Here is a 69,822-nt window from a genome sequence, read left to right as displayed (position 1 = left end):
AGTTTTGAGAGCCTTGGGGAAATGTTCCCACATTCTCCACTTTAAATTACTAACAGAGTTGGCCGCCATCCCCTTTTTGGAGCCTGCAACACCCTCTCTGACCCAAATTCTAACTCCATCCCTGTCCGCGCACTTTAGCTAAAGACGTTAAAAGCACTGGTCACTGCAGAGAGAATAGTCCCCGTTGTCAAAGGAAAATTGTTGATTTACCTCTCGTCCCCTTTAGTTAGTGGCCAGTTCAATTAAAGCCCTGCACCCTGCTCATTGTGTTCGAAGGAACTGTGAACAACGCCTCCTGCCGGCCCTCTGACAACCAGATACCCTCAGGCACGTGCTTGTGGAACATTGTTGGAACCATGCTAATCCTCACCCACTGTGTTCTCCAGACTCCCCACTGTCCCTCTGTACTCCTACAACACCGTACACCCCACTGTAATCATCCTCACACCCATCTCACCATGATCCCTGCCCCTTTTACAACCCTAATCCCCACTCCGCTGTAATCCCACTACGATTCCCCACCTACTGTCACACAGGAACCTCTGTTCGTGACCACTAGAACGTTTACACCGATCCCCAGCAGAGGCCTTGTTCAGGTGTGTGGCTCCCTTCCTCAGCTCCCACACTCTGGAGGCGCAGAGATCAGGGCCAAAGGTCTCAGGAATCTGTAATACCCGCTCATTGTCAGCCTTCCAGTGATAGACGTCTCTTATACAAGTTAGTGTGTTTTCATGCGTATAAAAACAAAGTTACGCCCACTGTGTGTGTGTGTGTGTGTATGTGTGTGACAGAGAGAGAGAGAGAGTGAGAGAGCACACATAAAAACGTATTACACAAAAGAAAAGAGTTATTCTCCTCTCCCAGTAGGTTTGGAGAGATGGAACAAGGATATTGCTTTCTGTTCTTTGTCTCCTCCCTACCTGGTACAGCATGCGCCACCTTCAGACCCACCCCACCTCACCTCCACCCTCCCCCCAGAATGTGAAGCTCTTCATAAAGCAGCATTGCCCAAGGAATACGTAACGTTGACTGTGAAAGTATTTTGATGGTACAGGGTCTGTGCCCTGCCACAGCAGTGAAACCACAACCATACCCTCACCCCTACAAAGTTAAACGTGTACAATTGTAATTCAGTGGGACTGTGGTCCAACTGCATTGTGCTGGTCCCTGCGGGGCACCTGCTGGCATGGCCCCCACCCCTGGCAGGAGATGGGGTTAGCTGCAGGTTACACAGGGCTGATTCCCCATTCTTCCTTAACCTCCTCTCCATCATCCCTTGACTTATTTTCTCCCTCCTGTCTTCTAACCCCAGCCCTAACTCTCTCTTATTCACCCCCCTATTACTACAGCCTCCTCATCTGTCATCCTCATCCTGCCCAGCTCCTTCCACTCCCTCCTTTCTCTCATCTTGCTACTGTCCCCTCTATGCCCTTCTCATTCTCCCCTCTCCCCCTCTTTCCCTTCTTCCTCTTCCTCCAGCCCTCATCCTCTCCTCCCTTCTCCTCCTCATGCCTCCATCCTCTTTATTCTGTCCTTCAAGCTCCCCTCCCTCCTTCCTCCTCTCCCTCCATCCCTCATCATCCCCTCGCCCTCTCCCTTTTTTCTATCCTCCCTGCTCCTCTTTCCCTCCGTCCTGTTCTCCCTCCCCTTTATTTCTCCGAAAATATTTAATTCGCTTCTTTGCACTTTTTTCATCAGCCTATTGCAACTGAACAAAAGTGAAACCCAAATAAAAAACTAGTTTTATTTTATTTTATAGATGATATTAAATTTAAGCTGGTTTTAAATTATTTTGGAAAAAAAGAGGAAAAAAAACAATACTTTCTAGGTTTTAAGTTAACATACAAGCCAACCATCTCATGGCCTGAACTGGGAATTCTGCTGTGAGAGGTGGTTAAAAAGAAACAGCGCGAGGATGGAAATAAATTAAACACTATTGGCCTTAAATATGATTGAAGAATATGCAAATGTATAGGTCACAAGGTGACAATGGACTTTTATAATTCTAAATAAATTGGGATGAAACATTCTTGTGTGTCTGTGCATCGGAATCAGCTCAAATTGCTCTTGCCTAGTGCTAGACAGTGAGTGTTGGAAGGGTTACCCCTGCTTCTGAACCAGAATCACCTCCCTGCTCTTCCTTCTCTGAGTTATTCACCACTGTTGACCATTCATCAGTGGAACTAGGTTAGGAAATTCACTACGTAACTTGTAATTAATCAAAGCTCACGGTTTATTGTCCCTGCACAAACAACGACGTAACTATGTTGACCCTGGGCCAAAAACTTAAAACATGAATTCTACTCTTCCTCTGTACCAATACTCACTCAGACAATTTGTCCAATTTATTACACCGAAATAGGGGATCTCGGTTGGCCAGACGATTGATCGTTTCTTTCCCAGCCCCTGGCATCAGGGTTCTTCCTTGCAATGATTAGTCTCCGGAGTTGTGCCTTTGCATTTGAAGCTCCTTATTTTAAACGCTTAACAATTCAAATGATCTGCTACATTCCTGTTGGCTAAAGGTCATCTGACTGACCTATGTCACCTTCGTAACAGCTCTGGTCCAAGCCAGCGTCCATTTATTGACCTTCTTCCACAAGTGACAACTGGCGGTTTATGGCTCTTTGTTCTAGATCAGTTACCAAACCAGTAACCAGCTCGAATCATTCAGGGCAGACGCAGAGCCCACCATTCACAAACCTGCATGTTATATCATACCAAAGAACACCTTACAAATAACTTCTTATTTTGATATTATCTCTAGTCCAGTAGATTGCCTGGAGCATCATTGTGTCTACTTTAAAACACTAATTTAGCCAAGCAAAAACCAGTTCACAAAAAGGAGGATGCAGAGCAGCTTCACAAAATGACAGCCTCCATTCCTTCAACCTCATGGCAAGAACAAAGACAATTAGTTTGTTTACATGCACTGACCTGACCCATTCGAGTTCGATGTTTTCTTCCATATTTTGATTACTCCGTGGCCAGCAGAATGGAGAAAGACCCAGCAAGATGTATCTTCAAGCTAATCCCATTTCACTGGCACTTGGCCCGTATCTCTCTAAACTCCTGTCATCCACATACTGCTTAAATGTATCTAATGTTGCTGCCTCAACCACTTCCTCTAGCAGCTGGTTCCATATATCTACCACCCATTGTATAAAATTTGCTCCTCAGGTTGGTATTAACTTTCACCTCTAGCCTTAAAATTATACTCAGTGGCCACTTTATTGGGTACATTCTGTACCTAATAAAGTGGCCACTGAGTGTATGTTCATGGTCTGCTGCTGTAGCCAACCATTGATGGTGTGTTGTGTGTTCAGCAATGCTCTTCTGCATACCACTGTCAACTTGAATCAGTTTGGCCATTCTCCCCTCACCCCTCTCATTAACAAAGCATTTTTGCCCACAGAACTACCCCTCCCACTGGATGATTTTTGTTACTTTCACTATTCTCTGTAAACTCTACAGAGAAAATCCCCGGAGATCAGCAGTTTCTGAGATACTCAAACCACCCTGTCTGACACCAACAATCATTCTGTGGTCAAAGTCACTTAGATCACATTCCTTCCCCGTTCTGATGTTTGATCTGAACAACTGAACCTCTTGACCATGTCTGCATGCTTTTATGCATTAAGTTGCTGCCATATGATTGACTGATTAGATATTTGCATTAATGAGCTAGTGAATCTAATAAAGTGGTCACTAATTTAAAAAAAAAGACCAACACCCAATGTGCAGAGAGAAAAAAACTGTTCAAACAATAAAATCAGACAACAGTATTCAGCACGAAATTGAGTCCAGAGACCTGAAGCCCAGAACAGGCCCATAGCCTCAGCCTTGGTTCTCACACAGCTATGCAAATTGCCATGAAACTCGTGGATATGAAGCTTGGAGCAGTCTCACGGCCTCAGTGCCACGAAGAGAGAACAGAATTGGCCCAACCCTCACCTCTGGTCCTGACAGCCTGCCTTTTTAGTTTGTCTGGGCCAGTGTTTAAATTGACCAAACGCTGCCTCAACCCCCCCCCCCCCCCACACACACACACATACACACTAATACCTGGGGCCCGCCGCAGTGATCAAAAAGAGGTAGAACACAGAAACTAGGCCTTTGGCCCACTAAGTCCATACTATCAACCACACATTTTATTCATCAAAAATTCCCATCAACTTCCCTCCCCCCCCCCCCCAATTCTACTCCTCTCCCACACACCAGATCTCAGTCGTTTTTAAAGAGTCTGGGGCCACCTCCTGGTGAAGATGACAAATTCCCTTCAGGTTACTGCCACCGCGATTAACTGGACTCTGAAAACTTGCACTCATTCCTCAAATGCACTTTATTTACTTGTGCACAAGGAGAACAGCGTGGCCCCTGTCAGCAAACTGTTCTGAAGTCTGATCAGGGAAATGGCATTTTCATACAGGATTGACTAGTTGAATGCAGTCATTGACCAACTGATGACCTTGTGTATGTTCAAAGTCTTTATTGCACTATAATAATACAGATATTGATGGCCAATAGAATCTCCACGTTAACGCCAATAACACTTAAGAATTAGTAAATAATTGACCAATAGTAAATGCAACTTTGAATTCTTTGTATTTTTGTCTTGGTGCCAAATGGCTCCAGTCCTCTGCTGTTTGAAGAGAAGTTGGTACCAAGGAGGTCTTTGATTTACTTATTTACTATTTAGACTACAGCATGGAACAGGCCCTTCTGGCCCAATGATCCTCATTCCCCAGTATCATCATCTTCATCGTTATTTGCTGTGTCGTATGACATGGACGATCACGGTCTTTCCATGACCATGATTGTTCTTGGCAAATTTTTCTACAGAAGTGGTTTGCCATTGCCTCCTTCTGGGCAATGGCTTCACAAGACATGTGACCCCAGCCATTCATCATCATCATCAGGTGCCGTGCCCAGTTTGAGCTTTGACTGCCATGGCCCACACACTCCTGTTTCGGGTCAAGTGGATCAATTCATGGGTATTCATTTCCAGTTCTCTGGCTGCTGTCTCCATCATCATTTGTCTTTGCCTTCCTCTTGCATCCTTCCCTTCAATCTTTCCCATAAATACCGTGCACTCTAACTCCTCTTTCCTAATCACATGTCCAATGGAGTTACATTGCCTTTTCATGATCTCATACATTATTTCTCTTTTTGTGCTTGCTCTGTTCATGACATCCTTATTAGATATTCATTTTATAACCATGATATTCTTTGCATCCTCCTCAGAAACCACATCTCTGCTGCTTCAATTCGTTTCCTCATGTTATTAGATATTGTTCAACATTCTGATCCATATAATATAACTGGATAAACGTAACATTTCAGTACTCTGAGGCGGGTTGTCATGCCTAGTTTAGTGTTGGTCAGTATATTCTTCATTCTTGTAAAGGTGCTTCTTGCCGCCTTTAAGAAGAATAGGGATGGCAAAAGACACCCCAGCCATTATCAATGCTGTTCAGAGATTGTCTGCCTGGTGTCAGTGGTCACATAATCAGGATGTGTGATCTGCACCGGCTGCTTGTACGACCATCCACCACCTGCTCCCATGGTCATGTGGCCTTGATCGGCGGGGGGGAGGGGGATGGCTAAGCAGGCTGGTGGAGGAAGGAGCTCCTTAATGCCTCCCTTGGTAGAGACGTATCTCCACCCCGCCCACCTATTTAACACTCACCTAATCACAGGACAGTTTACAATGACCAATTAACCTACTAACCTATTACTTGAAACTAAGGTACTGAGAAGGCAGAAACAGGCTCCCGAAATGTATCATTGGCACAGTGGGGTAGCATGGTGAAATGGGGATGAATAACCAGCTCCTGCTCCCATTTTCCCTGCAACCCTTTACCCACAATTGGATTTACAAACATCCACATCTTCGGGACATGCCCAAAGCTGGATTCCTGTTGAGACAGATGTGGTTGTGAGGGAACAGGAGTTAGAGGACAGACACCCAGTTGAAGGCTTTCATGAGATATGTCTGCCTGTTACCACTGCAGGACAGTCAACTTCGCATGCCAGTGAACCCCGAGAACATTCCATCCTTTGGTTACAAGGAAATAGGCCCTTCAGCCCATCTAGTCTTTACACTCATTTACTCTAATCCAACACTTTATTCTCGCCCCAGCCCCCAGATGGCCATTCATGGGTCTAAGCAGTGGAAGGTGGAGGACACTGCCAGGCCGACTGCCTGCCCCTTTTCTGAGGATATGTTCATGCCCAGCTATCCTTGGAGAGGGAGCATGTTGTCGCAGCAGGCACATTGGGGGACTTCCGTGAGTGGTGGTCCCCCTGTGGTATTGACTGTTTTATCGATGGTAGTAACCATATTTTAATTTGAGTGTACTTACTGTCTTGTAAATATTAATCATCTGAACCATTGTGTATATGTGTTGTAAATAAACTTTTATAGTTTTGTTTTAAAGAAGAGTAAGTGGTGGCTGTGGTTAGTGACGCTTGTTGTCTGGGTACAGCAGAGGTCGCTCTGGTGTAGCACTAGAAATAATTTGTGGCGGCAAGTTAACCCACCGACCCTGCACATCTGTGAGATGTAGGAGCAAACCGGAGGACCCTGGGGAGAGGGGACCCATGCAGTCACAGGGTGAACGTGCGAACTCCACACTCGCACGCATGCACACACGCACATAAGTTGTGTGAGCCAACAGGCAAAGGGCAAGGAGAGTTGGAGAGCATTTCCAAAGAGCCAGTACGTACATGATTAATGGGCCAAAACTCCATTTGCACTGTATTGGCCAAAGATGTCAACATTTTTGTTAGGACAGGAAGTTCTTTCCTCACCTGAGCATGAGTTAATTTCTGTCTCACTAGAAGGTGAGTGACACTTTGTTTAAATACCCTGCTCTCTGTCAGCCTACAGGCTGTTCCAATGCAGAGCTAAAGCACAGACCTGATTCCATTGCGTCACCTACACCAGCAGCAATTAACCAGGCACGAAGCCAGGTACTTTTTATCTAACCTAGCCTGGAGGAAGATCCCTGAAGGTCTGTTGTAGTATAGCATTACCTAGGTCAATAGTTAAAAACAAATCCCAGGAATCCCAAAGTGGTCCCCAAACAAAACTTAAAAATGTAATCCCAGTGGGAAACATGGCCAATTTGTGTAGAGGAAGCTGTCACAGAGAGCAACATGATTCACAGAGTGTGGTACAGTGCAGAAGCTTTGAATCGCCTTATCCATACCACCTTTTCTGTACATCTATACCAAATGTCCCTCCATTTGCTCTGTATCTTTGCCTATCACTATTTAACTCTCTGTCTAAATCAGTGGTTCCCAAACTTTTTGGGTTACTACCCCACTGGCTCTCAGACCATATCCCCAGTGCTCCCACTCTCCCTTTCCAGCCACTGCATAAAAACCATAAGGAATTTTGATTTGCGATGCACAGTGGAAAAAAAAAATCTGAACTGCAAATTCAAAGCAGACCCAAACAATCACAAAAAATATTCAAATTTATTTAAAGCCATAAATAACATTAATTCTTTACTTGATTACGATAAAAGCAATTTTCATCATCAATTTTAGAGCATACATTAACAGTCCAATTAGTCACTACTTCATTGCTTTTTCACCTTTCAATGAGATGGTTGGGCTTGGTGCAGTGAAAGCAACTCCTCAGCATCGGGCTGAATGTCACTCAGGAGTCTCAGATCCCCACGTTCAGTACTTTGCAGTCTGTTCTGTTGCTTAGAAAGACATTGAGTAACTGTAAGCCATGTTCCACTAAATATGATGTTGGAGAGGCAATAAAGTACACTTTGACCTTTTTCCACAGTGTGGGATGGCGTTCAAAGATTTTTCTCTGAAGCTGAATAACCTAAAATGATTTCTGAACCTTGGCTTCAGGTCGAAGTCATTTTGTACGAGATCAGTTCTTCTTCCATCCTTCCTGTTAATTCCTCATTGGCAAGTGTTCAGGAATGGATTTATTAACTAATCTGGAATTTGTATCGAAAGAAGGTCCTCAACCTCTCTGACATATCTTTATGCAGCCCACCTAGGTGGGCACAGTATACTTCAAGATCATCATCTTTCTCTTCCAACTCAAAGAGGCTTGGAAAGGAGGAGGAGAAGATGGCGGCACGACGCAGCTTGCGCGGCCACTCCGGTGAATGATATCTGTAATCTGTCAAGTAGGATGCCGTGTACAATCCTGATTTGATGGAGACAGATATGAGAGAACAGAGGAACATCTGAAGAAACTTCGGAAATGCCTTTTTCGCTGCTGCTGCTACTGTGTGATCCTGAGTCTCCAGAGGGGAAGGCCCCGAGTCCTTGGCTTTGCTTGTTGCTCGGCGGCTGGGACGGGGTCAAAGCGCTCGGCAGAGATGGTGCTCGGTGTCGAAGGGCTGGTCGGAGGCTCGAAGTTTTCGTATGGACTCAGAGTCCGCTGCGGTCGGGTGCTTTCAATGCATCGACAGTTGTCGGTGCCTGGAGGTTTATGGCAGTGAGAGTTTCTGCCTTCTGCCGCCTGCTATCGGGGACTATCAGGAGTCGATCAGAACTTTGAGACTTTTTTTTCCCGTGCCCGTGGTCTGCTCTTTATCAAATTATGGTATTGCTTTGCACTGCTGTAACTATATGTTATAATTATGTGGTCTTGTCAGTGTTAGTCTTTGGTTCGTCTTGTTTTTTTTTGCAATATCACTCTGGAGGAACATTGTATCATTTCTTAATGCATGCATGCATTTCTAAATGACAATAAACGAGGACTGAGTGTCCTCATAATCTAAAAAAAAATTTTTACAACAGCCAGTGTTGCACTTAAACAGGGTTAACTTCAATAGGTTTCAATAGGTGCATTTAATGTCAGAGAAATATATATAATATACAGCCTGAAATGCTTTTTCTTTGCCAACTTCCACGAAAACAGCGGAATGCCCTGAAGAATGAATGACAGTTAAATGTTAGAACCCCAGCTCCCCCCTCACACACACAAGCAGCAGCAAAGCAACGCCCCCCCCCCCCCCACCAGCACAAGAGCATCTGCACCTTCCACCGAGCACTCAACATGCAGCAAAACATCAATAAAGACACGTACTTGCAGTACCCCAAAGACTACTCATTCACCCGGTAATCTGACATAGCACGGGCTGTCTCTCTCCTTAATAAGGGAAAAAGAGGTGTCCCATTTCACTTGGACAGAAATGTAGAGACTATTGATTTGACTTTGATGAGGCTTACATCATTTCTATGTAACTGAAGACTGATTTCATTAAACTTTGTGAATAACTCTAACAAATAAAAGTGTTGTGCCTAATATTCTTGAGTTGATTACTAAATTAAACATCGATCTCTAAATAATTTCATCACAGTTTCAAAAAGCAGATAGAAGTGTCTCAGGCTGATTCCTTTTGAGAGCTACCTGACCTCTGTGTGCAACAGCATGCATTTAAACTGTTCATCATTCTCAATACAAAGCTCTTGAAATAGTCAAGAACTGAGGTAATGGGACTTGATTTTATTTGCTGCTGTGATATCAGTAGTTAATAATTTGTGCAACTGATCACGCAAGCGTTTCTGAGATGCTGCCTGTACGTTACACAGTGAATGGTAAATATGTTAGGTTTTTTTCAAGAATGTAATATCCTCACAGTGGTGCCCTGTCATTGATGGTGCCCTCGACGTTGCATAAGCAAGAATATTGATGAGCAGAATGTCTATAAGACCAAGAGACACGGGAGCAAAATTAAGCCATTCGGCCCACCAAGTGTGCACTGCCATCCCATCATGGCTGATCCTGGATCCCACTCACCCCCATACACCTGCCTTCTCACCATATCCTTTGATGCCCTGACCAATCAGGAAACTATCAACTTCCACCTTAAATATACCCACGGACTTAGCCTCCACCACAGTCTATGACAGAGCATTCCACAGATTGACTACTCTTTGGCTAAAAAAATTCATCCTTATCTCTAAAGGGTTGTCCCTCAATTTTGAGGCTGTACCCTCTAGTTCTGGATACCTCCACCATAGGAAACTTCCTCTCCACACCCACCCTATTTAGTCCTTTCAATTTTCAAACACCAGAAAATCTGCAGATGCTGGAATTTCAAGCAACACACACACAAGATGCTGGTGGAACACAGCAGGCCAGGCAGCATCCATAGGAAGAAGCACAGTTGATGTTTCGGGCTGAGACCCTTGGTCAGGACTAACTGAAAGAAGAGATTGTAAGAGATTTAAAAGTGGGAGGGGGAGGGGGAGGGGGAGATCCGAAATGATGGGGGAAGACAGGAAGGGGAGGGATGGAGCTAAGAGCTGGAAAGTTGGTTGGCAAAAGGGATACGAGGCTGGAGAAGGGGGAGGATCATGGGACAGGAGGCCTAGGGAGAAAGAAAGAGAGAGGGGAGCCCAGAGGAACACGGAGAGCAGGCAAGGAGTTATAGTGAGAGGGACAGAGGGAGAAATAAGAGAGAGAGAGAGAAAAAAGGGGGAAATAAATAAGGTATGGGGTAAGAAGGGGAGGAGGGGCATTAACAGAAGTTAGAGAAGTCAATGTTCATGCCTTCAGGTTGGAGGCTACCCAGACAGAATATAAGGTGTTGTTCCTCCAACCTGAGTGTGGCTTCATCTTGACAGCAGAGGAGGCCGTGGATAGACATATCAGAATGGGAATGGGACATGGAATTAAAATATGTAGCCACTGGGAGATCCTGCTTTCTCTGGTGGACAGAGTGAGTATTGGTGATAATAATCATTAAAAATCAGAAATGGCTGGCTACATTGGAAAGTTTGATCACACAACAGGTAAATGGCTCATGTATACTGAACTACTGGAACAGTATTTGGAAGCAAATGAAATAGCCAATGAGAAGCAAGTGCTGAGTTCATTTGGTTAAAAGGCATATAAATTGCTTTGAGGTTTAACTGCTCCAACCAAACCATCAGAAATTAGCTTTGCTACTATTTTAAAAGTCATGCAGTAACACTGAGACATTGTTGATTGCAGAATGCTTTAGGTTTCATAAGTGGAATCAAAAGGAAGAGGAGTCCAGTTCAGCACACATGGCTGAATTGAAGAAGTTGTCTGAGCATTGTCAGTTCGGTAATAGATTCGATGATGCACTGAGAGATCGTTTAGTTTGTGGAATCTTAAAAGAAAGCATTCAAAAATAGCTCCTGAGTGAATCATAACTTACATTTAAAAGAGCAGAGATGTAATTGAGCTGCAGTCAGGAATGAAATGAGTGTGAACAAAATTGTAACGTCTAAACAGACACCTACCTGGCCAAACAAATTGTGTTACCCTTATGGCAGTTGTTCACATACACCCGACCAATTTTAAAGGTGAAACTTGCAGTAAATTCAACTTCTTCTTTGGCTGTCCATCGATTTTCAATGTTGACTGAGGCCTGGGCAAGTTTGTATGGAAGACCCACAGTTGCCCATGCTGCAAGTCTCCCCTCTGCATGCCAACGATGTTGTCCAAGGGAAGGGCATTAAGACCCATACAGCTTGGCACCAGTGTCGTCGCAGAGCAATGTGTGGTTAAGTGCCATGCTCAAGGACACAACACACTGCCTCAGCTGAGGCTCGAACTAGTGACCTTCGGATCACTATGCCAACGCCTTAACCACTTGGCCACATGCCACACTAATTCAACTAATTAGGATACATATAAGGAGAATGTCGGGCAGACTAAAGTAAATGGACTGCTCAGGGAAGAGCAAAAGCTAAAAAGTCAAGTTGCAGTTTCAAAAAGAGCAATAATTTGCTGTTGATGAAAAATCTGATAATGATGAGAGTGACACAGGACTGTGTACCCTTGAGATTAACAGTGTGAAAATTAACAACAGACAAGCAATATGGCTTACGCGAGAAGTGACCAGCAAATTAGTTAAATTGGAATTGGACATTGGCTCAGCTGTTTCAGTCATTCCACAAAAAGATTTTCTTTCTTTCTTTTCAAATCTTTTTATTGTTATATTATACAAAGGAAATAACACGAGTACATTGAAGTAACAACACTTAAAATGTCTCAAAAAAGACATTATCTTAAAGATTGAAAAAAATGTGGTAACAAAAAAAACCTACTAAGCAGAAAAAGTGGGGAAAAAACCCCATTGGGTGTTCAACCCCGGGGTCATGTGTCATACAAAAAGCTTCTAAAAATAAACATCAAACCGCCAGCAAGAAAAGAAAACATACCAAAAAATTTATAATTAGATTGTGGAAAAAATCTATCAATTAGCTCAAATGATAATAACGAGCAAATGAGCCCCATCTTTTCTCAAAATCAAATAAAGGTTCAAAGGTTCGACTTCTTATTTTCTCCAAACTAAGACATAGCATCACTTGAGAGAACCATTGTGACAAAGTGGGAGCTGATCTATCCTTCCACTTCAACAAAATGGCCCTCCTATCTATGTAACAAATGCAATAACATGTTGGTCAGACGCAGAAATACCATGAATATTTTGAGGAATTATTCCAAAAAGCACAGTTAATTTATTAGGTTGTACCTTGTAGATTAATTTTAAGTGCTTTAGAAATTGCTGAAAAAACTGACTTCCAGAACTGTTCCAATATAGAACAAGACCAAAACATGTGTCAGTGTAGCTATCCCAGTTTTACATCTATCACAATAACCAAAAAGATTTTGAATAGCATTTCAAAGATACTACACTGAAGCTTGAAGGTACCCAACAGAGAACTTATACTAGAGAAAAAACACAATGACATACAACAATCAACAAGCCAAAATGAGCTTGCATGTACATAGTAAAAGTAGAATGGCCAGCATTGTGGGGGCATGATTGGCTGAGACAACTACAACTTGATTGGAGATCCATCCATCATTTGCATGCCATAGATAGATATTTATTAATCCAAAGGAAATTACAGTGCACAGTAGCACCACAAGTGCAAAGAGATAAATATTGGAAGAGAAGTAGAAAGAATAAAAAATAAGTTACCCCAAATTGTCCCCTGCAATGAAGCCAACTGAAAGCGAATTATGAATGGTACTAGATGATGCCACAAGTGTCTCAATGCCAAACGCCATGCATTGCCCAAATGAGGACAAAGAGAAGTTGGTGCATCTGGTTGAAAAGCATATTGAGCCAAGGAAGGACTGCATTGCTCAGAGGAATGGTGAATGTGACAAAAGCAGTGGTCTGACTACAACAGATTTTATAGGCAACATACCTGAGAAAACTTCTAATATGTTAATCAGACAGTTATTTGTGAAATGTGAAATGAGTCCCAGGAGCTTCAGGAAAGTTGCAAGCATTTGGCTCTTGTGAGTATAAAGAACCAAAATCTACTCTGCGTGCATCAAGGCTATTGCATGAACTTCAGGTGGGAGAGAAAATGCTGCTTGTAAAGTTAGATGCAAAGACCAAAGCTCAGCTGGATGAATAGAAGGCCAAAAAGAAAGGAGTCGATGGAGATATGAAAACAGAGGATTCGACAGCTGTTATATGGATGAGGAAACCAAGAAGGGAGCTCTAATTGTAAAGGAAGCTATAGAAGGATTAATAAGAGAATACTCCAGTGAACTAAATGCACCTTCCCAAAATCAAGGTGCATAAACTAGAAGGAAAAAGAAGAAGAAAAGTGGCCACCTCTGTCAGAACCACTTCCTGCAGTCTCAGAGTCAACTCCCACAACCGTCACAGAGGAAACCCCAGATCCTGAGATTGTGGTATGTGCGCGCCTCACTTAAAGTAAACCTGAAGTTAGACTCTCATTTCGGACTCCCATGTCTTCCTTTGAATTAGTTTAAAACATCGAACATAGAAATCTACAGCACATTACAGGCCTTTCGACCCACAATGTTGTGCCGACCATAAAACTTACTCTAGAAATTGCCTAGAATTTCCCTACTCTGTGTGAAAAACTTACCTCTGACATCCCCCTTGTACCTACTTCCAAGCACCTTAAAACTATGCCCCCTCCTGTTAGTTATTTCAGCCCTGGGAAAAAGCCTCTGGCTATCCACATGATCAATGCCTCTCATTATCTTATACACCTCTATCAGGTCACCTCTCATCCTCCACTGCTCCAAGGAAAAAAGGCAAAGTTTTAATAAGGCATGCTCTCCAATCCAGGCAACACCCTTGTAAATCTTTTCTGCACTCTCTCTATAGTATCCACATCGTTCCTGTAGTGAAGTGACTAGAACTGAACACAGTGCTCCAAGTGAGGCCTTATTAAGGTCTTATATAGCTATAACATCACCTCATGGCTCTTGAACTCAATCCCACGGTTAATGAAGGCCAACACACCATACACCTTCTTAACAGCACTGTCAACCTGCACAGCAGCTTTGAGTGTCCTATGGACACGGACCCCAAGATCTCTCTGATCCTCCACACTGCCATTAATATTATATTCTGTCTTCAAATTTGACCTACCAAAATGAACCACTTCACACTTACCTCAGTTGAACTCCATTTGCCATTTCTCAGCCTAGTTCTACATCCTATTGATGTCATGCTGTAACCTCTGACAGTCCTCCAGACTATCCACAACACCCCCAACTTTTGTGTCATCAGCAAACTTACTAACCCTCCTTTCTCCTTCCTCATCCAGGTCATTTATAAAAATCACGAACAGGAAGGGTTCCAGAACAGATTCTTTCAGAACACCACCAGTCACCAACCTCCATGCAGAATATGACCTATCTACAATGACCCTTTGCCTTCAGTGGGCAAGCAAATTCTGGATCCACAAAGCAAGGTCTTCTTGTATCCCATGGCTCAATACTCCCTGAATGAGCATGGCACGGGGAACCTTATCCAATGCCTTACTGAAATCCATATACGCTACATCCACTGCTCTACCTTCATCAATGTGTTTTGTTGCATCCTCAGAGAATTTAATCAGGCTCATAAGGCACTTGACAAAGCCATGCTAACTAACCCTAATCAGATTATGTCTCTTTAAATGCTCATAAATCATGCCTCTCAGGATCTTCAACAACTTGCCCACTACTGAAGTAAGAGTCACTGGTCTATAATTTCCTGGGCTATCTCTACTCCCATTGTTGAACAAGGGACAACATCTGCAACCCTCCAATCCTCCGGTACTTCTCCCGTCCCTAATGATGATGATGATGGAAAGGTCATCACCACAGGCTCAGAAATCTCCTCCCTCACTTCCCACTGTAGCCTGGGATATATCTCATCTGGACCAAGCAACTTATCTAACTTAATGTTTTCCAAAAGCTCCAGCACATCCTCTTTCTTAATGTCTATATGCTCAAGTGTTTCAGTCCTCTGTAATATTTTGAAGTTACAAAACATAACACTCTGTTGTTAAACAGGGAGGTGGTTCTGTACCCACTACCTCCTCCCCACCACCACTCCTTCAATACTGCACCAGGGTTGTTGGCTTAACTTTTAGGTTACTGGAATTCCAGGAACCAAGAATCTATTTGATGTGGTGCAAGAGGGCCTCGCTGACAGCTAATACTAATGAGGAGAAAAATCCTATTTTTACATGTGTATAAGCACAACTGTAATATACACTTCCCAAGTGACTCTCATAGCATGAATTCTTTCCTCTTGTCATTTTATCCTGTCATCACCATAAGACAGAATTAGGCCATTCAGCCCATTGAGTCTGCTCCACTATTCAATCATGGCTGATTTATTTTCACTCTCAAGTCCATTGTCCTGCCTTCTCCCTGTAACCTTTGACAGTTTTCCCTCACCCCTCTCTGACTCCTCATCCCTCCCAGAGTGGCATTTAGGGCAGCAATGAAGCTCCTCCATCTCTGGCGGTGTTCAGGGCTTCCTTCTCGGTTTTCTCTACTGTCAGTCATGCAACTCAGGAATACCGTCACACTCAGATGTAGAAGGATTCTTCATTGCTGTTTCCAGAACAATTTTGTTTTACCAGTCAGGGCCGTTAGCCCAGAGCTGAACCCTCCCCCCCAAACCTGGAGGACCGGTTGACCACTCTTAGTCTGTCCTCTACTCTTTCACCTGTTCAGAATGGGTGACCGTACAAAGAGCCAAAGAATAAAGCCCTGACTCCACCCAACATCGCTCTCTGGGTCATTGAAGCACATAAGCTCCAAACCCTACGACAAGGTGTGGTCCTCTTGGAGGCATGACTTATTGGTTTATTGTGAATACTCTGCACCCACCACAAGCAACACAGTAGGTGTTCCACTAATCACAAATATATCACTGTATTACAGTGCAAAGTCCTGATGGAAAATTTGTCAAGTGGAGGTTTGAAGCCAGGTGATCAAAGAAGAGCGACCTGCAGCAGATCTTGCGTTTCAGGTTCCTGTTCTTTATTTATCATATGTACATTGCTGTGTCATTTGCATTAATAACCAACACAGTGTAAGGATGTGCTGGGGACAGCCGCAAGTGCTGCCTCACATTCCAGCACCAACATATGTCCACAACTGCCTTTGAGGAAGACGATTGAGGATTTAGACCCATTGACCATGAAGGAGCAGGACACCTTGGGTTTCCCAAGTGCTGTAGGCACAGCCTGGATAGGAATTGACCGCTGCAAATTGAGTGGGCTTCTTCACGCAGACAGCGCCAAGCTTTCCTCAGTGCTGTTTGGAGTCGCAGAGCTTCAGGCAAGTGGAGAGTGTTCCTCATCACTACTGATAGTGCCTTGTAGATGGGAGGAGAAGCTCTGGTTGGTCCGGAGGTGACTCACTCACTGTGTGACTCCCACTCTCAGACCTGCTCTTCTGGCTGTGCCTGTTTTTGCAACTGGTACATTTGAGTTTCTAATTTCCACACACCCCCACCACCCTCACACTAACCAAAACTCCACCCCTCATCACCATAAGACAGAATTAGGCCATTCAAGCCATTGAGTCTGCTCCACAATTCAATCATGGCTGATTTATTTTCCCTCAAGTCCATTGTCATGCGTTCTCCTTGTAACCTTTGTCAGTACATCCTCTTCCCTCCCCGACTCCTCACCTCTCCAATTCCTCACCCCTCCGACTCTTCATCCCTCCCAGACTCTTCATCCCTCCCCAACTCCTCACCTCTCCCAAACTCATCACTCCTCGCTGACTCCTCACCCCTCCCCGACCCTCACCTCTTCCCAACTCACTCCTCTCCAACTCTTCATCCCTCCCTGACTCCTCACCCCTCTCCAACTCATCATCCCTCCCTGACTCTTCACCCCTACCCAGGTCATCACCCCAACCGTACCAGTTACCCATCAGTCCAATCTCACACTAGCCAAGTCCCAGCCTCCACCAGTACCTCTTCACCCCTCTCCCACCCCCATCAGTGATAATCCCCTCCCCAGCACACCACCCTCACCTGCTCATGGTGCCCCCACTGCCCACCATGGGGTCTGCAGGACTTCAGGTTACAGGAGACATGGGAAGGAAGAGCCGGTGGTGAGGGGGGTGCTGAGAAGGGTTCAGTGATGGGGAGGGGAGATGCACCTGACTATGAGGCAAACATCTGCCTTGCTGCCTTGGGCTTGTCACACTTTGCCCGGTGGTACCAGCTGGGCTGGGCGTTGTAGCAGGCACTGAAGCTGTCGAGGCAGCGGAAGCAGAAGCAGTTGGCGCAGTTCCTGCAGGTGACGTACTTGCAGCCACCGCTGTGTGCTACCAGGGCCTTGCATTGTGGGCAGGCCCGAATGGAGGGGCAGCCGTTCACTGTCAGGGCGGGGTTCACGATCTCCTCACAGCACTGGAGCAGGGCCACAATGTGGCAAAATTCATCTGCGCAGTTGTCCCCTTGCGGCGAGCCTCCCTTCCACTTCCTCAGGCAAGCCCAGCAGAACTGGAAAGTCTCCCCCTTGGTCTCCAAGCAGACTGGACACTCCATGCAGAGGTTTTTCAGGTCCAGCCTCTGCAGTAGAGATTTGCAGCCCGGGCACTGTGAGAGCAAGAGGTGATGTTGTGTAAGAACATAAGATCTAGGAGCAGGAGTCGGCCATTTGGCCCATCAAGCCTGCTCCACCATTCAATAAGATGGTTCAATGGCTCCATTTTAATGTCAGAAAATGTATAGAGTATACAACCTGAAATTCTTACTCTTCACAGACATCCATGAAAAAGAAAAAACCCAAAGAATGAATGACAGAAAAACGTTAGAACCCCAATGGCTGATCTGGCCGTCTACATGCCTTTTCCCATAACCATCCATTCCCCTGTTATACAAAAACCTATCTAACTGCATCTTAAATATGTTTAACGAGGAACCTTCCACTCCCTCTCTGGGCAGAGAATTCCACATATTCACTATTCTCTGGGAAAAGCAGTTCAAAGATCAAGAATCAATTTTATTCACCATCTATTGGAATGGTATTAGGAATCTGCCATGGTGTGTTGGTGTTAAAACAACATCATTCAACAATTATAAAGAATTATATAACAATAAAGTGAGAGATGTAATGCACAGATTGTAACATCAAAACAGCGAGCTGTTGGACTCCCCTCTCTGTGGCAGGAGCGATACCTCTCCCTCCCTCGTTAGTGAGGGATATCAAACTGTTGGGGTGAACACTGGTTTTTGATGGACTCTAAATGATGGTCTCTTTGGGACTTTGCTGTTGCTTGCTTGGTGGGTGGTGGTGGAGAGGGGCTGATACTTTCTGCTGGAATAAGGGGGGAGCATTGATGCTTTGCTGCATGGAAAGAGGGAGGGGTTCTAACACTTTTCTGTCATTCGTTCTTTGGGTCTTTTTCTGCTTTGTGGATAGAAACATAGAAAACCTACAGCACAATACAGGCCCTTCGACCCACAAAGCTGTGCCGAATAGGTCCTTACCTGAGAAATTACCTAGGGTTACCCATAGCCCTCTACTTTTCTGAGCTCCATGTACCTATCCAAGAGTCTCCTAAAAGACCCTATCATATCCACCTCCACCACCGTCGCCGGCAGCCCATTCCATGCACTCACCACTCTCTGCATAAAGAACTTACCCCTGACATCTCCTCTGCACCTACTTCCACGCACCTTAAAACCATGCCCTCTCATGCTAGCCATTTCAGGCCTGGGAAAAAGCCTCTCACTATCCACACAATCAATGCCTCTCATCATCTTATACACCTCTATCAGGTCACTTCTCATCCTCCGTTGCTCCAAGGAAAAAAGGCCGAGTTCACTCAACCCATTCCATAAGGCACGCTCCCAATCCAGGCAACATCCTTGTAAATCTCCTCTGCACCCTTTCTATGGTTTCCACGTCCTTTCTGTAGTGAGGCGACCAGAATTGAGCACAGTACTCCAAGTGGGGTCTGACCAGGGTCCTACATTACCTCTCGGCAGGTGGGATGAATAAAGTAAAGGAAATATCTCCAATGGGTTGAAACCAATAGATATTTCCTCATCGAAATCTGGTTTATTCTCACTGACATATGTTGTGAACTTTGTTGTTTTTAGGTATCAGTACAGTGCAATACAGAAAAGATGCTACAAGTTATAATAAGATGTTTTTAAGTGTAAAAGTAGAGCAAAATAGTGAAGCAGTATTCATGAGAATATTCAGAAATCTGACATTTGGAGTGGGAGAAGCTGTTCCTAAAACATTGAGTTTGGGTCTTCAGGCTCCTGTACCTCCTTGCTGATGGTAATAATGAGAGAAGGACACATCCTGGGAGGTTCATGTCTTTAGTGATGGATGCTGCCTTTTTGAGGCACTGCTTTCAAAGGTGTCCTCGACATTGGGAGATTAGAGGCCACGATGGAGCTATATGAGTCTACAACCTGTAGTCTCCATCCTAAATCTACTCCCCTAAGCCTTGAGGATATGTCCCATAGTATAGTCTCACCTACCAGTGAAAACAACTTCTATAAATGTGTAGTGAAGGGATGCATCACAGCCTGGTATGGAAACACCAATCCCTTTGAATGGAAAATCCTATCAAAAGTTGTGGTCCAGTCCATCAAGGGTAAAGCCCTCCCATCTATTGAGTACATCTATGTGGAACACTGTCATAAGAAAGCAGCATCAATCACCAGGGACCTCACCACCCAGGTCATGCTCTTCTCACTGCTGCCATCAGGTAGGAGGTACAAGATCTTCAGGGCTCACACCATTAGGTTCTAGAACAGTTACTACTCCTCAACCTTCAAGCTCTTGAACAAGTGGGGATAACTGCACTCAACTTCACTTGCCCCATCTTTGAAATGTTCCTACAATGGACTCACTCTCAAGGACCCTTCATCTCATGTTCTCATTATTTATTGCTATTCATTTATTTGCATTTGCATGGTTCGTTGTCTTCTGCACACTGGTTGAATGCCCTAGTTGAGTGGTCTTTCATTGAACCTGGTATAGTCAGTATTCTATAGATTTGTTGAGAAAGCCCACAGGAAAGTGAATCTCAGGGTTATATGTGGTGACATATATGTACTTTGATAATAAAATTTACTTTGATCTTAGAACTTCTGAACTTTCCTGCCTCTATCGTATCCGTCCCTTTCATAATTTTATTTGTTTCTATAAGACTCCCTTTCATTCTTCTGAATTCCAGTGAGTATAGTACCAGGCAACTCAATCTCTCCTCATGGGCTAATCCCCTCCAACTCCAGAATCAACCAGCTAAACCTCCTTTGCACTGTCTCCAAAACCAGTCTATCTTTCTTCAAGTAAGGAGACCAGAACTGCATGCAGTACTCCAGCTGCAGCCTCACCAGTACCCTGTACAGTTGCATCGTAACCTCCCTGAACTTAAATTGCTTTTGATCAATAAAAATACAAGGCTAGAGGATAAAATCAGCAGCCATTGTCTTTTTTTTTTGGTTAAGGCAAGTACAATAATGCCATTTAACAGGCCGCTTGGTAGCACAGAGGTTAGCACGATGCTTTATGGTACAGGCGACCCAGGTTCACTTCCTGCTGCTGCCTGTAAGGAGTATGTACATTCTTCCCGTGACCACATGGGTTTCCTCCCACAGTCCAAAAACATATCGGTTACTAGATTAATTGGTCATAGAATGGTTCAGAGGGATATGGTGAAACACAGGCAAAATATGCTAGTGTTGACCCTGGTTGGTGTGAACAAGTTAGGCTGAGGGGGCTGTGTCATGCTGAATGACACTTTAACTCTATAAACAGAAAATACAGTGAAACGGTCGGCAAGTTGAGCATCTGTGGAAAGAGAGAAATAGAGTTAATGTTCCAAAAATAATTTGTGTCGACCATAAAGAATGGAAACAAGTTAGTGGAAATAATTCAGAAAATGTATAGCTTGGGTGGTTGATAGCTGGGTTGAGTTGTTCTCTGATCTTGGCAATTTACTTGCAAACATTTCATCGCCATGCAAAGAGACACCGTCAGTGCATTGTTGATTGCAATGTGTCCCCCAGATGCTTGGCCTTTATATATTTTTCAATCAGCTGATTGGACATCATTTCAGAAATGCAGTTGTGATGTGGGGAGGAAAATTTTATCACTGATTGACTGTGTGGCGATCTCCGTGCATTGTGGTCTGGGATTTTGCCCACATCAGCTCATAAATAGTATCGAGGTCAACATGTTTGTCAACAGAATTGGTCACGGAAAACCATGCTTTCAGGAATTCTCTTGCATGCCGCTTGCACCATGACGTTCATTGACGCACAGACCCTCCCGATCTTCATGGGTAGAGATGAGGGAGAATTGGTCATGCCGCCTTACAGCCAGTTATGTTCATGGATCCTTGTAGATAGTTTTCTGTTAGACAAGACCAATGTATTCTACAAAATCCAATGCGGGGACCTCATCAAATATTATGTCAACCAAACTGGGAGAAAACTACCCACAAGGACAATTAGATCATAAGACAAAGGAGCAGAAGTCAGCCATTCGGCCCATCGAGTCTGCTCCGCCATTTTATCACGAGCTGATCCATTTTCCCATTTAGTCCCACTCCTCCACCTTCTCACCATAACCTTTGATGCCCTGGCTTCTCAGATACCTATCAATCTCTGCCTTAAATACACCCAATGACTTGGCCTCCACTGCCGCCCGTGGCAACAAATTCCATAGATTCACCACCCTCTGACTAAAGAAATTTCTTCGCATCTCTGTTCTGAATGGGCACCCTTCATTCCTTAAGTCATGCCCTCTCGTACTAGACTCCCCCATCATGGGAAACAACTTTGCCACATCCACTCTACTCTGTCCATGCCTTTCAACATTCAAAATGTTTCTGTGAGGTCTCCCCTCATTCTTCTAAACTCCAAGGAATACAGTCCAAGAGCGGACAAACGGTCCTCATATGTTAACCCTCTCATTCCCGGAATCATTCTAGTGAACCTTCTCTGTACCCTCTCCAACGTCAGCACATCCTTTCTTAAATAAGGAGACCAAAACTGCCCACAGTACTCCAAGTGAGGTCTCACCAGTGCTTTATAGAGCCTCAACATCACATCCCTGCTCCTATACTCTATTCCTCTAGAAATGAATGCCAACATTGCATTCGCCTTCTTCACCACTGACTCAACCTGGAGGTTAACCTTAACGGTATCCTGTACGAGGACTCCCAAGTCTCGTTGCATCTCAGAACTTTGAATTCTTTCCCAATTTAAATAATATTCTGCCCGTTTATTTCTTCTGCCAAAGTGCATAATCATACACTTTCCAACATTGTATTTCATTTGCCACTTCTTTGCCCATTCTTCCAATCTATTCAAGTCTCTCTGCAGACTCTCTTTTTCCTCAGCACTACCGGCCCCTCCACCTATCTTCGTATCATCAGCAAACTTAGCCACAAAGCCATCTATTCCATAATCCAAATCGTTGATGTACAATGTAAAAAGAAGCGGCCCCAACACGGACCCCTGTGGAACACCACTGGTAATCGGCAGTCAACCAGAATAGGATCCCTTTATTCCCACTCTCTGTTTCCTGCCAATCAGCCAACACTGTATCCACATATGTAACTTTCCCGTAATTCCATGGGCTCTTATCTTGTTAAGTAGCCTCATGTGTGGCGCTTTGTCAAAGGCCTTCTGAAAATCCAAATATACAACATCCACTGCATCTCCCTTGTCTAGCCGACTTGTAATTTCCTCAAAAAATTGTAATAGGTTTGTCAGACAGGATTTTCCTTTTCGGAATCCATGCTGAGTTCTGCCTATCTTGTCATATGCCTCCAGGTACTCTGTAACCTCATCCTTGACAATCGACTCCAACAACTTCCCAACCACCGATGTCAAGCTAACAGGTCTATAATTTCCTTTTTTGCTTCCTTACCCCCTTCTTAAATAGCGGAGTGACATTTGCAATCTTCCAGTCCTCCAGAACCATGCCAGAATCTATCGACTTTTGAAAGATCATCGCTAATGCCTCCGCAATCTCCACAGCTACTTCCTTCAGAACCCGAGGATGCATTCCATCTGGTCCAGGAGATTTATCTACCTTTAGACTACTTAGCTTCCTGAGTACTTTCTCTGTCATAATTGTGACTGTGCACACTTCTCTTCCCTGCCACCTTTGAGTGTCTGGTATACTGCTGATGTCTTCCTCAGTGAAGACTGAAGCAAAATACTCGTTCAGTTCCTCCGCCATCTCCTTATCTCCCATTACAATTTCTCCAGCATCATTTTCTATCAGTCCTATATCTACTCTCACCTGTCTTTTACTCTTTATATACTTGAAAAAGCTTTCAGTATCCTCTTTGATATTATTTGCTAGCTTCCTTTCATAGTTAATCTTTTCCCTCTTAGTGACCTCCTTAGTTTCCTTTTGTAAGATTTTAAAAACTTCCCAATCCTCTGTCTTCCCACTAATTTTTGCTTCCTTGTATGCCCTCTCCTTTGCCTTAACTTTGGCTTTGACTTCTCTTGTCAACCACTGTTGCATCCTTTTTCCATTCGAAAATTTCTTCTTTTTTGAAATATACCTGCCTTGCACCTTCCTCACTTCTCACATAAACTCCAGCCACTGCTGCTCTGCCGTCCTTCCCGCCAGTGTCCCTTTCCAGTCAACTTTGGCCAGTTCCTCTCTCATGCCACTATAATTTCCTTTACTCCACTGAAATACCGACACATCAGATTTCGGCTTCTCTTTTTCAAATTTCACAGTGAACTCAATCATGTTATGATCACTGCCTCCTAAGGGTTCCTTCACCTCAACCTCTCTAATCACCTCTGGTTCATTACACGATACCCAATCCAGTACAGCCGATCCCCTAGTGGGCTCAACAACAAGCTGTTATAAAAAGCCATCTCGCAGACATTCTACAAATTCTCTCTCTTGAAAAGATGACTGGAATCCCTTAGCACTTTTGTGCAAGGGTGTTTGTTCGGTGCATCAAAAATCAAACTTACAAAAAATTAGCAAAAATAACAAAAACAATTGATAGGAAAGTATATAAGGGCCAAGCATTTGGAGGATACACTACAATCAACAGCGCACTGATGATGTCTCCTTGCTTGGTGACGAAATGTTTGCAAGTAAATTGTCAAGATCAGAGATCAATTCAACACAAAACAAGTTAGTTTTTGGAGAGGCTCAGGTGGGACAAATAGCGCAAAGGAAATATCTCTGATAGCATGAGACTAAAAGAGTTAATGTAGTTGTTTCTTAGTTTGTATTTGTGTTTCAAATATGGGATCATAGTCTATCTTTTTATTTGTATCTATTTTCTGCATGTTTCTCAGCTATTTGCAACACTTAACTCAGACAAGGAAGCATAAAACAGTTTCTAATTGCCATAATAATCCATTTGGTCTCACACCATCAAAGAGGTGCACATTGCTCAAGCCATCCAACATAAACTAACTTGTTTTTTTTTCCTCTTCTTTCCTCAGTTCTGGCAAAAGGTCCCAGACCTGAAAACATTAACTGCTTCAATTTCCACAGACATTGTTCAACCCACTAGGTGCTTCTACCATTTAGGGTTTTGTTTTTCCTAGAAACCTCCTCTTTCCTACAACCTAATCAAAATAAAATCTCTTCTTAAAAACAAGATTGTAAAGCCAAATATACAAAGCACTTGGGTTAATGGGGACATTAATAACAGACAAATCAATATGTTAAATTCATGAGTTTTGACCAAAGATGACTGAAATCCCTTGGCACTTCTGTGCAAGGGTGTTTGTTCGGTGAATCAAAAATCAAACTTACAAAAAATTAGCAAAAATGGCAAAAAGAAAACTGTGAATATTTACAAAAAGATTTCTAACAGAAAAGAACAAATATAGCTACATATTATGCCCAGTGTGAACTTCTGGCAGTTCAGTCTCTCACTCCTACCGATAGTGAACAGCCCCATTTTGTTAGGCACCAGGACATACCATCTTTAATTACCCACAGAGTTAACTTATGACTGCACATGAATTAGAATATAATGCACCTCACAATGGAGTTGCAATCATATTATAAAATAAACAGAAGCAATTAACCTTAACTACAGTATACAAACAATATATATACATTTACACATCCCCATTACTGAAGAAATTAAATATTCTGCCGAGTATGGCAGGAAAGGCACCATAAAGCCAAACCTTTAGGACCCACTATTAGAATACACTGGGAGGAAAACATTGAAATATGCACACTCATTGCAACGACAGCAGAACGACAAGGCAAAGTTTGTGTGTGTGCAAAAGCACGTGTGTATGGAGTGTGTTTACCGAGCGCTCTCCATCATGCAATATTTAGCTTTGTTTCAGGATGGGTAGCATTTTAAATCAGCAAAGTTGTATTATATTTAATCTTGTTTGGGTCATGCTGGGGTGAGTTGGTAAGTTTGCAGATGACACAAAGGTTGGAGATAGTGTCGAAGGTTGTTATGGGTTATAGCAGGATATAAATAGGAAGCAGAACTGGATGAAGAAATGGCAGATGGAGTTCACACTGGGCCTCTCGAAGTCCAACCCTACGTCCCCGTCATAAGAGGTGGAAATGGTTAAGGCTGGTCAACAAGACTCTGGTAAAGCTGCATAGGCCAATCGCCTGTACAGTAAATACGATGGATTACAGAAACATTGATGAAACGTACCATGGACTTTGGACAATAAAGATGGGAAATTACCAATGGGCTATGTTCTACGGGGAGCTAAGGGCCCAAGAAGAAGAAGAAAATACACATTGGAAGATCAAACTTCAAGGCAGAGTACAAGGTTACTATCATGATTGTTAGCAGAATGGAAGAACAAAGGGACCTTGGGGTCCATAGATCCCTCAAAGTTGCTGCGCAAGTTGAAAGAGTTGTTCAGAAGGCTCATGGTTAAGAAGGCCTTCATTATTTGGGAGAGTTGAGCTAAAGAGCTGTAAGGTAACATAAATCTGTAAATCTGGTTAGACCACATTTAAAGCAATGTGTTCAGTTCTAGTCACCTCATTATAAGAAGGTTGCGGAAGCTTTAGAAAGGGTGCAGAGGAGATTTACCAGGATATTGCCTGGATTAGAGAGTATGTCGTATGAGGATAGGTTGAGTAAACCAGGGCATTTTTAGCTGGAGTGAAGGAGGATGAGAGGTACTTTGATAAAGGCGTACAAGATGATAAGAGTGGACAGTTGGCACCTTTTTTGCAAGGAGGCAATGGCTAATATGAGAGGGCGTAATTTTAAGGTGACTGGAGGAAAGTATAGGGGAATGTCAGAGGTAAGTTTTTTCCACGGTGATAAATGTGTCAAATGCACTGCTGGGGTGATGGTAGAGACAGATACATTAGAGGCATTTATGTGACTCTTAGATAGGCATATTGATCAAAGAAGAATGGAACGCTTGACAGGAAGGAAGGGTTAGGTCTTGGAGTAGGTTAAAAGGTCAGCACAACATCATGCACTGAAGGGTCTGTACTATGTTCTATGTATGATAAGCCGAATGGCCTATTTCTACACTGTACGTGGCAATGTTCCCATTGAACCTGTCTCTCAATGTGCTATTACCTTCTTATAAGAGTCAGTATTGCTACTCATCATCTGTGAAAGCTTCTTCTCATAGAGAATCCGGTCCTTCTGTGTCAGCAAACCAAGAGACCGCACCTCCTGCCATGCCCAAACCTGCCCGCACTTTGGGCAAGTGATATCGGTCTCTCCCTGGAGAGAGAGAGAGAGAGAGAGAGAGAGTAGTGGGTCTCTGATGAGCAAATCCTTGCCCACAGCCCTTCCATAGCATCCAACCACAACAACAAAACACTGCATTTGTATAGTGCTTTTAATGCCATTAAACATCTCATGTTCCTTCACAGAACCTGCCCTACATTCATTCATTCATCATTTATTTATCTATTTGGTTATTTATTAATTGATTGAGATGCAGCGTGGAACAGACCCTCCCTGCCCTTCAAGCTGCGCCACCCAGCAATTCTCCGATTTAACCCTAGCCTAATCACGGGGCAATTTACAATGACCAAGTAATCTACCAACCGGTAGTGAGAGGAAAGTGGATAAAAGCCAGGCTTACAGGCAGCGGTGGGAATTGAACCCAAGTCACCTGTACTGTGAAACATTGTGCTAACCTCCACACTACCATGCCAAAGCTGATGGGGCAGGTGCTCAAAGTGGTGCTTTTAAGTGAGGAAGGGAGGTTGAGAGTTTCTGGGAAGGAATTTCTGAGCTCGAGGCCCGGGCAGTGTTGATTAAATTCAGGAGATCCACAAGAATCTGGAACTGAGGAGTACAGAGATCTCAGGAGGTTTGTAGAGTGTTGGGCAGCTGGAAATGGGGTGGAGGTGGCTGTTGGGCACAAATAAGTCAATGGAGGATTTTAAAATTGAGCTGATTTTCAACCATGGTTTGGTGATAAAGAGGAGAAAGAAATGGGTGATTGTGAATTTTAAAACCTGTAAATCTGTAAATCTGAAATAAAACCAGAAAATTTTCTAAAACTACTCAGCAGGTCAGAGAACATCTGTGGAGCAAGATACTTCAACACTCTGTATACCTTATACTTTATTGTCGCCAAACAATTGATACTAGAACATACAATCATCACAGCGATATTTGATTCTGCGCTTCCCGCTCCCTGGAGTACAAATTGATAGTAAATATAAAGAATTTAAATTATAAATCATAAATAGAAAATAGAAAATGGAAAGTAAAGTAGTACAGTGAGTACAGCAGGGGGCTGAGTACACAGCCTTGTGAGGCAATGGTGCTCAGAGTGATTGTAGAGGAAAGCTTGTCCCCTATTTTTACAGCCTGGGTCCTGTCTGTGAGGAAGTTGAAGATCCAGCTGCAGATCTGAGTGCTAAGGCCCAGGTTCCAGAGTCTAGGAATCAGTTTATTTGGAATGATGGTATTAAAGGCAGAGCTGTAGTCAATGAAAAGGAGCCTTACATATGCGTCTTTATTCTCCAGGTGCTCTAAGGAGGAATGTAGGGCCAGAGAGATGGCATCTGTCGTTGACCTGTTGCTCCAGTAGGTGAATTGCAAAGTGTCGAGGTTGACTGGTAGATACAGGGTGAGAGTTGGGGTTAAGATTAGAGAAGGATGAATGGGAATTAAAAAAATTTCTCTCTGTAGAGAGAAAATACGTAGTTAGACAACACACACAAAATGCTAGAGGAACTCAGCAGGTCAGACAGCATCTATGGAAATAAATAAACTGTCGATGTTTAAGGCTGAGACCTTTCATCAGGACTGGAAAGAAAGGGAGAAGTTAGGGTAAGAAGGTGATGGGACAGGAAGAAGAAGTACAAAGTGGTAGGTGATAGGTGAAAACAGGAGACGGAGAGGGTGCAAAATAAAGAGCTGGGAAGTTGATTGGTGAAAGAGATAATGGGCTGGAGAAGAGGGAATCTGATAGGAGAGGACAGGAGACCATGGAAGAAAGAGAAGGGAGAGGAGAATCAGAGGAAAGTGATGGCCAGGTAAGAAGAGAAGGTGAGAGGGAAACAAGAACGGGGAATGGTGAAGGAGAGGAAGGGAGGCAATTACCAGAAGTTTGAGGAATCAATGTTCATGCCATCAGGTTGGAGGCTACCCTAATGGAATACAAGATGTTGCTCCTCCAACCGGAATGTGGCCTCATCGTGGCAGTAGAGGAGGACATGGACTGACATGTGTTTATGGGAATAGAAAGTAGAATTGAAATGGGTGGCCACCAGAAAATCCCGCTTTTCATGGCAGACGGAGCATAGGTGCTCAGTGAAGCAGTCTCCCAATCTATGTTGGATCTCACCGATATACAGGAGGCCACACCGGAAGCACCAGATACAGTAGAGGACCCCAATAGATTCACAGGTGAAGTGTCGCCTCATCTGGAAAGACTGTTTGGGGCTCTGAGTGGTAATGAGGGAGGAGGTGTAGGGGCAGATGTGGCCCTGGTTCTGCTTGCAAGGATAAGTGCCAAGACGGAGATGGGTGGGGAGGAATGAGTGGACAAGGGAGTTGCACAGGGAGTGACCCCTACAGAAAGCAGAAATGGTGGGGGGGGTTGTAGGGAAAGATGTGCTTGGTGATGGGATGCCGTTGGAGATGGCGGAGGTTATAGAGAATGATGTGCTGGAAACGGAGGCTTGTGGGGTGACGTGGTTAGAGTTGCGTTCAAATTAGAGATGTGTCAGTAGTTTCCTTTTGGTTTCCATTATTGTCAGTCACGCAAGTCCCAGTAGTGATGTCCGGTCTTGGGGGACAATTGTGTATAGAAATTAAAGGGCCAGAAATGAGAGATGACCTACCAACTCCAGACAGTTTTTTACATATTGCCTTAATTGTCTTGACCAATGGAAGTGTTCACACCGGGTTCTCGTCGGTTGAATACCTGTTGAAGAGAAAACATTTTATATTCCAAAATTTTTCTCTCTTTTCGCATTGGGAATATCAAAAGGAACAACTTGCATTTACATGGCATGCATCACATTGTAAGAACATCCTAGGAGGTAAAAATGATCATTAAATAGACGACTGCCCTAAATCTTGGTCCAAAAACAAATCAGGTCAGAAAGACACAGAAGGGAGGTTTGGGATGGAGTTCTAGAGCATGTTCAAGTTCAGGGTTAATTATATTTCAACCATACATAAATGCCCATGAATATAGCCAAACGAAACAGCATTACTTTGGGGCCAGGGTGTAAAACACAGCACCAACAGTTACACACAGCACAAGGCACATATATCATATTTAAGCTAGCAAGCACATATAAGATATTAGTAAAATCCAGTCACACAAAAAAATATATAGTTCAGGACCCTGAGTCCATGAATGTTGCAGCAGACTGCAGTGGAATACAATACAGCTTATCTTCTGCCAAATGAACACTGAGGGACAGTACTGACTCCAGCTTGGACACCATACCACACCACTTCCGGTGGCCGCACTGACTCTGATGATTCTCTCCTGAGTGGCTGTAAACAGGTGACGCTGCGGCTAGAGGTCTAGTTCTCGCTATGACCAAGGCCACACGGCTCCCTTGCCACTCTCCAAAAAATCACTGAATTGGACTTGCAGAATTCCAGATTAGCTATGTCCAACAGGACCATGCAATCACAAGACAGCTGACTAAGACGCTCACTCACTGTTTAACTTCATAGTTCCTTCAGACACCGACTCCTCCGATGCTGCTCTCATGCAGGCGGCAGCGTGATCCACACCAAGTCCAGCTCCTTCAATTTCTCCACCAACGAGCAACTTGCTAGTGGGGTAAATCTGCAGTACTTACAGTTTTTAATGTCCAGCAAGGTCTTGTGATGGTGCCTGTGTACACTCCCTCGGTCAACATCTTCTGAATGTGCCACAGAACTATTTATTTCACTTCTTTGATGTCTTTTCCACTGTTTTTTTTTCATCTTGAATGTGTTTTTGGACAGTTGGAGCCTGTGATTTGCAGTTTGGAAGTTGACTGGATGATCCACCACTTTGCTGCCTCTGAGAGGATTCCAGAAGGCAATGTTCAACTCCATTTCACCTATTAAAGCTTCTATTGGTCACCAATTAAAGCGACGGGAGAGATTGAAACATGGAGGTGAATGTGGAAGGTGAGCGCTGGCTGCCTGCTGGTTGGATTGCTCTGCTGCTGAAGAGGGGAGACTGTATGATCTGCCGCTGAGCCCGGTGGTTGTCACCGAGGTTTTTTCTGTGTTTTTTGGATATGAATATGGATATAGTTTTGGACTATGGACTTTTTTTTTCAGTCTTATTGTTTTTTATATTCTGTGTTTATCACCTGATCTTTCTTGTTTTTTTGTATGGGGGGTGGGATTTGAGGATGGATGATCATGTTGCTGTTCTTTTTTTCTTGGTTTCGTGGCTATCTGGAGAAGAATAGCTTCAGGGTTGTATGCTTTGATAATAAATGAACTATTCAATCATAAAAACTATATTTAAAAAGGACAATAACACTTTTGGTTAACCCTGTAAAAGCCACTACAATCGATCGCGCCGCCATTTTAGCATAGGGATCGAGGCAAGCTCTACAATCCTCCCAGGGTGGTAGCACAACTAACTCCTGGCCAAGTCAATTTTCAGTTGCATTGTGGTGGAATAAGCAGTACCATATGATCAAATTTTGAGAGATTGAACTTCAAATACCACTGAGAAAGTTCTCATGGTGCTTCCAAAGTCAGTGTACTGGCAACACTGTAGGCAACTTCTCAAATCTGTGCCACAGTGCCACAAGTGGCGGGAAGCTGCCACTGTGACATAGCAAAATGAAATGGGGAATGTTGACATAACTGATAAAGGGTAAATGCAAAAGTGAGCAGAGGAAATGTTTCTAGAGAAGTCTAAGGTGCAATATCCTAGTTAAAGACATGGACTCCTATTGTGGAGTGATTAAACTTGGATGTACCTTAGAGATCAGAAATAATAATAATAATAAATAAATAAGCAATAGATATCAAGAACATGAGATGGAGAGTCATTGAAAGTGAGTCCATTGGTTGGGGGAACATTTCAATGATGGGGCAAGTGAAGTTATCCCTTTTGGTTCAAGAGCCTGCTGGCTGAGGGGTAATACCTGCTCCTGAACCTGGTGGTGTGAGTCCTGAGGACAAGTTCTAGGGACTTGAAGACAGATATGACTTTTATTGTTGAGGTGTTGCCCAATTGATAACAGATATTATCATCTGGCATACTGAGTCACAGATTTCTGCTCTATGAGTATTACTAACTCTTGTCACAATACTTGGAAACACTTTTGTATTTACTATTGTCAGTTGCTATGTCGACATTCCCCATTTAATTTTGCTGTAAGACCATAAGACATAGGAGCAGAATTAGGCCATTCAGCCCATCAAGTCTGCTCTAGCATTCCATCATGGCTGATCCTGGATCCCACTCAATCACATAAACCTGCCTTCTATCCATATCCTTTTATTCCCTGACCGATCAGGAAACTATCAACTTCCACCATAAATATACCCACAGACTTGGCCTCCACCGCAGTCTGTGGCAGAGCATTCCACAGATTCACTACTCTCTGGCTAAAAACATTCCTCCTTATCTCTGTTCTAAGAGGTCACCCCTCAAAATTTTGAGATTGTGGCCTCTGGATACCCCCACCACAGAAAACATCCTCTCCACATCTACCCTATCTAGTCCTATTAACATTCCGTAGGATTCAGCGAGATCTCCACACATTCTTCTAAACTCCAGTGAGTACTGGTTCAAAGCTGCTAAATGCTCATATGTTAACCCCTTCATTTCTGGAATCATCCTCATGAACCTCCACTGGACTCTCTCCAATGACAACACATTTCTCAGATACCAGGCCAAAAACTGTTGACTATACTCCAAGTGCAGCCTGACTAGTGCCTTATAAATGCTCAGCCTTATCTCCTTGCTTTCATATTCTATTCCCCTTGTAATAAATGCCAACATTGCATTTGCCTTCTTTACCACAGACTCAACCTATAAATTAACCTTCTGGGAGTTTTGCACGAGGACTCCTAACTCTCTGCACCTCTGATGTTTGAACCTTCTCCCCATTTAGATAATAGTCCTCATTATTGTTCCTTTTAACAAAATGCATTATCATATATTTCCCAACACTGTATTCCATCTGCCACTTTTTTGCCCATTCTTCTAGTTTGGCTAAGCCCTGCTGAAATCGTATTGCTTCCTCAGCATGACCTACCCCTCCACCTATCTTCGTATCATCTACAAACTTTGCCACAAAGCCATCAATTCCATTATCCAAATCATTGACAGACAGTGTGAAAAGTAGCGGTCCCAATACTGACCCCAGAGGAACATGACTAGTCACCGGCAGCCAATCAGAAAAGGCCCCCTTTATTCCCACTCACTGCCTCCTGCCTGTCAGCCTTCTGCTATCCGTGTCAGTATCTTTTCTGTAATGCCATAGGATTTTATCTTGTTAAGCAGCCTCATGCATGGCACCTTATCAAATGCCTTCTGAAAATCCAAGTAAGTGACATCCACTGCCTCTCCTTTGTCCACCCTGCTTGTTACTTCCTTGAAGAACTCTAACAGATTTTTCAGGTAAGATTCCCTTTACAGAAAGCATGCTGACTTTGACTTTTATTATCAGTCTCCAAGTACCCCAAAACTGCATCCTTAATAACAGACTCCAACATCTTCCCAACCCCTGAGGTTAGGCTAACTGGCCTCTAATTTCCTTTCTTTTCCTTCCTCCCTCCTTAAAGAGTGGAGTGACATTTGAAATCTTCCAGTCCTCTGGGACCATGTCAGAGTTAAGTGATTCTTGAAAGATCATGACCAATGCATCCATTACCTCTTCAGCAACCTCTCTCAGGACTTTGGGATGTAGTCCATCTGGCCCAGATGACTTACCCACCTTGAAACCATAGAAACTACAGCACAGAAACAGGCCTTTTGGCCCTTCTTGGCTGTGCCGAACCATTTTCTGCCTAGTCCCACTGACCTGCACACTGACTATATCCCTCCATACACCTCCCATCCATGTATCTGTCCAATTTATTCTTAAATGTTACAAAAGAACCTGCATTTACCACCTCGTCTGGCAGCTCATTCCATACTCCCACCACTCTCTGTGTGAAGAAGCCCCCCCCAATGTTCCCTTTAAACTTTTCCCCCCTCACCCTTAACCCATGTCCTCTGGTTTTTTTCTCCCCTTGCCTCAGTGGAAAAAGCCTGCTTGCATTCACTCTATCTATACCCATCATAATTTTATATACCTCTATCAAATCTCCCCTCATTCTTCTACGCTCCAGGGAATAAAGTCCTAACCTATTCAACCTTTCTCTCTATCTGAGTTTCTCAAGTCCCGGCAACATCCTTGTAAACCTTCTCTGCACTCTTTCAACCTTATTTATATCCTTCCTGTAATTTGGTGACCAAAACTGAACACAATACTCCAGATTCGGCCTCACCAATGCCTTATACAACCTCATCATAACATTCCAGCTCTTATACTCAATACTTCGATTAATAAAGGCCAATGTACCAAAAGCTCTCTTTACGACCCTATCTACCTGTGACGACACTTTTAGGGAATTTTGTATCTGTATTCCCAGATCCCTCTGTTCCACTGCACTCCTCAGTGCCTTACCATTAACCCTGTATGTTCTATGTTGGTTTGTCCTTCCAACGTGCAATACCTCACACTTGTCAGTATTAAACTCCATCTGCCATTTTTCAGCCCATTTTTCCAGCTGGTCCAAGTCCCTCTGCAAGCTCTGAAAACCTTCCTCACTGTCTACTACACCTCCAATCTTTGTATCATCAGCAAACTTGCTGATCCAATTTACCACATTATCATTCAGATCACTGATATAGATGACAAGTAACAATGGACCCAGCACTGATCCCTGTGGCACACCACTAGTCACAGGCCTCCACTCAGAGAAGCAACTCTCTACCACCACTCTCTGGCTTCTTCCATCGAGCCAATGTCTAATCCAATTTACCACCTCTCCATGTATACCTAGCGACTGAATTTTCCTAACTAACCTCCCATGCGGGACCTTGTCAAAGGCCTTACTGAAGTCCATGTAGACAATATCCACTGCCTTCCCTTCATCCACTTTCCTGGTAACCTCCTCGAAAACCTCCAACAGATTGGTCAAACATGATCTACCACGCACAAAACCATGTTGACTCTCCCTAATAAGCCCCTGTCTATCCAAATGCTTGTAGATTCTGTCTCTTAGTACTCCCTCCAATAACTTACCTACTACTGACGTTAAACTCACCGGCCTATAATTTCCCGGATTACTTTCCAATCCTTTTTTAAACAACGGAACAACATGAGCCACTCTCCAATCCTCCAGCACTTCACCCGTAGACAGCGACATTTTAAATATTTCTGCCAGGGCCCCCGCAATTTCAACACTAGTCTCCTTCAAGGTCCAAGGGAACACTCTGTCAGGTCCCAGGGATTTATCCACTTTAATTTTCCTCAAGACAGCAAGCACCTCCTCCTTTTCAATCTGTACAGTTTCCATGATCTCACTACTTGATTCCCTCAATTCCATAGATTTCATGCCAGCTTCCTTAGTAAATACAGACGCAAAAAACCTATTTAAGATCTCCCCCATTTCCTTTGGTTCCGCACAAAGCCGACCACTCTGATCTTCAAGAGGACCAATTTTATCCCTTACAATCCTTTTGCTCTTAATATACTTGTAAAAGCTCTTTGGGTTATCCTTCACTTTGACTGCCAAGGCAACCTCATGTCTTCTTTTTGCCCTCCTGATTTCTTTCTTAAGTATTTTCTTGCACTTTTTATACTCCTCAAGCACCTGATTTACCCCCTGTTTCCTATAGATTTCATACAACTCCCTCTTCTTCTTTATCAGAGTTGCAATATCCCTTGAGAACCAAGGTTCCTTATTCCTATTCAATTTGCCTTTAATCCTGACAGGAACATACAAATTCTGCACTCTCAAAATTTCCCCTTTGAAGGCTTCCCACCTATCAATCACATCTTTGCCAGAGAACAACCTGTCCCAATCCACGCTTTTTAGATCCTTTCTCATTTCTTCAAATTTGGCCTTCTTCCAGTTCAGAACCTCAACCCTAGGACCAGATCTATCCTTGTCCATGATCAAATTGAAACTAATGGTGTTATGATCACTGGAACCAAAGTGCTCCCCTACACAGACTTCCGTCACTTGCCCTAATTCGTTACCTAACAGGAGATCCAATATTGCATCCCCTCTAGTTGGTCCCTCTATATATTGATTTAGAAAACTTTCCTGAACACATTTTACAAACTCTAAACCATCTAGACCCCTAACAGTATGGGAGTCCCAATCAATGTATGGAAAATTAAAATCCCCTACCACCACAACTTTATGTTTCCTGCAGTTGCCTGCTATCTCTCTGCAGATTTGCTCTTCCAAGTCTCGTTGACTATTGGGTGGTCTGTAATACAATCCCACTAATGTGGCCATACCTTTCCTGTTTCTCAGCTCCACCCATAAGGACTCAGTAGACAAGCCCTCTAATCTGTCCTGCCTGAGCACTGCTGTAAAATTTTCCCTAACAAGCAATGCTACTCCCCCACCTTTCATTCCTCTGCCTCGATCACATCTGAAACATCGGAACCCCGGAATATTAAGCTGCCAGTCCTGCCCCTCCTGTAGCCAAGTTTCACTAATTGCTACAACATCATAATTCCACGTGTCAATCCACGCCCTCAACTCATCCACCTTCCCCGCAATACTCCTAGCATTGAAATATATACACCTCAGAAGATTTTTACCACCACTCACAACCTTTCTATCAGCGGATTTTCTTAAACCTTCAACATCATTTATTTTCACCCCAGCCACACTGTCAGCTCTGGCACTCTGGTTCCCATCCCCCTGCAAATCAAAGACCTTTGAGTTTACCAACCAGATTTTCCTTTGTAATAGCAATGGCACTCACTCCTGCTCCCTGACACTCACAGACCTCTGGCACACTGCTGATGTCTTCCACAGTGAAGACAGATGCAAAGTACCCATTAAGTTCATTAGCTATTTCTTTGACCCCATTATTACCTCACCAGCATCATTTTCCAGTGGTTCTATATCAACTCTGATCTTCCTTTTTCTCTTTATATAACTGAAAAAACTTCTGGTATCCTGCTTTATATTACTGGTTAGTTTGCCCTCATATTTCATCTTTTCCCTTCTTATAACTTTTTTAGTTGCCTTTTGTTGGCTTCCCAATCATCAAACTTCCCACTCACTTTTGCTACCTTATAGGACCTTTTCTTGGCTTTTATCCAGTCCTTAATTTCCTACCGCTGCCATTTGGGAACTTTTTCTTCTGTGGGACATATCTATCCTGGGCTTTGTGAACTATTCCCAGAAACTTCAGCCATCTCTGCTCTGCCATCATCCCCATCAGTATCTTCCTCCAATCTGCCTGGGCAAGCTCCTCTCTCATGCCTCTGTAATTCTCTTTATTCCATTGTGATACTGATACATGTGACTTACACTTATCCATCTGAAATTGCAGTAAGAATTCAATCATGTTATGATCACTGCCTCCTAAGGGTTCCTTAAGTTCCCTAATAAGATCTGGGTTATTACACAACACCCAATCTAAGATAACCTTTCAAGTAGGCTCAAGCACAAGCTGCTCTAAAAAGCCATCTCATAGACATTCAACAAATTCCTTCTCTTGCGATCTGACACCAACCTGATTTTCCCAATCTTCTTGAATATTGAAGTCCCCCATTACAATTGTGTCATTACTCTTATTACATGCCTTTTCCAGCTTCCTTTGCAATCTCAACCCCACATCTTGGCTACTTTTTGGAGGTCTATATCTGATTCCCATAATGGTTTTTTTTACACTTGCCATTTCTTAACTCTGCCCACAAAGATTCCACATTCTCTGATCCTATGTCACCTCTTTCCAAAGAAGTAATTCCATCTCTTACCAACAGAACCACACCACCATCTATGCCTTTGATGTTAAGCTCCCAACTGTGGCCTTCTTTCAGCCACGACTCAGTGATACACACAACCAACAGCATACATTACTGCCTAATCTCTATTTGCGCCTCAAGTTCATCCACCTTATTCTGAATGCTATTTTCATTTAAATACAGTACCTTCAGTCCTGCATCTTTCACCTTTTTGAATTTTGCCTCTGTGGTACAATTTAACTCTTTGCTCTGTCTGCATTTGCACCCAATCATTGGCTTGTCCTTCCTTACATTCAGGTTACATCCATCATCTAATTGTAAACCTGCTGGCTCATCCTCAGCTCTATCTTACCGGTTCCCATCCCCCTGCCATTTTAGTTTAAATCGCTCTCAACAACTCTAGTAAACCTGCCCGCAAGAATATGTCAACTGTCACAATGTAGTTGCACTCTGCCGTCATTTGCTGGCACTGTGGGATATATTTTGGAAGCTAACCTGCAATCAGAATCAGGTTTAATATCACCAGCATATGTTGTGAAATTTGACGACTTTGCAGCAGCAGTACATCGCAATACATAATAATTGAGAAAAAATAGTAAATATATATCTAAAATAGTTAATTTAAATAAGTAGTGCAAAAATGAAAATAAAAAAGTAGTAAGGTGGTGTTCATGGGTTCAACGTCCATTCAGAAATCAGATGGCAGAGGGGAAGAAGCTGTTCCTGAATCACTGAGTGTGTATCTTCAGGCTCCTGATGGCAGCAATGAGAGCAAGGCATGACCTGGATGATGGGTGTCCTTGATGATGGATACTGCCTTTTTGAGGCATTGTTCCTTGACGATGTCCTGGATACTTCAGAGGCCAGTGCCCATGATGGAGCTGACTGAGTTTACAACTCTCTGTAGTCTATTTTGATCCTGTGCAGTAGCTGCCGCCCCCATACCAGATGGTGATGCAGCCAGTTGGAATGCTTCCCATGTTATATCAATAGAAGTTTTCAAGCTTGTTTTTGGAGACATACCAAATCTTCTCAAACTCCTAATGAAATATAGCCACTGTGGTGCCGTCTTTGTAGCTGCATCAATATGTCGGGTCCTGCTTACGTCCTCAGAGACGTTGACACCCAGGAATTTGAAATTGCTCACTCTTTACACTTCTGATCCCTCTGTGAGGACTGGTGTGTGTTCCCTCAACTTACCTTTTCTGAAGTCCAGAATCAGCTCTTTGGTCTCACTGATGTTGAGTGCAAGGTTGTTGCTATGACACCACTCAACTAGCTGCTGTTCGCCCTCTCGTCATGATCTGAAATTCTGCCAACAATAGCTGTATAGTCAACAAATTTATAGATGGCATTTGAGCTGAGTCATGGATGTAGAGAGAGTGGGGAATTGGACTAAACACACTGCTGCTTTAATGTTGCCCCATTAAGTCTGAACATCAAAGTCACCGTCATTACAACGATTGCCTACAACTAAGTGGCATTTGGAGGCAAATACTTAGAAATTTAATCACAGCTTTTTTATTCAATACGTATGCTATAGCATACGTTTTCATCACACAAATTGGATATAACGCACTTGATATATTAGTGAACACCATGCGTATTAGGCTGGCCAAATTAGTTATAACTTGACTTCAGTAGGGAACTAGACACCACCTAAGAGTTACTTTGGAAATTCATAATCAGAATCAGGTCTATTATCACTGACATACGTATGTCATGAAATTTGTTGTTTTGTGGCAGCAGTACATTATAGCACATAAAATTACTATCAGTTACAAAAATAAATTGTGCAACAGACATAAATGAGGTAGTACTCATGGATTCATGGGCCCTTCAGAAATCTGATGCCGGGGGGGAGAAGTTCCCAGCATGCTTTCTCTGTAATTGCATCAATATGTTGGGCCCAGGATAGATCCTCTGAGATGTTGACGCCCAGGATCTTGAAACTGCTGACACCTCCACGAGGACTGGTGTGTGTTCTTCCCACTTCCCCTTCTTGAAGTCAATAATCAATACCTTGGTCCTGTTGACAGTGAGTGTAAGATTGATGAAGGTGAGTGCTTGTTACGCCGCTGGCATTTAGGGCAGAGATGAAGGTCCTCCGTCTCTGTCCCTCCATGGCCATCTTCTCCAAAGTGCCCAAGGTGTGGTTCAGAGTCCTTACCTCTACTCCTATGGTGTGACACAAAGTTATCTAGTAGCCTCCTCTTGGTTTTCACTACTGTCAGCTACACAAGTCCCGGGTAGAAACTCAGGAATACCAGCTCACACAGGTATAGAAAGATCCTTCAGAATCAGATTTATTATCACTGGCATGTGACGTGAAATTTGTTAACTTAGCAGCAGCAGTTCAATGCAATACATAATACAGAACAGAAATAAATAAATAAATAAATTACAGTATACATATATTGAATAGGTTAAAAAAGTGCAAAAAACAGAAATACCATATATTAAAAAAAACAAGGTAGTGTCCAAGGGTTCAATGTCCATTTCGGAATCGGATGGCAGAGGGGAAGAAGCTGTTCCTGAATCGCTGAGTGTGTGCCTTCAGGCTTCTATACCTCCCACCTGATGGCAACAGTGAGAAAGGGGCATGCCCTGGGTGCTGGAGATCCTTAATAATGAACGCTGTCTTTCTGAGACACCGCTCCCTGAAGATGTCCTGGGTACTTTGTAGGCTAGTACCCAAGATGCAGCTGACTAGATTTACAACCCTTCTTTTGGTCCTGTGCAGTAGCCCCTCCATACCAGACAGTGATGCAGCCTGTCAGAATGCTCTCCATGGTATGCTCTATATCGATATGTTGGGACCAGGTTAGATCCTCAGAGATCTTGACACCCAGGAACTTGAAACTGCTCACTCTCTCTACTTCTGATCCCTCTATGAGGATTGGTATCTTACCTTTCCTGAAGTCCACAATCAGTTCTTTCACCTTACTGACATTGAATGCCAGGTTGTTGCTGTGGCACCACTCCACTAGTTGGCATATCTCACTCCTGTACGCCCTCTTGTCTCATTTTAAATTCTACCAACAATGGTTGTATCATCAGCAAATTTGTACATGGTATTTGAGCTATGCCCAGCCACACAGTCATGGGTATAGACAGAGTAGAGCAATGGACTAAGCACACACCCCTGAGGTGCACCAGTGTTGACTGTCAGCGAGGAGGAGATGTTACCAGCAATCCACACAGACTGTGGTCTTCCGGCTAGGAAGTCGAGGATCCAATTGCAGATGGAGGTACAGAGGCCCAGGTTCTGCAACTTCTCAATCGGGATTGTGAGAATGATGGTATTAAATGCTGAGCTATAGTCGACGAACAGCATCCTGACATAGGCATTTGTGTTGTCCGGGTGGCCTAAAGCCATGTGGAGAGCCATTGAAATTGTGTCTGCCATTGACCTATTGTGGCGATAGGCAAATTGCAATGGGTCCAGGTCCCTGTTGAGGCAGAAGTTCAGTCTAGTCATGACCAACCTCTCAAAGCATTTCATCACTGTCGATGCAAGGGCTACTGGGCGATAGTCATTAAGGTAGCTCACACTATTCTTCTTAGGCACTGGTATAATTGTTGCCTTTTTGAAGCAAGTGGGAACTTCCGTGTAGCAGTGAGAGGTTGAAAATGTCCTTGAGTACACCCACTAGTTGGTTGGCACAGGTTTTCAGAGCCTTACCAGGTACTCCGTCAGGACATTTCATCTTGCAAGAGTTCACTCTCTTAAAAACAGCCTAACATCGGCCTCTGAGACAGAGATCACAGGGTCATCAGATACAGCAGGGACCTTCACAGCTGTAGTTGTGTTCTCCCTTTCAAAGCGGCCATAGAAGGCGTTGAGTTCATCTGGTAGTGAAGTATCACTGACATTCATGCAATTGGGTTTCGCTTTATAGGAAGTAATGTCTTACAAATCCTGCCAGAGTTGTTGTGCATCTGATGTCACCTCCACCATCACTTGAAATTGTCTCTGCACCCTTGAAATAGCCCTCCGCAAATCATACCTGGTTTTTTGGTACAGGCCTGGGTCGCCAGACTTGAATGCCACAGATCTAGCCTTCAACAGACGACGTACCTCCTGGTTCATCCACGGCTTTTGGTTTGGGAATGTACAGTAAGTCTTTGTAGGCACACACTCATCCACCAGGTTTTAATGAAGTTGGTAACAACTGCAAAGATGAATCCTTGAATACAGTCCAGTCCACCAATTTAAAGTAGTCCTGTAGGCACTCCCGTGCTTCCTCGTCCATACTGTCTTGGTCCTCACTACTGGTGCTGCAGACTTCAGTCTCTGCCTATACTCAGGGAGTAGAAGTACAGCCAGGTAATCAGACTTCCAGAAGTGAGAGCGTGGAATAGCACGGTAGGCATTCTTGATGGCGGTTTAGCAATGGTCCAGTGTGTTGTTTCCTCTGGAATTGCAAGTGATCTGTTGATGGTAGTTGCTTAGTGATTTTTTTCAGACTGGCCTGGTTAAAATCTCCCAAAACAATGGTGAAGGCGTTAGGGCGCTCTGTTTCGTGCATGTTGCTCCCATTTCTCAGATCATATCAAGCCTGATTGACACTTGCCTGAGGTGGAATGTATACTGCTACCAAAATGATCCCGGAGAACTCCCGTAGTAGGTAAAAAGGACGGCACTTAACTGCCAGATATTCCAGCTGTTCATTGCTGTCTCCGTAACTTTTTTTTGACCAGTCAGGATTGTTAGTCTTGAGCTGAACCCCAAACCTGGAGTACATGTGGACCACTCTTAGTCTGGCCTCTACCCTTTGACTTGTTTGGCATGGGTGACCCTACAAAGAGTCAAAGCACAAAGCCCTGACTCTAGCCAACATAGCCCTCCAGGACATGCTGCACACAAGCCTCCAAACCTTCTGACAAGGTTGTGGTCCTCTTGCGTGTAAGATTGCTGTTACGATACCAGTTAATTAACTTTATTGAGATACAGTGTGGAACAGGCCCTTCTGGCCCTTCAAGCCTCACTGCCCAGCAACCTCCAATTTAACCCTAGCCTAATCACAGGTCAATTTACATTGACCAATTAACCTCCAACTGGTACGTCTTTGGACTGTGGGACGAAACTGGAGCACCCAGAGGATACGCACACAGTTACGTGGAGAACATATTAACTCCATACAGAAGCATTAGGAGTTGAACCTGGGTCACTGGTACCGTAAAGCATTGTGCTAACCACTACACTACCGTGCTGCCCCACTTATACACTTCCTCAACACCACCTGAGATTCTGCCACCGACAATGGTGACTTCGGCAGATCTGTAGATGGATTTGAGCTGTGCCTAGCCGCATAGTCATGAATGTAGAGAGAGAAGAGCAGTGGGCTAAGCACGCATCCTTGTAGTGCACCATGTGTTGATTGTCAGCAAGGAGGAGATTTCATTTATGAGCCACACTGTCTGTTGACGAGGTGCTACAAAGCCACGTTGAATCTCCTCCTATTTATCCACTATAAATCTGTTGTAGCAGTAGGTAAATTGCATTGGGTCCAGGTCCTTGCTCAGACGGAAGTCAATTCTTGCCATGACCAACCTATCAAAGCTCTTCATCACAGTAGATATGAGTGTTACAGGGTGATAATAGCACTGGACAACAATTTTTTTCAAAAGCGTTGCTTCCTCAGAAATATTTTTTGTTTATGATGACCATTTGAAGCTGAACACAAACATAACGTCAGACTACTTTTATCACATAGGAATCTGGAGAAACAAGAAATTAACTTTTATCAAGTATAATGTGTTTAATTGTGTAACAGTGCTTTGCAATAGTTTAACTAAGCTAAAAAAAGGTTTTGTTAATGATTTCATGTGTAGTCAGTGTCTGAGGCTTCTCACTTAAGTGTCCAACATTGACGGATTCCAGTTGCCCTGACACCGTTTCTCCATGACCGCAATGTCCTAGTGAAACCTTTCACTCGTCACTGACAGTGCCAAGATTTGCAGAGTAGTCGTCCAAATGAGAAGGCAGAAAATGAATCTTTAGTGAAACTTTGCATTTCATGGATTTGTGTGCTTGAAGCATGTTGTCAACCAGCTGCACGTAGTTTGGTGTTTTGTCATTGACCAAGAAAAATTTCAACAACATCCTTAATTCCTTCCATATGATTTTCTCTGGTCCCACTAGAAGAAGTTCTTCAAATTGCCTGTCATTGATGACCTGTTTGATTTATGGACCAACAAATATGCCTTCTTTAATTTTGGCATCAGTTATTCTGACTTGAATTATGAATTGAAATAACAAATATAAGGGATTTCAAAAAACCTGGTGTATGATAGAGAAATTTCATGGTGATATTCATGGTCAGCAGCTCAAAATCCATAAGATAGATCCAAAAGTATTCAGGAAGCAAAATCATTATTGTCCAGCGTAACTGATAATTGACAAGGAGAACAAAAAGCAATCTTGAAAGAAAAGAAAAATTCTTGGGAAAATATCCAGCTTCATGTATAATCACTGTTGCTGTCTCTTCAGAACACAGGTGCCATCTTCACCACAGGAGGCCATTTGGAATTGACGAGCAATCACCTCCATTGACAAATGTGCAAGGGTATTCTATTAACAATCCAATGTACAGCCTTTGGTATTTCAGTTTGCAGTAACAGATAAACACCTATTGAAAATGCTGTATGAAAAATAACTTTGGTATTGTGAGTCTGAAACTCTGTGGTCCCAAACCCACTTTCATAATTGACATAATTGCTTTTATAATGTGAATTTCTACAATGTGAGGTGTCTTAGGAATGTGACTGCCTTGTTATAAAGTCAGAGAGCAATACAGGCCCTTCAACACAATCAGTCTATGCTGAAGTCTGAATTTCCTGGATTTGGCCAAACCCCACCCCTCTGTTTATCTCTGAATTTCTTAAACGACACTAATGTGCCTTCCTCAACTACTTCCTCTGACAGTTTGTTCCCTTCAGATCACACTTCTGCCTGTAAGGAGTTTGTACGTTCTCCCCATGACTGCGAGTTTCCTCCGGGTGCTCCGGTTTCCTCCCACAGTCCAAAGATGTACTGGTTGGTAGGGTAATTGGTCATTTGTAAATTGTTCCATGATTGGGCGAGGATTAAGTCGGGGGATTTCTGGGCGGCGCAGCTCAAAGAGTCGGAAGGGCCTATTTCATGCTGTATCACAATAAAGAAAATACATACTCACCACTCTCTCTATGGAGAAGTTATCTCTCAGGTCCCTTTCAAATCTTTCTCCTCTCATCTTGAAACTTTGTCCCTATATTTGGACTCCCCTATCACAGGAGAAAGTCTACTACCATCCACCTTATCCCTGCCTATTTTGAAACACTTCTGTAAGTTTGTCCCCTCATTTGTCTACATGCCAAGCAATAAAATCCAACTTCTCCCTTTAATTCAGGCTCTCTAGTCCTGGCAACTCATAAATCTTTACAGCAGTCCTGGCAATATCTTGGTCATAGCAGAACAAACAGCGTGGTACAACTGAAAGACTCAAGAATCAAGATTCAAAAAACTTCATTGTCATTCTAACCGTACATCAGCTCTGCAGGGCAGAATGAGACAGCGTTTCCCAGGAGCAGTGCAATCATAACATAACAAATGCAACACTAAGTAATAAACATAACAATAAATAGTAAAACACAACAGCCACATGTCAGTTAAAATCAAGTTAAGTGTCCAGTGCAAGTTAAAAGTGTCCAAAGCAGAGTCAGGTAGAGCAGCTATTTCGCGGTCTGACTGCCTGTGGGAGGAAGCTGTTTAGTAGCCTTGTGGCACACATCAAAGTTGCTGGTGAAAGCAGCAGGCCAGGCAGCATCTCTAGGAAGAGGTACAGTCGACGTTTCAGGCCAGCATCTGCAGAATTCCTGTTGTTTGTGTTAGTAGCCTTGTGGTTTTAGTTTTGGTGCTCCTGTAACGTTTGCCTGATGGCAGAACAAACAGTTCATGGAGAGGGTGTGAGGGGTCTTTAATGATGTACCGTGTCTTCTGGAGGCATCGACTCTGAAAGAGGTCTTGGACAGAAGGTAGGGAGACCCCAATAACCTTCTCTGCTCCCCTAACCACCCTCTGCAAGGCTTTTTTGTCAACAGCACTGCAGCTGGAGTACCAGGTTGTGATGCAAAAGGTCAGCACACTCTCAACCACGTCTCTGTAGAATGTAGTTAAGATGTTAGTGGGGAGTGCAGCTTGTTTAAGCTTCCTCAGAAAGTGCAATCTCTGCTGGACCTCAACCTGGAGTTGATTCCATTCCCAACCGTTTCCAGGTCAAATCATACCAGTTGTGCGTTTTAACTGGGTTATTTTATTGTCAGGGACGCCTGGGACCCCTGGCATGATCTGTGTGTCAGTGGCACACACGATGATATCCTTTAGGAGCATTGCAGGAAACTGTGGAGAGGAATAAACAGTTGCCGTTTTGGGCTGAGACCCTTCATTAGAACTGGAAAGGAAGTGTGAAGAAGCCAGAGCCTCATCTACCTATCATCTGCCAACTTCTTACATCACCCCCCCTCCAGTCCTGATGAAGGATCTTGGCCTGAAACATCAACTGCTTACTCATCTCCATAGGTGCTGCCTGACCTATTGAGTTCCTCCTACATTTTGTGCATGTTACTCAAGACTTCAAGATCATTAAGTCCCCATCACCCAGGACATGGCCCCTTCTCATTGCTACCATCAGAGAGGAGGTGCAGGAGCCTGAAGACACTCACTCAATGATTCAGCAACAGCTTCTTCCCATCTACCGTCCGATTACTCAATGAAGATTGAATTCATGAACACTTCCTCACTATTTTTCTTCTCTTTTTGGTATTAATGTTTTAATTTTTAACTATATACTTCACATTGTAATTTATATATTTTATTATTATATATTGCAGTGTACTACTGCTGCGAAACAACAGATTTCACAACATATGCCAGTGATATTAAACCTGATTCTGATACTTCCTGTACTCCTTCCTGGCCAGAGTCATAGGGAAGTACAGCACAGAAACAGGCCCTTTGGCCTATCTAGTCACTGCAAAACCATTTAAACTGCTTACTCCCATTGAACTGCTTTGGGACCATATCCCTACTATTCATGTACCTATCCAAACTTCTCTTAAACATTGAGATCAAGCTTGCATGCACCACTTGTTGAACAGGCAGAACAGCTGAACAGAGTGAATGGTCCTCCTCAAGTCATGACCTGGATACAGCAGCCTGCTATCCAACTATCACAATTTCATCATCCCTCATTTCCTGTCAAGTGTAGGAAACCCCCCAGGTGTCTGTTTTCCCCACAACTTCTCTCAATGAATATGCCCTTCCTGGTTTAAATAAGGCTTTAAACTTGGTCTCTTCCTGATTACTGAAACACAATAGTTACATTCCTAAGGATCATCATTATTATGAGTCATATGACATTGGGCAATCATGGTCTTTCCATGACCATAATTGTTCTTGGCTATTTTTTCTAGAAAAGTGGTTTGTCATTGTCTTCTTCTGGGCAGTGTCTTTACAAGATGGGTGACCCCAGCCATTATCAATACTCTTCAGAGATTGTCTGCCTGACGTCAGTGGTCACACAACCAGGACTTGTGATATATTCCAGCTACCCATAATTCCATCCACTCATACGATCAACATGACTCAGATCAGGGGGTCAGGAAGGTGGTGGGGGGGTGCTAAGCACATGCTACACCTTGCCTAAGGGTAACCTACAGGCTAGTGGAGGGAAGGAACTCCTTACACCGCCATTGGTCGAGACATTCCTCAATGCCGCCACCTAAATTTCCTAAGAAACCTTGCATGATGGAATTTGATCTGCTTTAACAGATCAGGTCTAGTTGACTTCAAAGCACAGATTTGAATAGGATTTCCTAATCATGGTGTGTTATAATCAATATAGTCTATGTTTTGCAAATAGTATTCCCTAGTCCAGGGGTGGCAGACCTTTTTGAGAATATGTGCCCAAATTAGTGATAATCTAAAAAAAATCTATTGCATTGCCATAATAATTTTCTTTTCTGGAAAAGTGTCCATTAGGAAAAGAGCATACTTTAGCCATAATTCTTTCACAAATTCACCATCACCAAGTCATTTGTTGCTTCATTTGGCAGTAAAGATTATCATTATGTATCTTTTATATGATGGGTGAAGTTTAAAGAATGGAAGGGTGGCTCTGCATGCTATGTTCCAACAAATTTTTTGTGTGTGTCATCTTAGGCTCGCCACCCCTGTCCTAATCCATCAATTGTATTATAAGCATACTGTACTCTGGAAATACAGATCAACAGGACTCAATGGAAGTTTGAAGAACAGCACCTCGTCTTCTGCCTGGGCACATTACAGCCTTCCAGAGTCAATGAATTCAACAACTTTAGGTAACGCTTCTCACAGACTATAGGTTTGTAAAAGCTTTTTTACCACCAGTCTCCTCAAGGATGACGAGCATTAAATACTTGTGTGCCAGTATTGGAATCATCCACAAGTTAGAGAAGTCTCACCTTGGCTGTCTTCAGCTAGCGTAATCCAGAATCTGAAGCTTCTACTTAACCATCCCTTGACAGCAATTGGACTACAGATCATTGGAAGCTAACACAACAGAGAGCAATCTCACACACATGCTTTCATGAACACACACAAACACATCAAAGCTCAACACATTTAACCACAGTTACTGTGTTTTTATAAACGCACCCACTAAAACACATGATAGAATGAGTCAATTGCAAACTGATCTTTTTCTCTCCTTACATGAGCACCTACTCTCCATCCACCAGAAAAAGCAGGATATTCTGGTAGCCACTCATTTCAATTCTACTTTCCATTCCAACATGCCAGTCCATGGCCTCCTCTACTGCCGTGATGAGGTCACACTCAGGTTGGAGGAGTAACACCTTATATTCCGTCTGGCTAGTCTCCAACCTGACGGCATGAACACTGATACCTTGAACTTCTGGTATTCCCCTCCCCCCCACTCTCCTTTACCATGCCCCATTCCTGTTTCCTTTTCTCACCTTCTCTCCTCACCTGCTCACCACCTCCCTCTGGTGCTCCCCCACCTTCCCTTTCTTCCATGGTCTTCTATCCTCTCCTACCAGATTCTACCTTCTCCAGCCATTACTGTACCTCTTTCACCAAACTACATCCCAGCTCTTTATTTTACCCCCTCCCCCTCCCAGTTTCACCTATCACCTGCCACCTTGTACTTTTTCCTCCCCTCCTCCCACCTTCTTACTCTGACTTCTCTTTCTCGATGAAGGGTCGCGGCCCGAAACATTGACTGTTTACACTTTTCTAAAGATGCTGCCTGACCTGCTGAGTTCTTTCAGCATTTTGTATGTGTAGCTTTTTCTCCCCTTTCTGTTGACCATTCAAGCAGGAAGTTAGAGTCGAGTCAAGTCGAGTCGAGTCAAGTCAAGACACTTTTTATTGTCGTTTCAACCATAACTGCTGGTACAGAATATAGTAAAAATGAGACAATGTTTTCCAGGACCATGGTGCTACATGAAACAATACAAAGACTACACTGAACTACGTAAGAAAAAACACAAAAACTACACTAGACTACAGACCTATCCAGGATTGCATAAAGTGCACAAAACAGTGCAGGCACTACAATAAATAATAATAAATAATAAACAAGACAGTAGACGCAGTAGAGGGTGTAGTAGGTTGGTGTCAAGCCAGGCTCTGGGTATTGAGGAGTCTGATGGCTTGGGGGAAGAGACTGTTACATAGTCTGGTCGTGAGAGTCCAAATGCTTCGGTGCCTTTTTCCAGATGGCAGGAGGGAGAAGAGTTTATATGAGGGGTGTGTGGGATCCTTCGCAATGCTGTTTGCTTTACGGATGCATCTGTGATGGCAAGACATGCCATGAGGCCTGGTGGATTTGGATCGGGGCAGGAGACTGTAGTGAACACCCCTCATCAAAGACAGCTGTGACTGGTTATTCATGGATTGAAGGATCTTCCCTGACTCCACACCACAACACTCTTAAGATTTCTGCACTCCTCCAATTCTGGATTCTTGGTCATTACTAATTTTAAATCAGCCCACCACTGCCTTCCTGTCAGAACTTGAAACTCTCAAATTCATTCTCTACCGCTCTCTGCCTCCCTGTCCCTTTATCCTGCTTTTAAACCTTCTTTAGCCCTTACGAAGCTAGAATAACTTTTTTTACTGCCACTCCCGTAACTCAGTTTCTGCTCGGGGATGTAAAAGGTCGCATAGAAAAGCAAAACTGAACTGGAAACATTGCTTCTGCTCAGATTGGATTGGCAAATTGGAAAGGCACATACCTGTTGCCGACACAACATTATGACTGACATGGAGTTCCATTTCCCAGTAGTGTACTGGCACTGAAGTGTTTAACCTCGAACAGGCTTTAACATCCCTTTTAAGGAGCCTTTCCTTTCACTTTCACTTTTGCCATTGGTACCGTGCCAGATTTGGTGATTTAATTTCAAACTGAGCAAGTATTAAAGGAAAACCAGACAGCTCCCTACCTTCTGAAGCAAAAGCTTGTGGGGCTTCAGATCCCGATTCGGAGATTTCAGTGTAGAAACTGAGGGTGCAGCTCCCAATGAGATCAAAGGGGTGTTGTTCTGAAAGAGATGTGCCTTTCAGATGAAATATCGAAGTGCTTGTTTGTTTGCACTTCCTGCTCTCGTGATGAACCAGCTGGTGTCCAGAGATTATGTCAATGTGTACAAGTTGTCCCTGGGAAATGTGTCAGTATTTACAGGGGGTCACAAAGAGTGTGTCAGTATTTACAGGGGGTCCCAGGGAGTGTGTCAGTATTTACAGGGGGTCCCAGGGACGGTGTCAGTATTTACAGAGGGTCCCAGGGAGTGTGTCAGCGTTTACAGGGAGTCCTGGGGAGTGTGTCATCATTTACAGGGAGTCTCGGGGAAAATGTTAGTATTTACAGGGGGTACCAGGGAGTATGTCAACGTTTACAGGGGGTCCTGGGGAGTGTGTCAGTATTTACAGGAGATCCTGGGGAGTGTGTCAGTATTTACAGGGGATCCCGGGGAGTGTGTCAGTGTTTACAGGAGATCCTGGTGAGTGTGTCAGTACTTACAGGAGATCCTGGGGAGTGTGTCAGCATTTACAGGGGGTCCTGCGGAGTGTGTCAGTATTTACTGGGGGTCCTGCGGAGTGTGTCAGTATTTACAGGGGGTCCCAGGGAGTGTGTCAGCGTTTACAGGGAGTCCTGGGGAGTGTGTCATCATTTACAGGGAGTCTCGGGGAAAATGTTAGTATTTACAGGGGGTACCAGGGAGTATGTCAACGTTTACAGGGGGTCCTGGGGAGTGTGTCAGTATTTACAGGAGATCCTGGGGAGTGTGTCAGTATTTACAGGGGATCCCGGGGAGTGTGTCAGTGTTTACAGGAGATCCTGGTGAGTGTGTCAGTACTTACAGGAGATCCTGGGGAGTGTGTCAGCATTTACAGGGGGTCCTGCGGAGTGTGTCAGTATTTACTGGGGGTCCTGCGGAGTGTGTCAGTATTTATTGAGGGTCCCAGGGAAAGTGTTAGTATTTACAGGGGGGACCAGGGGGTCCTGGGGAGTGTGTCAGTATTTACAAGAGGTCCTGGGGAGTGTGTCAGTATTTACAGGAGATCCCGGGGAGTGTGTCAGTGTTTACAGGGGGTCTCGGGGAAAGTGTCAGTATTTACAGGGGCTCCTGGCGAGTGTGTCAGTATTTACAGGGGGTACCGGGGAGTGTGTCAGTGTCTACAGGAGATCCTGGGGAGTGTGTCAGTATATACAGGGGGTCCCGGGGAATGTGTCAGTGTTTACAGGAGATCCTGGGGAGTGTGTCAGTATTTACAGGAGATCCTGAGGAGTGTGTCAGTATTTACAGGAGATCCCCAGGAGTGTGTCAGTGTTTATAGGAGATCCCCGGGAGTGTGTCAGTATTTACAGAGGATCGCAGGGAGAATGTCAGTATTTACAGGGTGTCTCAGGGAATGTGTCAGTATTTGCAGGGGGTCCTGGGGAGTGTGTCAGTGTTTGCAGGAGATCCTAGGGAGTGTGTCAGTATGTACAAGGAATCCCGGGGTAGTGTCATCATTTATAGGGAGTCTCGGAGACTGTGTCGTTACTTACAGGGGGTACCAGGGAGTGTGTCAGTATTTACAGGAGATCCTGGGGAGTGTGTCAGTACTTACAGGGGGTCTCGGGGAAAGTGTCAGTATTTACAGGGGGTCTCGGGGAAAGTGTCGGTATCTACAGGAGATCCTGGGAGTGTGTCAGTAATTAAAAGGGGTCCCAGGGAGTGTGTCAGTATTTGCAGGGGGTCTTGGGGAGTGTGTCAGTATTTACAGAGGATCGCAGGGAGAATGTCAGTATTTGCAGGGGGTCCCGGGGAGTGTGTCAGTACTTATAGGGATTCCCGGGGTCTTTGTCATCATTCATAGGGAGTCTCGGGGAGTGTGTCGTTATTTACAGTGGGTACCAGGGAGTTTGTCAGTATTTACAGGGAGTCCCAGGGTGTGTGTCATCATTTACAGGGAGTCTCGGGGAATGTGTCATTATTTACATGGGGTACTAGGAAGTGTGTCAGCGTTTACAGGGGGTCCTGGGGAGTGTGTCATTATTTACAGGGGGTACTAGGGAGTGTATCAGTATTTACAGGAGATCCTGGGGAACGTGTCAGTATTTACAGATAGTCTCAGGGAAAGTGACAGTATTTACAGGAGATCCTGGGAGTGTGTCAGTATTTAAAGGGGGTCCCAGGGAGTGTGTCATCATTTACAGGGAGTCTCAGGGAATGTGTTAATATTTACAGGGGGTCCTGGGGAGTGTGTCAATATTTACAGGGGGTTCCGTGGAAAGTGTTAGTATTTACAGGGGGTACCAGGGAGTGTGTCAATGTTTACAGAGGGTCCTGGGGAGTGTGTCAGTATTTATAGGAGATCCTGGGGAGTGTGTCAGTATTTACAGGGGGTCCTGGGGAGTGTGTCAGTATTTACAGGAGATCCCGGGGAGTGTGTCAGTATTTACAGGAGATCCTGGAAAGTGTGTCAGTATTCACAGATAGTCTCCGGGAAAGTGACAGTATTTACAGGAGAGCCTGGGAGCGTGTCAGTATTTAAAGGGGGTCCCAGGGAGTGTGTCATCATTTACAGGAAGTCTCAGGGAATGTGTTAATATTTACAGGGGGTACCAGGGAGTGTGTCAGCGTTTACAGGGGGTCCTGGGGAGTGTGTCAATATTTACAGGGGGTTCCGTGGAAAGTGTTAGTATTTACAGGGGGTACCAGGGAGTGTGTCAATGTTTACAGAGGGTCCTGGGGAGTGTGTCAGTATTTATAGGAGATCCTGGGGAGTGTGACAGTATTTACAGGGGGTCCTGGGGAGGTTGTCAGTATTTACAGGAGATCCCGGGGAGTGTGTCAGTATTTACAGGAGATCCTGGGAAGTGTGTCAGTATTCACAGATAGTCTCGGGGAAAGTGTCAGTATTTACAGGAGCTCCTGGGGAGTGTGTCAGTATTTACAGGAGATCCCGGGGAGTGTGTCAGTATTTACAGGAAATCTCAGGGAATGTGTCAGTATTTACCAGGAATCCCGGGGTGTGTGTCATCATTTACAGGGAGCCTCGGGGAATGTGTTAATATTTACAGGGGGTACCAGGGAGTGTGTCAGCGTTTACAGGGAGTCCTGGCAACTGTGTCATTATTTACAGGGAGTCTCGGGGAAAGTGTTAGTATTTACAGGGGGTACCAGGGAGTGTGTCAACATTTACAGGGTGTCCTGGGGAGTGTGTCAGTATTTACAGGAGATCCTGGGGATTGTGTCAGTATTTACAGGGGGTCCTGGGGAGTGTGTCCGTATTTACAGGAGATCCCGGGGAGTGTGTCAGTGTTTACAGGGGGTCTCGGGGATCGGGGAAAGTGTCAGTATTTACAGGAGCTCCTGGGGAGTGTGTCAGTATTTACAGGGGATCCCGGGGAGTGTGTCAGATTTTACAGATCCTGGGGAGTGTGTCAGTATTTACAGGAGGTCCTGGGGAGTGTGTAAGTATTTACAGGAGATCCTGGGGAGTGTGTCAGTATTTACAGGAGATCCCGGGGAGTGTGTCAGTATTTACAGGAAATCTCAGGGAATGTGTCAGTATTTACCAGGAATCCCGGGGTGTGTGTCATCATTTACAGGGAGCCTCGGGGAATGTGTTAATATTTACAGGGGGTACCAGGGAGTGTGTCAACATTTACAGGGTGTCCTGGGGAGTGTGTCAGTATTTACAGGAGATCCTGGGGATTGTGTCAGTATTTACAGGGGGTCCTGGGGAGTGTGTCCGTATTTACAGGAGATCCCGGGGAGTGTGTCAGTGTTTACAGGGGGTCTCGGGGATCGGGGAAAGTGTCAGTATTTACAGGAGCTCCTGGGGAGTGTGTCAGTATTTACAGGGGATCCCGGGGAGTGTGTCAGATTTTACAGATCCTGGGGAGTGTGTCAGTATTTACAGGAGGTCCTGGGGAGTGTGTAAGTATTTACAGGAGATCCTGGGGAGTGTGTCAGTATTTACAGGGGGTCCTGGGGAGTATGTCAGTATTTACAGGAGATCCCGGGGAGTATGTCAGTATTTACAGGGGGTCCCAGGGAGTGTGTCAGTATTTAGAAGAAATCCTGTGGTGTGTGTCATCATTTACAGGGAGTCTCGGAAAATGTGTTAATATTTACAGGGGGTACCAGGGAGTGTGTCAGTATTTACAGGAGGTCCCGGGGAAAGTGTTAGTATTTACAGGGGGTACCAGGGTGTGTGTCAACGTTTACAGGGGGACCTGGGGAGTGTGTCAGTATTTATAGGGAGTCCCGGGGTGTGTGTCATCATTTACAGGGAGTCTCGGGGAATGTGTCATTATTTACAGGGGGTAATAGGAAGTGTGTCAGCATTTACAGGGAGTCCTGGGGTATGTGTCAGTATTAACAGGATGATCCTGGTGAGTGTGTCAGTATTTACAGGAGATCCTGGGGAGTGTGTCAGTATTTACAGATAGTCTCGGGGAAAGTGTCAGCATTTACAGGAGATCCTGGGAGTGTGTTAGTATTTAAAGTGGGTCCCAGGGAGCGTGTCAGTATTTGCAGGGGGTCCTGGGGAGTGTGTCAGTATTTACAGAGGATCACAGGGAGAGTGTCAGTATTTATAGCGAGTCCCGGGGTGTGAGTCATCATTTACAGGGAGTCTCAGGGAATGTGTTGTTATTTACAGGGGGTACTAGGAAGTGTGTCAGCGTTTACAGGGGGTCCTGGGGAGTGTGTCAGTATTAACACAATGATCCTGGTGAGTGTGTCAGTATTTACAGGGGGTCTCGGGGAATGTGTCAGTATTTTCAGGGGGTCTCGGGGAATGTGTCAGTATTTACAGGGGGTCTCGGGGAATGTGTCAGTATTTACAGGGGATCACAGGGAGAATATCAGTATTTACAGGGGGTCTCGGAGAATGTGTCAGTATTTGCAGGAGCTCCTGGGGAGTGTATCAGTATTTGAAGGAGCTCCCGTGTAGTGTGTCGGTGTTTACAGGAGCTCCCAGGGAGTGTGTCAGTATTTACAGGAAATCCCTGGGTGTGTGTCAGTGTTTACAGGAGATCCTGGGGCGTGTGTCAGTACTTACAGGAGATCCTGGGGAGTGTGTCAGTATTTACAGGGTGTCCCGGGGAGTGTGTCATTGTTTACAGGAGGTCCTGGGGCATGTGTCAATATTTACAGGAGATCCTGGGGAGTGTTTCGGTGTTTACAGGGGGTCCTGGGGAGTGTGTCAGTGTTTACAGGAGATCTCCGGGTGTGTGTCAGTGTTTACAGGAGATCCCAGGGTGTGTCTCAGTATATATAGGGAGTCCTGGGGTGTGTGTCATCATTTACAGGTTGTCTCAGGGAGTGTGTCATTATTTACAGGGTGTACTAGGGAGTGTGTCAGTATTTACAGGAGATCCTGAGAGTGTGTCAGTATTTACGGATAGTCTCGGGGAAAGTGTCAGTATTTACAGGAGATCCTGGTGAATGTGTCAATATTTACAGGAGATCCTGGGGAGTGCATCAGTATTTACAGGTAGTCTCGGGGAATGTGTCAGTATTTACAGGGGGTCCTGGGGAGTGTGTCAGTATTTACAGGGGGTCCTGGGGAGTGTGTCAGTATTTACAGGGGATCACAGGGAGAATGTCAGTACTTACAGGTGTCTCAGGGAATGTGTCAGTATTTGCAGGAGCTCCCGGGGAGTGTGTCAGTATTTGCAGGAGATCCCGGGGAGTGTGTCAGTGTTTACAGGGGGTCCTGGGGAGTGTGTCAGTGTTTACAGGGGGTCCTGGGGAGTGTGTCAGTGTTTACAGGGGGTCCTGGGGAGTGTGTCAGTGTTTACAGGAAACCCTGGGGAATGTGTCAGTATTTACAAGGGGTCCCGGGGAGTGTGTCAGTATTTACAGGCACTCCCAGGGCGTGTTTCAATATTTACAGGGGTCCCAGGGAGTGTGTCGGTATTTACAGGAGATCCTGGGGAGTGTGTCAATATTTACAGGGGGTCCCAGGGAGTGTGTCAGTATTTACAGGGGGTCTTGGGGAGTGTATCAGTATTTACAGGGGATCGCGGGGAGAATGTCAGTATTGACAGGGGGTCTCCGGGAATTTGTCAGAATTTGCAGGGGGTCCCGGGGAGCGTGTCATTGTTTACACGGGGTCTCAGGGAGTGTGTCAGTACATACAGGAGGCCATGGGGTGTGTGTCACTATTTATAGGTGGTCCTGGGGAGTGTGTCAGTATTTACAGGGGGTCCCGGGGAGCATGTCATTGTTTACACGGGGTCTCGGGGAGTGTGTCAGTACATACAGGAGGCCATGGGGTGTGTGTCAGTATTTATAGGTGGTCCTGGGGAGTGTGTCAGTATTTACAGGGAGTCTCAGGGAATGTGACAGTACTTACATGGGGTACCAGGGTGTGTGTCAGCGTTTTCAAGGGGTCCCGGGGAGTGTGTCAGTATTTACAGGGGTCCCAGGGAGTGTGTCAGTATTTACAAGTGGTTCTGGGGAGTGTTTACGGGGAGTCTCAGGGAATATGTCAGTATTTACAGGATGTTGGAAGGAGAATGTCAATATTTACAGAGGTGTCTAGGGAGTGGCAGTATTTACAGGGCAGTGCTGGTATCTACCTGTGGTCACCGAGTATGTGACATTATAATGCAGGCTTACTGGAGATGGCCTCTGTATTTACTGGAGATCTCCACATTGCCTCAGTATTTGAAGGGGATTCCCAGCCGTGTGTCTATTTTATGGGGAATTTGCAAGTGCCTGTCATGCATTTGTTCACCACAAACATCCTCCCAGTGTAAGGAGCAGAGGAACATGTCACAACTGCCCTGCGGCTGTTACAGAGTACCTCAATCTGCAACACATTGAGTCAAGCCGCACAGAAGCGCAGCCTTTGGCCCAAGGGGTCCATACTGACACTCATCTAAGGTAGCCCCAAGTGTCTGCATTTGACCCATATTCCTCTAAAACTGACCTATCCAAGCAAGTACCTTCTGAAGTCCAGAATCAGGTTTTTGGTCTCATTGATGTTAAGTACAAGGTTGTGCTGCGACACCACTCAACCAGCTCAGTCCTTCATGTCCCACAATATCCTCGCGTATCTCCTCCATGCTCTTTCAGGTTTAATTGCAATATTCTTGTAACAGGGTGGCCCAACCTGAACACATATGCCAGCTATGGCCTCACATCTTTTTGTTGTTGTTCAGTCGTTAAGTCAAGTCTGACTCTTCATGACCTCATGGACTTCTGGATACCAAGCCTTCTTGTCGGAAACTGCCTCTTCTAAGATCCCCCAAGGTTATATACATTGTCTGAGTAATATTATTTATCTACTGTAGCCTCTGTCGTCCTCTCCTTCTTTTACCTTCTGTTTTACCCAACATGAGAGTCTTCTCCAAGGAACCCTGTCTTCTCATGATGTAGCCAAAATATTTGAGCTTTTGTCTCATAATCAAGCCTCCTAGTGAACAGACTGGCTGAATTTCTTTGAGTACTGACCTGTTGGATCTTCTTGCTGTCCAACAAATTCTGAACACCTTCCTCTAGCATCCAAGTTCAAAGGCATCAATTCTTTTGTATTCAGCCTTACTGATACTCCAGCTCTCACAGCCATACATCACAACTGGAAATACCATAGACTTGACTATATGGATCTTCATAGACAATGTTATGTCTCTGCTCTTCAATATTTTATCTAAATTTGCCATTGCTGCCCTCTCCAGAAGTAAGCAGCATTTAATTTTGTGGCTGCAGTTACCATCTACACAAATCTTTGAACCGAGGAAGACAAAATCTGTCACTGCTTCCACTTTCTTTCCATTTATTACCATGGAGTTAATAGGGCTGGTTGACATAATCTTGGTCTTCTTAATATTGAGCAACAAGCCAGCTTTTGAACCTTCTTCTTTCACTTTGATTAGAAGCTTCCTCAGATCCTCCTCACTTTCAGTCATTGGAGTAGCATCATCTGCATATCTCAGGTTGTTAGTATTTTGTCCAGCAATTTTGATTCCAACATTTGAGTCCTCTTCTAGACTAGCATTCCTCATGATGTATTCAGCATATAGATTAAATAAGTAGGGTGACGGCATGCAGCCTTGTTGTACTCCTTTCCCAATCTTGAACCTTTTATAACTGCATTATAGCACCCCAACCTCCATACACCATCTCCTGACTGTTGAAGGACTGTGTCCCAAAGTCTTCAAGATAAAAATCATGAGCTTATCTTTATTTGCCACATGTGCATCAAAATATATAGTGAAATGTATCGTTTGTGTCAAATCAAATTAGATTAAATTGTACTAGGCAGCCTGCAAGTGTCACCATGCCTACAATTCACTAACCCTAACAGTATGTCTTTGGAATGTGAGAAGAAACTGGAGCACCTGTACGAAACCCGTGCAGTCACAAAGAGAACATGTAACTGACAGTAGTGGGACTCAAACCTCAGTCTTACAGCTGGTCTGTAAACTACTACTACTACTACTACTACGTCAACTCAGGCCTAGAGGGCCAGCGTCGGGCACGACGACGGACTCTCCACTTCTCCCTCTCCCTCATCAGTGTGTTCAGTTCATCTACATTAGTCGCGCCGTCTTCTAGGAGCGTGTTGACCATAGTTTTGGAAGGACGCCCAGGGTTCATCCTCCTGTGCTTGGGCTCTGATATGATGACTAAGCTGGCAGGTAGCTCGGGGTGGCGTAGACAGTGCCCCACTAGTTGCAGTCTTCTCGCCTCGATTTTAGTGGTGAGCATCGGTACGTTGTTATAGAGCTCACGTTCGTCATGTGCTGTTGCCAACTCACGTCAAGAGCCATCCGGAGCATTCGTGTACAGCAACCATCTAGAGACTTTCGCATCGTCTTGGTGAGTGTCCACGTCTCACATCCGTACGTGAGAATGGACTCTATGACTGCAATGAAAATCCTCTTTCTAAGCCCTCTGGTCAGGTTCGACTTCCAGATTTCCTTCATGTCGTTCATAGCCCTCCACGCCAGCACTTTCCATATCTTTATGTCCTTCTCCGAACTCATCATTCTTGACCCGAGGTACTTGTAGTCAAAGACTTTCTTAATGGTATCATTCTCTATGGTCTTGAGAGTACCTTTGTCGCAGTTAAACGCCATGTACTCTGTCTTTTTAGCGTTTAGGCGAAGTCCAACTTTATTGCACTCAATTTCCACTTTTGTCAGCTGCTGTGCTTCCTCCATCTGGTCAGAGAGCAGGACTATGTCATCTGCAAAATCGAGATCTGTGAGCGTAACTGGTCTGACGCTTTTGGTTCGCCATGGTTTTATGGTAAAACCAAGCCTGTCACGATCTTTGGTAGCTTGACGCAGAGCGTAATCAAGGACGATTATAAAGATGTAGGGTGCCAGAGTGTCTCCTTGCAGCACACCAGCTAGGAGCTCGAACACTGTTGTTTCTCCGTCTGGTGATACAACTTTCGCCATGGTGTTGGTATAGCTGGACTCTATTGCTCTCAGTAGATGGTCTGGCACTCCGTAGGCTCTCAGGATCTTCAGCATTTACCTCGGTGAATGGAGTCAAAAGCTTTGCGAAAATCGATGTAAGTAAGCATGGCTGGTAGGTTGTTCTTCTTGGTAGGTTGGTCTGTAAAGCGATGCGCTAACTGCAATGCTACCATATTGCCTTACTATAGTCACAGAAAAGTGCAGCACAGACAGAGGCTCTTCAGCCGTTTTATCCATGCCGAACCATTTAAACTACCTAGTCCCATCGATTTGCACCCAGACCATAGCCCTCCGTACCTCTACCATCCATGTACCTATCCAAACTTCCCTTAAACATCAAAATCGAACTTGCATGCACTACATGTGGTGGCAGCTCGTTCCACACCCTCACAGCCCTCCGATTGAAGAAGTTTCCCCTCGTGTTCCTCTTAAACTTTTCACCTTTCACCCTCAAACCATGACTTCTTAGTTGTAGTCTTACCCAACTGCAGTGGAAAATGCCTGCTCGCATTTATCCTATCTTTACCCCTCATAATTTTGTATACCTATATCAAATCTCACCTAAGTCTTTTACATTGCAAGGAATAAAGTTCTAACCTATTCAATCTTTCCACATAACTCAGTTCTCCAGTACCAACATTCTAGTAAATTTTCTCTGCAACCTTTCAACCTTGCTTATACCTTTCCTGTAGTTAGGCAACCAAAACTACACTCAATTCACCAAATTAGGCCTCACTAATGTCTTACACAACTACAATATAACATCCCATCTCCTGTACCCAATATTTTGATTTATGAAGGCCAATGCGTCAAAAGCTTTCTTTATGACCCTATCTACCTGTGCTGCCACTTTCAATGAATTCCCTGTATTCCCAGATCCCTTTGTTCTACCGCACTCCTCAGTGCCCTACCATTGTGTAAGACCTACCGTTTGATCCTACCAAAATGCAACATCTCACACTTGAGTCCATTAAACACCACTGTCTATTTGCAGTGACACTTTCAGATCAGAAGACTTTTTATTAAATTGTCCTTGCAAAAAAATTCTTGCATAAGAATGTTTCTGAGAATACTTTTCTCTTCCCATTCACAACCCCAAAGGACTATTAGTCAGTTAATTCTATTGTTGTACTGAATGTAGGAAATACAACTTAAATTGAGGACCTGAGTACAAGGAAAGGTTATATGGTGAATACATGCAACACACACAAAATGCTGGAGGAACTCAGCAGGCTAAGCAGCATCTACAGAAAAAGGTAAAGTCAACGTTTTGGGCCGAAATCCTTCGGCAGGACTACCTGACCCGATAAGTTCCTCTAGCATTTTGTGTGTTGCTCAGATTTTCAGCATCTGCAGATTTTCTTGTTTATGGTGGATACATGCAGACTTTTCACCTTCAGGTTTGTTGAAAACAAGAGGTCACAGGTTTAGGGTGAAAGGTGAGATATTCAAGGGGAGTTAGAGGGGGAACTTCTTCACTCAGAGACATCAGTGCAGATGGGAAGACCAGAATTTCACCAAGGAGCTGCCCCAAGGCAGTCGCCACATTAGCAGACATCCCACCCTGCAAAAACTCATTTCAGGTAGGTAGCACCCCCCGCCCCCCTACAACCCCATATTCACCCCCCCCCGTCGACCTCCGAGGGTGTATGTAATACTCTGTTCAGTGATTTTGTCTAATCTATAAACCGTTGGGTATATGCAGCAAATGTGACATTAAAATATGTACTTATATTATATTATGTATATTCTATTACAACTTTAAGCAAGTCTACAGGGAGTTTGGCCTCATCATGTAGGACATCAATAGCGTAGCTCCTTGGCAGCTAGCCAGCTAGTTTAAATCAGGGGTCCCCAACCTTTTTCTGCTCCACGGACTGGTTTAAAATTGACAATATTCTTGCGGACTGGCTGACCGGGGGGGGGGGGGGCGGGATGGGTGTTAATCATGACCGGAATATAGGCGATAAGTCAACTATAAGTCACTTATAAGTGGCTAATACACTCAATTTCGTTTCTAAAGGGGTTTTATCTAACGAATTTAATATAAAACACAGCGCAGGGATGTTCCTCACATGAATGTAGTGATGAGTCAATTATAACAGTGGTCCCAAATCTCCGGGCCGCAAAGAATGCAGTGGTACCGCGGTAGCCAGAACGCACCCAACACATCTTTAAGAAAAAAGCCGAAATGAACAAGCTAATTGATTAGGTGCCGTCCGGCACGTAAATGTCGGCCCAGATCAGAGGCGATTGCCGATTGCGACGTCTCTGATCTGGGCCAACATTTACATGCTGGGCAGCACCGCAGCACCTAATTAATTAGTTTGTTTATTTCAGCTTTTTTCTTAAATATGTGCTGGTTGTGTTCCAGCCACCCCTGTATTCTTCGCAGCCCGGAGGTTGGGGACCACTGAATTAATTGTCACTTATAAGTCAATAGCATCATAACATTTTAAGTAATGTTTGGCTATTAAACACACAGTGCATATTTTCCTCGTATGAACATATAAAATCATTGCAACATACCAATATCGCTGAATCAGTGGGAGCCCTGGGCTTGTTTTCCTGCAACAACATGGTCCCATCGAGGAGTGATGGGAGACAGCAATATTCGAAGGGGATTCCTTATGTCCAGTCCATTCCGTAATTTAGTTTTTGTTGCATTCATTGCAGAAAACTCCACTTCTCAGAGATATGTCGGAAATGGAAGCAACGTTTTCAGTGCTTTCACAGTTATCTCAGAATATTCAGCCTTGACTTTGATCCAGAATGACAGCAGAGATGTTATGTCAAACATACTTTTCAGCCAGCCATCATTTGCAAGCTCCAGGAGTTGCTCTTTTTCCCACGCTGACATGGATGATTCACCGGGGACATTCACAAATGGGTCCATGACCCATTCCTTTGCACGTCTTGGATCACTGATGACCTCGTGTGCATTAAAATTCAACAGTGCGTAACAGGGAATGAGGAAAGGTGCAGCTGACTCATATCGCCAAATCATATTGTTTCCTCGCGGCCCGGGGGTTGGGGACCACTCTTAGCACGAAGAGAGACCAATCAGGATGCTCGCTCTCCCTCTAAAAAAAATCTACTTCTGGGGATATTGTATATAATTTCCAGGCGTCAGAGAGCCACTATCGATATGTAGGAGACTCCCAGAACTTCCGGGAGAGGTGGGATGTCTGCATTAGCCCACCTCAGCACCCTCCCTCCTGCAGCAAGGGGCCACATTAATCCACTTTAGCGTCCCTCCCTCCTGCGCAGCCACTCTCCTAAGGTGGAAGCCACAGCACGCCGCAGCTTTCTTCCTTCCTTCCTCCCTCTGAGGAAGACACCTCAGCTGCCTCCTTCCCTTTCACCCTCCTATGGCAAAATGCCACATGGCGCATCTTAGCTGCCTCTGTACTGAGGCAGACGCCATATGGTATGCCTCAGCACCCTTCTTTCTGAGGGACACCACATGGTGCACCTCAGGTCCCTCCCTCCGTCCTGAGATGAACATCACACAGCATGCCTCGGCACCCTCTTGCCTGATATGGATATCACACGTCGCGCCTCAGCCCCCTTCCCCCTGCGGGAGACGCCTCCACACCCCTCCGCCTGAGGGAGACGCCACATGGCGCCTCCCCTTCTCCTCCAATCACGTTCTCCCTTCGCAGTCAGACGACCATTGCCCCGGCCCACGCCCCGCCCAGCGCGCGCACGCGCACTCCAGCCTCACGACGTCTCTCCCGTGCGTGCGTGCGCGCGCCCGCCTCGAGTCACCTTGGTGAACGTGGAAATGGCGGCGGAGAAGGGGCGCACTTCCCCGAAGGCCATAAAATTCCTCTTCGGGGGGCTGGCGGGGTAACGTAACCCAGCGTTAAGGGGCAAATATTTAGAATAAAAGTTGTGGTGGGGGGAAGACTTGATGGGTTTCATTGACTCTCACTCCATGCCTCCCTATCCCCGGGACCTCTCCTCGCTCCTTCATCACCAGGCCGGCGCTGCAGCCCCGCTCCCTACCTCTCTAATAGAGAATTTAATTCTCTCATCACCGTCTTTTACTTTCAGCAGTTGTTTTAATTTAACCGGTCCCTGCAGTGCTGTTAGTCCGGAATTCGGCGGAATTATCTCCGAGATTATATTTAAATTTGCAAATATTTATCTTGCATTATTTCTCCTATATGGAAAGGTTAAGTTGCTACTAAAAACTAGGGCACCGTGTTAAGATTTTATCTTGCAAAATGTTTCTGTATCTGAAAGGTTATTTATTGGCTTTTCTGTTGACGCATACAGTTCATTAAGAATTATGCTTGTATTAATCTAGAAAAAGTTCATTATTTTTGTCGCTACATTATGAATTCAATCTTATGAATCAACATTCAAATCATTTGTTTTTTTTCTATTTGAAAAAGTCATAAATTTGCAATTAGAAGTCTTTAGTGTGTTAAGAATTTAATATGCATTATTTACTGGAAAGGTTTATTAATTTGCTATCAGAAATGGGTACAGTGCACTGAGTTTAACTTACAGTATTTTTATGTATAGAAATTTATTTGCATTAACAATCTATTATACAAGTGTCTTTATTACATAATATGTCTTGCACACACATTTTGATTTTGTTGAGAACAATAAGAATTTAATTTTTGCTGTAAAATTTGTATTCATTTAAGTATATTGTTATGATTTCTGTAATTATTTTATTAATATTCTGCATACTAGTGTATTCAAGCTATTCCAAATTGAGGTGGAATTACTGTACATTTTGCCTCTCCTAGTCTCACAGTACTTTCCTATTCATGTGAGCAAGTCACTTGGAGAAAGCTACATGATTCTCTGTCATTAACTGACATCTATAAGGCAACTGTGTATTGAAATCCTGCTCCAAGGACCTGGAATACATAGAAGGAGGAATGCGCACATCTAGACCTTGACTGCCACTTAGTCAGACGTGACTGAGGTAGTGTTATACAGTCAAAGATGCAGTCTTCTGGTGGCACATTTAAACTGTCTAAACAACAGAAAATGGTGGAAATATTCAGTAGGTGAAAGAGTTAATGTTTCAGGTCTGGGACCCTTTGAGATCCTTCTGGTACATTTTGTTGTTATTTTAGATTTCCAGGTGGATGTAAAAGAATCTTGACAGCTGGAGAGAAAAAGATTATTTATTTGTGTCGAGTTGCATTCCAGCCCAATGAGCCCGTGTCGCCCAGTTACACCCATGTGACCAATTAACCTACTAACCTGTCTGTACAACCTACTAACCTGTCTGGACTGTGGGAGGAAGCCCATACTGCCACGGGTAGAAAGTCAAACTCCTTACAGACAGCAGAAGAAATGAATACTAGTTACTGCTGATGTAATACAGTTAAACTAACCTGCAGATCCTTCCTGGCACTAGTAAAACAAAATCAGATTTATATTCTGTCTGGGTAGCCTCCAACCTGATGGCATGAATATAGATTTCTCCTGGTAATCAAATCCCCCACTGATGAGGCCTCACTGAGGTTGGAGGAGCAACACCTTGTATTCCATCTGGGTAGCCTCCATCCTGATGGCATGACCATGGATTTCTTGAACTTCTGGTAATTTCCCCCACCTTCACCATTCCCCATTCCTGTTTCCCTCTCTCACCTTATCTGCTCACCTGCCTGTTACCTCTCTTGGGTGCTCCCCCTCCATCCCTTTCTTCTATGGTCTTCTGTCCTTTCCTAACAGAGTCCCCTTCTCCAGTCCTTTATCTCTTTCTCTAATCAACTTCCCAGCTCTTCACTTCACCTCTACCCCTTTCTTGGTCTCACCTATTACCTACCACCTTGCATTTCTTCCTCACCTCCCACCCCCACCTTCTTACTCTGACTTCTCCCCTTCCTTTCTAGTCTCGACCCAAAATCTTCGACTGTTTACTCTTTTCTACAGATGCTGCATGACCTGCTGAGCATTTTGCATGTGTTGCTTTATAATCTGATAGTTTTGCTGCAGCAGCACAGTGCAAAGACATTAAGTTGCTATACATTACAAAAATATAGTTCAAAATAAAGAGATAGTGCTCAGAAACCTGATGGCAGAGGGAAGAAGCCATTTTGTATTGAGTATGGCTCTCCTGGAAAGAGATGCACCTAAGTACTTGACATTTCAATTCATGATGGATATAGTAATTCAGTATTCCATTGAGTGAATCCAGGGCATTAAACAGCCCCCCCTCCCCCTAAACTCTGTTTTACTCAATGCAAACCAATCCAGGATGATTCACTGGTGACTCTGTTTTGCTATATTCTCCACAAATGAATGTGTGACCTCTTAGGGGAGGCAATAAGATCTGTCTGTAGCAGTCCAAATAAAAGTGCTACCCAATTTAATCTAGCTTTGATTTATCGCTGCAAGTCACAATTTTTCGAGTCCATATTGCAATACTTTTTAAATGTAATGAGGGTTTCTGTCTCTGTTACTCATTCAGACACTGAATTACAGTAGAGCTACTAGGACTTGATGTTTCAATCCCTATGGTAAGTCGGCAGTCTCGATGTTGGCAGTGGGCTTGGAGTGGTGACAAGGAGGGAGGGTAGGTATGTCATCGGGGTCATCAGGTGGGCACCCTCCTTCTTTGATGTTTCGTTGATACGCCCACGACGTCTCCAGAGGGTTCAATGGTGCTACCTGGCGTCCCAGATACACCCCCCTCTGTTCCGTACCCTTCTGTCTTCATCTTGTAGCCCAGTTTTTTTCCTTCCTTTTAATCCAAATCCAATTGCTGCTTTCTTCTGTTGTGTTTGACAAGGACTTGATTGCTTGTTGGAGGGAGTGACCCCTCACCCCCATCTTCTTCAATAGACTGGTCGTAGATGTAGCAAAGAATCCCCTGCATCCCACTTCTACAGGGAAAATCTTGGTCTTCCAGCCATTCTGGGGAGCTTCAGTTGCCAATTCAGAGTACTTGGTCTTTTTCCTCTCATAAGCTTCTTCGATACCATCCTCCCATAGTACTGTCAATTCCACAACATATGCCAGTTTGGCTGTTGTGGACCACAGGACTATGTCTGGCTGGAGTGTTATAGCTGCAATGTCTGGGGGAAACACAAGTTTTTTTTCCAAGTCCACATCTATTTTCCAATCCCGAGCAACCTGCAGAATGCTTACATCTTTTGATGTTATATGGTGCTCTGGAGGTTGGCCTGATAAATCGCGTGATGTGGACATTTCCTGCCGATGTTTGTGGGAGGGCATTTGTGGTGATTCGCCTCTGTTCCAAGATTGATGCCAGCTGTCTGAGAACTTGGTTATGCTGCCAAGTGTACCACTCCTGGGTGAAGCTCGTGGTGCATCCTGTTACAATGAAATGCTTATCATTTTTCTTTCTGTTCATTGCAGGACTGTATACAACCTTTGACCTTGCCCTCAGATCAATCTAACCCTTCCCTCCTACATAGCCCTCCACTTTTCTATCATCCATGTGCTGCCTATTTAAGAGTTTCCAAATTTCTGGATGTGACTGAATGTCAGTTAAGAATTCATCCATGCTAAATGAGGCTTTCATATCTTTCCATGGAGAGCTGCTGAGTATTTCCAGCCTGTTTTGCTTTTAGAACAGTTTAATGTTCCACTTTAGAGGTCAACTAACTTGCCCCTTTGCTAGCACTTCCTCAGTACAACCTCAGATAATGTCTAGATGTGCCCCCAGTCACCTTGATCTCTGCTGTGCACTGAGTTCTCTTCCTACTTTAACTTTTCCTTACTTTCCAAAGCCAGGGTGAATCTTGTGAAATTCTAGCAATGAGTGGAAGAGCTGGTATTAAATCCACTGGCAAATTGGATCTTCAACTTTGCTTCAAATGTCAAAGTCAAATAGCTTTCTATAGAAAGGTGTCTTAGGACAGCAATAATTTATTTCTCCAATTCTCCCCCCCCCCCCTTTTTACTTTCCCCATTCTGGTTACTTTCTCATCCCTTTTTCATTTGTCCATCACCTTTCTCTGGTGCTCCTCCTCTTTCTCCCATGACCCACTCCCCTCTCCTATTAAATTCCTCCTTCAGTCCTTTACCTCTTTCACCTATCACCTCCCAGCTTCTTACTTCATGCCTCTCCCACACCCACTCATTGGGTCTCACCTACCACCTGTCAGCTTGTACTCCTCCCCCCTTCCCCCCACCCCTGGCTTCTTCCCTCTTCCCAGTTCTGATGAAGGGTCTCAGCCTAAAACATTGATTGTTTATTCTTCTCGCTAGAAGCTGCCTGACTTGCTGAGTTCCTGCAGCATTTTGTGTGTGTTGCTCAAGATTTCCAACATCTGCAGAATCTCTATACCTATCTTTCTTTGCCTGCTTTCAAAATGAGGGTGATTTTCTCATGGCACTTAAGGTCTTGTGGATGTAAATCTGCTTGCTGTATGGGTGGCACAGTGATAGCTCGTGGAGCCGCTGGCTCTCAGGTACTAGAAAACTGGGTTTGATCCTGACTGGCATGTTGCCTATGTAGAGTTCGCCAGTTCTCCCTGTGACTACATGGCTTTCAGCCAGGTGCTTTAGCTTGCTTCCACATTCCAAAGAACAGCTGGTTGGTAAGTAAATTGGTCACTGTTACTGCCCCTCGTGTGGAAGTGGATGGTAGAATCTAAAGGGAGTTGATGAGAGCTACCCCTGGATCCAGAGAGCAGAATAGAGGCGTAATGGTTAGTGCAATACTCTAAGGAGGCAGCAATCGGGAGACTGGGGTTCAGTTCACACCACTGTTTATAAGAAGAGCATACATCTACTCCGTGACCTTGAGGGTTTCCTTCTACATTTCAAACTCGTATTGGGTTGGGGTTAGTGAGTTGTGGGCATACTATGTTGTGGTGACACTTGTTGTGTCCCAGCACAATCCTCGCTGATTTGATTGGACACAAAACAATGCATTTCAATGTACATGTGACAGATTTATTTATTTATTGAATTTCAGCGCAGCATAAGCCCCTCTGGCACTTCAAGCCGCACCGCCCTACAACCCCCAATATGACCTTAGCCTAATCACGGGACAATTTACAATGATCAATTAACCTACCAACCAGTACTCTTTGGGCTTTGGGAGGAAACCCATATAGTCATGGGGAGAATGTAGAAACTCCTTATAGGCAGCGGTGGGAAACCTAATCTTTATTTTTGTGAGGAGAATACCATAAGACTGTAACCATGGGAGCAGAATCAGGCCATTCAAGCCCATCAAGTCTGTTCTGCCATTCATTCATTTTTCCCTCTCGACCCCATTTTCCTGCCTTTTCCCTGAAACCTTTGACACTCTTACTAATGAAGAACCTACCAACCTCCACTTTAAATATTCCCAATGACTTCACAGGTTTGCCATTCTCTGGCTAAAGAAATTCCTCTCCATTCCCTTGCCAAACTAGCTTAAGCCTTCCCCAACAGGTCTAGCAATAACAATGTGTTTGGAAGGTAACATTCTTAGACTTTTGGACTGGATCTTTGAAGGTCCCACACATGAATTGTGGCGTTGACCATGGTTCAAAGTCTGAGTCAATATTTGCTTCACAAAGAAACTGGTGACATTGCTTAAGCCATGCTCCCTAGGAAAGTGTGATTGCTGACTTTAGCAGTTAGAGTCACCATTGAATTGTAGAATCGCACAGTTCTGAAATGGGTTCTTCCAGTCCACCTTGCCCATGCCAGCTGTGGTACATAGCTAGACAAATAACTTCCCGTTACGCTGCTGGTGTTTAGGGCAGCAGTGAAGGTCCTCCATCTCTGTCTGTCCTTGGTTGCACACAGATATAGGAGGATTCTTCATTGCTCTTTCCATAACAATTTTGTTTGACCAGTCAGGGTTGTTATCCCTGAGCTGAACCCATCGCCCCCTCCCAAACCTGGAGAAGCAGTGGACTATACTTAGTCTGGCCTGTACGCTTTGACATGTTTGGCATGGATGATCCTATCATGAGCTAAAGCGTAAAGCACTGACCCCAGCCAACATAGCTCCCCAGGTCATTGAGGCATGCAAGCCTGCAAACCCTGCGATAAAGATGTGGTACCCTTTGAAGATCTACATAGATTGCTGGTGATCATTATGTGTAGAAGGTCTTTCAGTAGAAGCGAGGGACTCCATCTGGAATCCATTAGCAGTTTTGGGAGTGTGTTATGGGGCAATGAGGAGAGAATTTTACACCATATCTAA

The 69,822-nt window shown here is 44.3% G+C and overlaps 2 protein-coding genes across 3 annotated transcripts in view; one reads left to right on the top strand and one right to left on the bottom strand.

Annotated features, from left to right (window-relative positions):
• Window positions 1-11,944: 11,944 nt before the first annotated feature.
• LOC140197841 (uncharacterized) lies at window positions 11,945-50,164 on the bottom strand. Its single transcript, XM_072258332.1, has 4 exons — window positions 49,966-50,164; window positions 29,557-29,639; window positions 26,822-26,971; window positions 11,945-17,864 (listed from the first exon to the last, which is right to left on the bottom strand). Exons 1-4 carry the CDS (start codon window positions 50,003-50,005, stop codon window positions 17,427-17,429), a joined length of 711 nt encoding a protein of 236 aa, XP_072114433.1. The 5' UTR covers window positions 50,006-50,164; the 3' UTR covers window positions 11,945-17,426.
• A 13,248-nt stretch (window positions 50,165-63,412) lies between these two features.
• The window catches only part of slc25a11 (solute carrier family 25 member 11), a 37,474-nt gene continuing 31,064 nt past the window's right edge, over window positions 63,413-69,822 (top strand). For both annotated transcript variants that reach the window (XM_072258331.1, XM_072258330.1), the window contains exon 1: window positions 63,413-63,521. In XM_072258331.1, the coding sequence (XP_072114432.1) occupies window positions 63,457-63,521 (65 nt within the window). In that variant the 5' untranslated portion in view covers window positions 63,413-63,456. The remainder of the gene's footprint in view (window positions 63,522-69,822) is intronic.

This window comes from Mobula birostris, chromosome 5, assembly GCF_030028105.1.
Source record: "Mobula birostris isolate sMobBir1 chromosome 5, sMobBir1.hap1, whole genome shotgun sequence".
In the NCBI taxonomy this organism is placed as follows: domain Eukaryota; kingdom Metazoa; phylum Chordata; class Chondrichthyes; order Myliobatiformes; family Myliobatidae; genus Mobula; species Mobula birostris.
Note: the sequence above shows the minus strand (reverse complement) of the source record. Positions and strands in the feature narration are given on the sequence as shown.

Excerpts from the sequence above, each read along its gene's own strand:
- LOC140197841 (XM_072258332.1), bottom strand. The coding sequence starts at position 50,005 with ATGGAACTCCATGTCAGTCATAATGTTGTGTCGGCAACAG. Across the intron at positions 29,640-49,965 it reads TAATGTTGTGTCGGCAACAG|GTATTCAACCGACGAGAACC; the intron begins GTATGTGCCTTT and ends TCTCTTCAACAG. Across the intron at positions 17,865-26,821 it reads ATACTGACTCTTATAAGAAG|TGCCCGGGCTGCAAATCTCT; the intron begins GTAATAGCACAT and ends TTGCTCTCACAG.